Source organism: Gambusia affinis, linkage group LG15 (genome assembly GCF_019740435.1).
Source record: "Gambusia affinis linkage group LG15, SWU_Gaff_1.0, whole genome shotgun sequence".
Lineage (NCBI taxonomy): Eukaryota > Metazoa > Chordata > Actinopteri > Cyprinodontiformes > Poeciliidae > Gambusia > Gambusia affinis.
The window spans coordinates 6,658,719-6,729,194 of NC_057882.1; the positions used below are offsets into that span (position 1 = coordinate 6,658,719).

Below are 70,476 nucleotides of genomic sequence, written 5' to 3' on the forward strand. Positions count from 1 at the left end.
CAGCTCAGCAGGGTAGAACAAGAGCTGCAGCTGTGTTGTAACTCCTACCCAAGCCCCCCTGGCAAAACACTAGTGTGTGTTAAAAGAGTTATAACTTTAGAAGTAAGCAACGGAAGACTCCCAAATTTTAAAATTAGATGAAATTGAAACATATTCTATGATACAATCCTAATGGAGCAGCAGATCAGTCTCCACATGTGTATGTTTTTATCCTTGGACTATAGGACAGCAGAAGAATTAGGAGTTTCTCCTGAAATTGTTATCAGCTCTCTTTCCTGCCATAAAAGCATCCACTCCAAAAGGTCAGGAAAGTTCATGAAGGAGGCGTGAAGTAGTTATATGGCCCATCTGACTGTAGAGACAAGGCAAGTTGGATGAAGTTTTAGTTTCTTAAAAATTCAGGTAACCATTTTCTATTTAGAGCGGATTGCTTAAGCAAGTAAATAAATAGAGAGCAATAAAATAATATGGAAAATATTAAATGTAAAGTTTTAGCATCAAAATGCTGAGTCTAAATTGGTAAACATGCTTTGTCAAACATTAGTTAAAAATCTTTAGGAAAGGTGGTAAAAAGAAATTATATTTCTTAAAATGTTTCACGTATGTAAAGAAAATAATAATTTGGTATTGTGATCCTTTGAGAGGACATTATCTAGCTAAATATTTAAATTCATGCTTTGATGAGAACAAGCCTGTTTTGTCAAATTAACATAGAATGCTTTAATGTTTTAATGATTTGACATTATAGAAACCCTGAATATTGGGAAGAAGCTAAAAGACAAGTAAAACTGTTATGTGAAGTGTTTTGGAGAAATAGAGTCATCTTTGAGGTTTAAATCATGCTGAAATAAATTACTCTGTTTGTTTTGAAAGTTTACCTTTTAGGAAAAAGGGCAGAATTGAATATGGGTAGAATTTTCTGGTAAACTAATTAACCTGTTTCATTGAAATCTTTATTTGAAGTAGTAGACATTGTGATACATTAGCAGATAATGCATCAACAGGGTCAGATTACTTTATGGATTTTCCTTTTATGTTAATTAGATTACTGAAACTTATATTCCTTAAACAAAAAAAAAGTTTTTTTGAAGAACATGTCTGATCTGTGCTAAACATAACTCACAGGGAAAATCAAAAAGTGAAAGGAAAGATATTGTCTGCTGAAAATATATTCTTATTTTAAATGGATTTGAGTTGTTTTCCATTAAAAGATGTTCTGACAATGGGCTAAAGTATTTTGAAAAAGATAATTTCAATAGATATGGTGTATTTGGACAAATTTCTAGTGATAATGAAGGACATGTTTGTTAATTAACATGGAAAAAATTATAGAAATTAAAGCTTTTTATTGTGCTACCCATTTTCAGAGCACTAATTTAATGGATTAAGAATGGTTTAAGAAATGTTTCGAAGAAAACAGACGAGCTGTAGACAAAATATCTGTTATTGATTAAGTTATACACTAATCAGTAGAAATACTCAAGTAAGTCTGAGATGTGGGATTATAGTGATTTTTTCCTAAACTTGGTTTTTGTTTTGATTTACGTCCATTAAAAAAAAAAAAAAAACTGAATAAAACTTAAAATTCTGCTACCAGTAAAAGACCTAGAGAAAAAGTGGTGTATCTAGAAAATGTCTGGATTTGTTAAGTTATGCATTAACTGTAATAATTACCCCATGTTTAATTCTTTTGGAAACTTTGTTTAAGAAATTATATAGAATGCTTTAGACAAACAAACAGTAAGATCTAGTTTGTTCAATAAAAGTAATTTAGACTGGACTGTTAATTCACACTGATATTCACAGTTCGATTGACGGTAACTGTAGTTTTTTCAACTACATTTGATCTTCGATGTTTTGTTTTTGTTTTGGAATTGTATTACAAGATTTGTTTAAAATAAAGATCTGCATATGCTTAACATTTAGGGAAACATCAATTTTGAAACATGTCTTTTGAAGCAGGGTTTCTGTGTTTTCCATTTGTTGGAGGTGTAGTATTGTAATAATAGAAACGTAAATTGAGTGGGCCACATCCACCATTTAATGAGCAGAAATGAGTAAAACTGGACAAGCAGAGGCTTCGCATGACGAGTTGCTCATGGCTTTCTACACACAGAATGGCCAAAAAGCTGTTGTCTATGAAGAAGCGTGCGATTGCTTGGAGAAGCGGTTCCACCTTTATTTTGAGACGATAGCAGCCACAGTTGGAACGAGCGGTGGAGAATTCACTCCGACACAGAGTGAATTGAAGATTGTGTTGAAAACACAAATGGACAAATGAATGATGTCCTTGGAAAATCCGATTTCTGTTTTGTCATTGGAGTTTTGCAGCTGTTCTAGCGTCCTGTGGATGTGGTCTCATTCAAAGTTTGCGTTCTTTGATAAAAGAGTAATTTCACCTGATGGAAAATAACAAAGCCCAAATTTACCCTTTTAATTTAAGCCATTGTTTGATTATTCTGACACTGATGACGATGACACTAGAGAATGTTGTACTTATATTTCTGATGCTAATGAAACCCATATTGATGAAGCAATGTCTGCCTTATAAAACCTGTAACAGGCCATGTCTCAGGATGCTGTGCCCTCACGAGAGGAATTTCTTTCTTATAGCTTATATTTGGACCAGGGTGGCATCTGCTGTTGAAATTTATGTCTCTTATTTTTATTCTTTTCTTGTTTTGTATTTGTACTGCCTGAATAATCCCATGTCCAAAATCAATGATAGTTAAAACTGTTGGAAAAGTTATGCATCAGTATCAACCTGTTGCCTCCATCTCTGAAGGAAACCCCGATGTCTAGCGTTGTGATGGATGCTTATTGAAAATGTGCCAGTAAGAAATGTATTTCTGATGTTTGTGTTGGACTTCAAAATAATAATATGAAAAACAGGAGGGAATGTTAGAAAAAATAATCTAGGTTCATTTACTTATGAGTTTAAGGGAATGTTTTCATATTATTATTTTGTGTGTTTGTTTGACGTCTTTCTTTTGTAGTACATCATTAACTGTTTTTAGGATGTTTGCCTGGAGGCTAGAAACATTTACACATTCCTGTGTCCTCAGCTGATTTGATTTGATCAATCTACTATACATTCTTGTCTTTTTAGCTACTGTGGTCATTGGCTGATTGTTTTATCAGCTTCCTGTGAAACTGATTGGTAATGGTCAGCCTCGTGTCCTTGTAAGGGCATGTCAACAGAAGGTTCCAGATCATCCTGTAGTTAAGGTCTTTGATCCATTGTGTGAAAAAGCCAACATCTTTCTTTGTAATCATAATAAAAGGCAGTTGGGGACTGAGAGCCAACGGAGTTGACCACAGACAGTGTTTGACGACGGTTCTCCGTGTCTGGCTCAACTTCCCTTTTCTGCAGAAAAGCAATTTGTGTTCTTGGTTGATTCCTTGCAGGTTAGGAACTAAAATAGACCCAACAAACCCCCCAGTGGAAACACCCTGAGCAGTCCGTTTGCCGCCATAAGGAAAAAATGGAGAAGGGCCCGAAGTAGCATTTCTAATGCTCTTCAAAGAGTACTAAGAAAGCGCTTCTTCCCAGCCCGCTTCATTGGGACCTGCAATACATGGCGGCAACGGGTACGGGGAAGGTAGGGGAAGTAATAGTCCCAGGAAAGTAATAGTCGGACAAAAGTGTGTCGCAGGTCTCTCAGAAGGAACAACCAACGGATGTCTTTGGGAAAAGGTAAGAAATCACACCTGACGTTACAGTTTCTCCAGCCCCTCCTCTTGAACATGATCAAGAAGGTTTTGGAGAGGAGCTAAATTAACAAATTTGGAAGATGCAGGGATCAAGTTTTTCATCATTGACTTGATCTCAGTATTCTGACCTTAATCTCAGAATTCTGACTTTAATCTCAGAATTCTGTCGTAGATGGACCAAATTTCTGTGACTTGTATCTTAGAAATGTATGTATGTTTTACATAAAACTACAGAGACAGCATCTTCTTCCATCATCTACCATTCAAAACATTGTAGAAGAGATGCAGAATATACATGAATTGGGACAGACATGCTCTTTAAATAGATTGAACTTGCTTCTTAAAAAAATGTCATTTGCAGATGAAGACATTGCAAAAATCTGTGACAAAACAGTCAGACTTGTTCTCAGCTTGCCACACAGGGCCGATGAGAACTGCTTATTCTAGAGCCCAGTGTTTTAAAGACATGTTCAAATATGGGGAACCCAAAAAAGTGTTGTTGGGCAAAGATGAGGACAGAAAAGATAGATTTGCATACTATGTTCCTGTGCTAAATATGTTAAAAGGTATGTTAGGTTCCAAATATTGGCAGGGCCTAATGATGGCTCATGGCGTTTCAAAAGCTGATGTTCTCTTTGACTGTGACGATGGTAAGGTGTTTATGTCCAATGTATTTTTTCAAGAAAACCCAAATTGTCTCAAGCTGGTTCTCTATCAAGATGCATTTGAAGTTGTGAACCCATTGGGATCTGCAAAAAAAAAAAAGCACAAGATCTTGGCTGTTTACTTTTCTCTACTCAATATGCCACCCCATGTCCGATCATATGCAGTTGGTCTTGTTGTGTAGAGAGAAGGATTTCAAGGAATTTGGCCATTCCAGAGTTTTTTCAGAACTGTTAAAACTGACTTGAAAATACTAGAGGAGAATGGGATAACTATGGCAGATGAATCAGTTGTGAAAGAAGCACTGGATTGCATTGCTGGAGACAACTTGGGCTCTCACTGCATTGGGGGTTTTATGGAAAATTTCAGTACATCTCAGTACTTCTGCAGATATTATCTGATTACTCGGTCTGAAGTTCAGAGTGAAAATCCAGCTATCATTGGACCAGAGCAGACTCCAGAAACGTATCAATCTGCCACTGAACAGCTGGAAAGAGAGGATGTGACAGAAGTACAGGGGATTAAGTTCAGGTCAGTGTTTAATACTTTAGAGAACTTTAATGTTTGTTCATCAGGCTTTTTCCTACTGTTGTCAATGTCTGACACTCAAACTTTTATAGATGTCATCTTTTTTTTATTTACAAAGTCAACATTAAAATAAATAAAATGTGCCATGCCAGGGGGTCAAATTAAATCTTCACTAAAAAATATACCAATTTACCTTGTGGATCAATGCTGATTTCATCCAGATTTCTTCCTTTGAAGTGGGAGAGCTGTCCTCTTTCTAGTGCCAGCAATACTTTACTGATTTTTGCCAACTGTAATGTCCCTTCAGGCAATCTATACTACTGATGATGAACTCTAATGTCAAGGCCGAGGAAGTCAGCTAGGTCGTCCATTTCATTGTCCTTTAGGTTAAGTACCTTTGACATAGTGGTTCCTCAGTTTGGTAGAGGACAGTGCTCCAGGGTGTTTTGCACCACAGTTTTGAGCCACCTCACGAATGATGTCTAATCCTCTGAAGTGATTGACAGTCTGTGGTCTCCCAAACATGTATGGATTCTCATCCAACAAGTCACATTTGCGACGATTTTGGATAAGCAACTCCATTGACAATGCCATCTCAGGAGTGAGGAGAATGGGAACCTTTCGACCACGTTTGCCTTTTATCTCAATTCGCTGGAAGTGTTTACACAGCTTCTTTTCAAGTTCCGATAAAGCAAGCTCCACATCTGGATGGATGACAGAGGTATCTCTCAAGGTGAAAGCATTCAGTGGCATCTTGGATACTTCTCCCTCTCTTCTCCGGTTGAATATTATCACCTCACAAAGCGTGATCTTGGCAAGTTCAGCCCAGTTCTTCTTTACAGCTTCTTCCTTCAGGTTCCTCTGGCACTCCATCCTTTTTGTCTCAAGATACTCGTGCATTTTCGTGACGTCTTCAGCAAATGAGCCTCATTCAAAGTCCTAAGGGCATGGGAAGAGACACACTCGCTCCATCTGGTCTCACAGATCTGTTTGAAAATCTGTTTGAAAATTCGCACATTGTGAATGGTATTCTCATCGCCTGAGATCATAGCCTCACATTCAAGAACATTTGCCACTTTCTTGAGGTTGTGACCCAATTTGAGTGCTAAAGATGGTGTTTTGAAGACATTTGTTCTTTCATCCAAGCCAGCCACTTTCTTAACTGCATCTATTACATGAGGGAAGTTAGCTGGCACAAAGAAATCTGACAAGGTTTCCAACTTGCCATCTTTCTTTCCTTGCAGGACGACTCGTGCGGTTTCGCGCATCTTCTGTCGGATGTATTCATGTCTTGTAACATCTTGACCATGTTTGTTGAACAAATGTTCTCCAAATTTCAAGATGCACATCTCACTTTGGATAACTTTTGCCACGTCATCCTGGTGCATGTCAAGTATTAGTTTCCAAAACTCTGCATTGACACTGTGTGGTACTGGCTCTGCATATTTGCAAATGGCTTGGACTCGAGATATTCCTGGCTTCAGTCCTTTGACTTTTTGACTGAGATAACACCTCTGCATATGCCTCCACAAGGATTTCCGCTTGAGGTAACCCTCGCAGTTGATGCAATGCAAGTAATCACCTGCTTTTGCAGATTTGGTGGATTGTTGGCGGGGAATGAGCATTCCCTTTCCCTCTTTTATGACTTTATTATTATGGACACGGTTTCCTTTGTTTCTTATCAAGGACAACTGCATCCGTCGTTCTCTAGACCCTTTAGGGCATTTCAGTGCACTTTCCACTTCTGGTATATCTGTCGTGTTTTGCGGTGGTGGAGGTGAGGCAAAAACGCTGATGAACCGGTTTGAATGTAAAATAATGATGAATTTAATGGAAAAAACCAGAACACAGGTAACAGGACAACGAAGTGTGAAGTGTGACGAGAAGTAGACGAGGATCCGACAAGACACAGAGACACAGGTGACACTAAATACACATAAGGTAATCAGGGAATGAGACACACCTGGGAACTAATCAAGGGGAGACAGGACAACACAGAGACTCAGACACACAGGAAACTAGAAATAAATACACCGAAAAACATAGAACCTGACAATATCACTATGTTTTGATTCTAGATGACGTGCCATTTTGCTGTAAGGTTTGCAACAAAATGCACAATAGTACCTTTTATTGTAAACCCTACTGCCATCTCCCTTCTTTTTCAAGGTCATGACTGTCACGTCAAGTGAAGAAGATTCTCGAGGATCTTTTGCGGTCAAGGAACTAGAAGTGGTCACACGCATTCTTTTAAGTGGTTGGACTTCCAGAGAAGAAGTATTTTTCTGGGCTCTTTTCTTCCTCTTCTTGAGCTGTTCATCTGCTGAACTGTCACTGTCGTTTAGACTGTCGCTCTCAGATTCCTCTGAATCGGGAACATACTCCTCTTCGGTGATGTCCGAACTTGATAGAGATGCTTCTGAATAGTGAAGCATTTGTTTGTTTAGCTAAAATTATTTTTTTTTAAAAAGAGAGAAATTACTTTCAGATTATTTCTCAAACATATAAACAAATCAGAAGAAGTTAAATATGTATAACTAGTTTTAAAAAGTTCATTAAAAAAGAAATACTCCCAATAGTAGTATGATTTTTTAAAAATTTTTGGTGCTTGTTAGCTCAAATGTTTTTCCAACATTTTTAAGCATCCCCAAAAAGTGACAGATTCACCAGCACAAGGCGACTAACTGAGTTCTTGGATAGTTTGGTTTTAAATAATACAAAAAAAAAAAAAAATTCTAACCTAAGTGAGTCTTAACATTAAAAAAAATAATGATAGTGAAAATAGTGACCAAATACCTCTTAGGTTGGACTATGATATTTATAGATAAACTTACAATCACACTGTCAGTTCTTGTGAGCTCAGGCACGCTCATGTCCCGTACTTCAGTTGGTGCTGGACCAAGGATGATGGTATCGTCGCTCTCATCAGATGAGAACTCCTAAAAATTCATAGGTTTAACAGTTAAAATGTGTCCATGCCTAAATGAACTGTTACAATTTAATACAGAGCTAAGATGATTCTGGATTCTAGTTCAATAAAATTATTGACAATTTAACCATTAAATGTTAAATAGATTAAATATCCATCCATGTGTTTCTGTTGGCAGTTTATTTTATCACCAAAATTATTTTTTATTACAAATTTACAACCAAATGTTTGAATCGATTCAGCTGCAATGATTTAAAAACGTTTTTCAAACATCTGGGACAGAAGTTTGATTTTACTGTGGAGTTTTTCTCGTTCAGGGTCAGAATTTTACATACAAATGAATAAAAAGTCAGACATGATGATGAAACGCTGACATGTGAAAATCATCTTTAAAGGAAAGAAGAAGAAAGCATGATGAGGTCAGAGGTCGTTTACTGATGGAGTCTCATCCCTGCAGCAGAACCTTCTGGTACCTGCAGAGGTTCTGTTGGTTTCTAATCATTTCTTCTTAGACCCGGCGGCCTAAACAAAGCAGAATGGATGAATAAAACATTTTTCCTGGGACAGAACGATCTCTGCAACACTTTCAGGTTAAATCTTCTCTTCCCACTAAAACGTTTGAGGCTCATGGCGAAGCGTCAAACAGGAAGTTCTCAGACTGACACAGAGTCACAATAAGACGTAGAAGTGGACTTCCTTTGGTGGCCATCTTGTGGAGCCGGCGCTGGTCAATCCAGACTGCCAGAACACCATTAAACCAGTCACTGTGTGAGCGATGTGGTTCTGACTACTCCAGTGCTCCGGCTCATGGAGGTCAGGTCATGGAGGAAGAGCAGGAAGCGCCGTTATCAAGGTGTGTGATCTTCAAGGTGTGTGATCTTCAAGGTCACGTCACCTTGTTTTGGTCACGTCTCATTGTCGATTAAACCAACAGTAGCTACCGCTGTTGTTGGCTTATTATGAGGAATTCAGCTCTGCTTCTTCTACTTGAATGCTAGCCTGGTAAAATCCACCTTTGCCCAGAAGCTCTGGACTCTTATTGAGAAGCATTGCTTCCTGGAGGCGTGGCCTCTGAGGTTTTAAATTTTATCCAATCGCTAATGCTTGCCTGTCACACATTTAATGCTGAATTTCAGTGTCCAGTTCGATGCTAAGTAGCTAACTGGAGGTCACCTCGGCTGTAAACAACCGTCCTCCACTGCGAAGACAGACGAGCCGATCTGAACGATGCGGCTGTTGATGTGGATTCAATACTTGGAAGCGTGACCAACACGGACCCAACGGCTTCCTGCACTTCCTCTGCTGCCATTGACAAAACTACAGGCAGAGTCCTTTTTTATTTCTTGTTTGATTCTTTTTTTGTTGGAGAGAGCATCATTGCATTTGCAGACTACTAAATGGTTTTATGTTAATGAGGAGAAACATTACTTCACTTCACTACTTCATTATTTACTTTATCAATGTTATGATAAATGTTGGGCTCTAGTATTGAGAATTGAGTTTTTGTTTCACACCAGTCAACAAAGACATTTAAGCAGGGATTCTCAAAGTTTTAAAGACTGAGAGCCATTTGAAGGATTCAATATTAGATTGAAGGCTACCCTAAAAAAAAAGTCATGTCATTCTTTTTCCTAAAAAAAGTCTATGGAAAACTTTGTTTCCAGGTTAGTGTGTATGTAACCACACTTGAGAACCTTGTATTTAAGATAAACTTGTTTAATTATTAAACATTTTTTTCCATTCAAACTGTTGTCTGTTGGCTCTTCGTTCCAATAACTTAACACTTTTGGTTCATCTTACTTGAACATATCAAGGCAATTGGTTTCCTGATATTTTGCAAGTAATGTGAACTCTTAAACGTGTAAGTATAACTTATTTTATGAGTACTGCTTAATTGGCATAACTCACAATTTGAAGTAGTCATAATTGACATGTTATAGTCAACTTTACTAATGATTTTGAGTTAACGGCACTCAAGATTACTGCCATTGCATGAGTTGTCTGAATGAATATTTTACAGTTAACCCAATTAATGATTTTGAGTTAACGGCACTCAGGTTTACTGCCTTTATCTGAGTGGTCTAAACATAGTTATTTTTAGCAATAACACCTTAAAATGAATTAGCTACTTTACTTGGAGATTTTGAGGCAATCGGTTTCCTAACTTTTTTTAAGTAAAGTGAACTTATTACATTTTAAAGTGTAGTGTGCGCTGGGCATTATACTGAGATGAGGAAGGGAGGGTCAGTGGAGAGCACCGGAGTTGAGCCTTTTTTTATTCAGTGTCAACAAAAAAAGAAAAAGTCTGGCAGAGACGATAATGCCAATAATTAAAATGATGTTGATCATTTTAATTTATCGTACAATTAATTGATTTATCGTTTATCTTGACAGGCCTACTAAACCTCTAAACGTGTAACTAAAGCTCAGCCTGTTGACTTGCAGTCGCACTTTTAGAGGTCTGTGTTGAGCGCAATGAGACGGATCTGAGCACATATATCTATGTGTGCTCAGATCTCATGCGTACAGGCAGCACTTGGCTCTGTGTTTGTGCTGCAACTTGATAAAGTTAATGTAAATGAAGAGCAGCAGCAGCCAATCACAGACAGGGGTCTCTCATCCTCAAGTCATGTGGATAAAAAACAACCAATCACAAACCAGCAAACTGAAACATAACTAGAGAAAATTGGAGAACTTTCAAAAACTTAATATAATCAATAGTTAACATTTGCAACCTAACAATACTTAGTTCAGCATAAAAATTCAATTATTGCCTATTTAAGGTAATATTTATTTTAAATGACTTTTAAATGTGACCTGCATCACATGCTAGTTTGAAGATTCACTATTTGATTTAATTAGGACCTTTAACTGGAAAGCAAAAGCCTCTAAATTATTTTTATTTGTGCTTGTTTTTTTTAACTCAATATTTGGTGTTCAGGTATTACCAATGTTCCAATTACACATGATTACCTAGTCATGTTTCTTGTCAACTTTAAACATTTTTAACATACGATTGGCGGCTTGAGTGCACAAAGTGAATCCAGAAAGTCAAATTCCCAAACTGTTGCATTAGTTTATTTCAGATTTTACCAATAAATCACAGAAAAGGGTCAAAGGTCAATCATAAGATCAAAGATGGCAGCGTTGATTTGCATAGAAAATTGTAAAATTATCAAAATGTAAGAAGATGCAGCAGGTGGAAGTAAAGTAGCTCCAGGATGTTTATTCCAGATTTTAATTAATTAATAATTAATACAAATATTATTGGTATTATAATTAATAATATTTGTGGGTCAATTTGACCCGGGGACTGTTTAATCATGCAAGTGTCAGAAACCAAAAAAATTCCTCCAAAACATTTTTGTATCTGATTATTAACTCCAATACTAACAATTTCAATCAATATTTGTGCAATTATGTTTTTTTATTCCTCACAAATAAAGGATCAATGACGACAACTTAATCATTTACTCATTTGGACATAAAAAATAATATAAATTTTTTTATGTCCACTGAAAAAACTTACAAACAAAAAAACCAATAATTTCTTTGAAATTTATCTTTTGTAAAAAGTTTATATTGCATTTTGATTTTTTTTTCAATGGGTGATCTTTATAATTGAACTTGAGACACGTATACTGTTCAGGGTCAAATTGTCCCACTGATTAAAATCAAGATAAATGGCTCATGTAGAGAGTACTTAAGTTTTCCTCCACTCAGTGTGGGTGGAGTTTATCCACAGGAACAGAAAAGATTCCCGCCAGATGTTGTATGAACATCTGCTTTCTCACAGTTTCCTAGTGAAGTAAAGAGAATAGTGAGGAAGTGGACTTGTGTGTGGGTGTGTGCATGTATGTATGTGTGGTGAAATATGGTTCATAGCTGCAAGGAAACATATAGAATTTTGTCTTTTTTACCCTTCAACTTGACTGCTGAGTCAAATTGATCTGCACAGTATCGATGTAAAAAGTAGATGCCGGGGGGGTTTCCAAATGTGTAAAATGAATACATTTTCTATGTATATGTAGAGTGCAACTATAAAGACAAATAGAAAAAGTTTTATGAAAAAGAATACTTCCAACTATTTTAAAAAATTGTTTAAACTTTAAAACGGGTCAATTTGACCCGCAACATAACAGGAGGGTTAAAATAGAAGCCAAAGACAATTTTTCATAATTAAGAACAAATTAAACAAAATCCCAGCTGAAATCGTTTCTGTCCTGCCTCTAGATGGCAGCAACAGGTGGATGTGAAGCAGAACCTGAGGAGATTCAGGCTAGAGCTTCAAGCTGCTGGATCTTGTTTCCTTGTATTTGTGCTTTGACTTTCAGCTCGAGTTTCTTCAGAAGTTTGGCTTTGAAGTCGTCGTCCAGACGGAGACCAACAGCTTTTGCCAGGATGGGACAGGAAACCTCCAGCGTTTTCACCTGGTTTTTTATCTCAACCTCCAGCTCAGCATTGATCCCGTCAAACTTACTGATCCCTTTGATCGTGATGTTTACATTCTGGACCTGAGCACTTTGGACCTGAGCAGGAACAGGATGCCACACAGAGTATCACTGATTTTTATAAACTACGAGACTTATGATAACAGGTCAAAGGTCATTAGATGGTAAGACAATCATGTGAGAGGATTTACTAGAAACGTGAACAAACAGTGAAGATGACAGGTTTCTGGAAGAGGAACAGATGAGACAAATGAACTGAACACACTGAGGATTAAACTGAGCAAACAGCACAGAAAACAGAATCAAAATATACAAGCCAAATGTACCAAAACAAGAAAAACTAAATAAAGTCAAAGCCCAAAGAAACAGAAAGTATCAGGATGTCTGCAGCATTTCAAACCCATTAACATTCATCTATCAGTTATTACAATAACTCAGTTTTTAAGTTCACTAACTTACAGCCAGTTTGAACAAATTAAATACAAACAGAAAATCTGAAATGTTCATTTCATACTGACCTTGGTGATTCTGGTGAAGTTGGTGGAGTTTAAAGAAACTCTGCCGTTGTAGAGGTTTGTCTTTAAGTTGGTGACCAGAACCCTGTCTCCATTTGATATCCCATTCAGGTGTTTGGTGTCGTCACCCCACAAGTCCACTGTGATGGACCCAGTACCGTCCTCCAGCTCAAAGGCCTGCTTGTCTTTCTTCGTGGGTGTTTTTTTCATCTGGATCTGTTCAAATTCAAAACACAAGATTCAGTCGACTCTGGAAGCAAATGAACATCTTGCAAGTTTAACATTTTTAAAATCAAATGTTTTATTGTCCATCATCGGTCAGATCTACAGACACGCTGTAAGATACGTTTAGATTCCCTGTAAAACACAACTCTGATGTAATACCTCTATGCCCCAGCAGGGGGAGCTACCAGGAAGTCCGAGTCAGAAACAAACATGACTTCCTGCTGAAAGAAGATGCTTTTTTCTGACCCCAAATTCAATAACCACACAATTAGAAACTGTCTAAACGAAACCTTATTCCCTGGGAAAATAAATAAAAATAACATTCTTTACAAGTTTTTACAAGTTCTATACAAAAAAAAAAATCTATTGAAAGATTAAGAACTCTTTATTTAAAACTTCCCTTACCACCAAAAGCTAAAGAAACACACTTTAAAATTTTAAATGCAATTTACCCCTCAAAAGAACTACTAAGAAATCGCTTTAATATCAATGACAATAAATGCTCATTCTGTGAAAGTGAGGTAGAAACGATTAACCATATCTTCCATGATTGCAATCAAACCAAAAATATTTTGGTATCGTTTTTAGAAAGGTGGATCAAATCAAAAATTGCATTTCCTGAACCTATTTCTAGAGATATTGTAACTTTTGGAGTGTTATTGAAAAACAAAACAATTGAGCAATGTTGTAACCTAATATTTTGTTTGGCAAAATTCTTTATTCATAAACAAAGAGTGCTAAGATCATCCCCAATTTTTAAATTTTTTTTGTCTGAATTCCGGTTATATTTGAATTCCTTGAACTGTATTGAATCATACGAACACCTGACTGAAATAATAATGGACTTGCCCACTGATGTACATTAATCCTAACATATGAATCCCCTTGTGCTATTTTAGTTATTGTTCCATAATATATTAATACTTTGTATTCTATTTTATAATCTGCCTCTACTATGCTTTTACAGAGCTGCACTGTTGTAATTGCCTTACTTGTTTGTGTTTACTTTATTTAAATAACGTTTAATAAAAAAAAAGAAGAAAAAAACAAAAGAAGATGCCTTTAAACTACCATCATGGTTATTAACAGGAAACTGCAGGAGAGAGTCCTGCTCCAAGTGCATGATGGGAGATGATCGTTCCGGTGGCAGATCCAGTTGGTATAAATGTTATAATTGTTACTCTAAATGAGGATAAAATGAGTTTAAATTTAAAATTTCTTAGTTTCCATTTCCTGACTTAAAGCTCAGAACTCGACTGGTCTGCATTAATGAAATGTTCTCTTCTCTTTCCCATTTAGAAGAGTTTAAAAATGTCTATGTTATTTCATAAGTACAGGAAGTCATTAATTACAATTTAAAAACCTGATCCATTTTACAGTGTAAATTTAAAAGATAAATGTGAGATATTTACCAGGACTGTAGATATAAATATAAATCATGTCATTTTCTGAAGGTTTGATGATTTGATCATATATAATAAAAGTCTGAAATTCTCAGTTAAGCTGTTGCTAAAAACTAAATGCTGATCATGAGAAGCAGACAGAAGAGTTTAGTAAACGATTCTCACCTCCTTCACGGTGCCTTCAACTCTCACTTCCTTCTTGTCCCCAATGCTCTGGATTTCTCTGATGCTTTTAAATGGACTGAAAATAAAATCTTCAGCCTTCAGCTCCACATTTCTGGGAACTTCGAATGATCTGGTCTCTGACACCTTGGTTGATTCTGTAATTTTCAAAACTTTCTTCTCATCCATGAGGGCATTTCTGATGGTGTAGAAGTGGCCCTTCTCAAAGGCTTCAAACTGCTCTTCTTCAAACCCCACAACTTTGATGGCGTCTGTCTCATCAGCGACTCCCAGGTAGAAATAATCCGTATTTCCAGTTTTACTTTGGTACAGGTCGGATTTCTCCACAACCTTCACAGTCAGAACCTTTTGACCCAGATCCCCACTGGCCTTCAGATCCCTGATGGTTTTTGTCTGGACAGAGATGATGAGATAAAAAATGAAAACAGATTCGATCACAAATAACACAAATAACCCCAGACAGACATAAATATAAAGTAAAACTCTTGGTTGTTAATGAACACCAAAGTTTCTACTCACCACATTAGGATTCAACATCTTCTGAAAGGAAAAAATAAACTATTCATTAGACGAAGACCTTCATGATTCAAAGATCTAATCTGGATTCTGATTTTCTACCACAAATGTCCCTCCACTAAACTTTCCATTTATTAGATTTGATACAGCTCTCTGAAATGCCTCTCTGTTGCTTCCCCTCCTAGAGAGTCACTGACAGCCCGATAATAGTCAACTCAGCAGTTTTCTTCATAAAAAGATTAAAATTCAGAACAGTTCTGAATTTGAATCTTTTCTATGTAATATTTTAGATTTTATGAAACTTTGGGTTTTTATTAGCTACAAGCAGTGTTGGCATAGTTACTTTGAAAAAGTAACTTTAATCGGACTACTGATTACTCCTTGAAAAAGTAACTTAGTTATATTACTGACTACTTGATTTGGAAAGTAACTAAGTTACACTAAAAGTAACTTTTTAGTTACTTTCAGCAGTTGTTAACAACAACGCTCTGCCTCCTGTGAAAATTACATTGAGCTTTGTCAATTCTTAATTGTAAGCTATTTTATAATGGTAACATCAACAATGTGTCTCCACTGATAAGGATGAACTGAAGAGGAGATTGTACAAAAAACAGTACAAAAAATAAAAAACCTGAGTAATTTTTGTGGTCCACTGTTGTCTGGAAAACTCTAAGAAGGATTGTAAAGCCCCCCCCCTTCAGGTTCTGCGTTACGGCCCTGCGTTTGGTGTCGCAGCGCACAGAGCTCCTCCTGTAGCTCCACAGCTCAGATGGCTGCACAGATTTGTGACACGTAATTATAGTGGCGTTAAATTGCCATTATAATTATTGCCAACTACGGACACGTTCATTCGTGGCTGTTTTCACGTTTATTGCGCTGTTCATATTGGTCTCGATGTTTGCAGTTTTCTGGAGCGCAACGCGAAGCTCGACGTCATTGAGAGGTAATACATTAACTTGACATTAACAAAGACACAGCGGGACGGATCATCCGGGAAATGATGGACAGGGAGAGACTGACTAAAACTACCTTAATGACGGACAAATTCTGGGATTTATTGTGAGTCTCTGTTTATTTCCAAACCCAAATGAGCAACTTCACGTTCTAAAACGAGCCCAAAAAGGCGCAACCCGCCACTCATTAAATCTGCAAGCGACTTTAAAAAAATGAAGCCCAAAGCCGCTTATAATAATCGGACTTGGCGACAGAAACTCAAAATAGTTCCAGTTTTTCCACCAACAAAATGCGCATCTCCCTCCATTGTTTACATTTCTGTATAGAGACGTCGGGCACTCGACAAGACGCGTAGAGGAAATACGATTAAATAACAAAAGAAGATAGTAACGCACAGTGATTTTGATAAGTAACTGTAGTCTGACTACTCGATTTGAAATAGCAACGCGTTATATTACTCGTTACTGAAAAAAGTGGTCCGACGTCAGTAACGCGTTACAAATTAACGCGTTACTGACATCACTGGCTACAAGTCAGAAAAATCAAGACAAAACCAGAGTAGAGTTGCTTTTGACCTATAAAAACTGAAACACTGATTAACATGTCTGATGCGTAATGATGATTTTGATGTGTAGTAATGATGGCACTCGACAAAATGTAATGTTTGTTACTGGATTCACAATCGGTGACGATGATGTTTTTTGATGTTTTTTATGCTTTTATGATGTAAAGTACTTTGAACTGTGTTGTTGCTGAAATGTGTTAAACAAATAAACTGGACTGAGAGAAAATAGATATTGTCATTGAACTTAAATTAAATGCATCTCTTTATAATACATCTATATGAATTTAACTTTCTGATCTGACATCATGTCCTACCTGTGGACTGTGAGCTGATCCAGATGAAGCACCTTGGTTCTGCTCTGGCTTTTCTGCTCCATCAGAATCCGTCTACAGAAAGCAGCAGCACAGGTTTAAAGCATTTAAAGAGCCGAGTGTGTCTAAGACGACCAGAAGGTGAGGAGGTTTTGATTTGTGTCAGAACAGGTTCTCACCTTTGGCTGGCTGCTTGTCTCTCGACCTTTAAAAGACAGAAACACATGAGACGTTTCAGGTAAAAATAACATTTAATCTGACATATTTGTCCTTTGACCCATTAGATTCACAGGGGTGGGCACTCCTGGTCCTCGAGGGTCGTTGTCCTGCAACTCTTAGAGTCTCCCTGGTCCAACACACCAGAATCCAACAGCTGAATCACCTCCCAAGTGCAGTCAGGTTCTCCAGAGTCCTGCTAATGACCTCATTATTTGACTCAGGTGTGTTGAAGTAGAGATACATCTAAAAGTTGCAGGACACCGGCCCTCCAGGCCTGGACTTGCCCATCCCTGCATTAGAACATGGTGAGCAGATGCTACACCTTTAGCAGGTTCTCCTCCTGCTACCTGTGGATCACTAAGATGATCTCTGAACATCTGCATCATTTTCCCACAGCGACTTCAAACTCACCACAACATGGAACAATACCATACTGCTGCCAGCAGGGGCATCATGTCAGGCTATGGTAAACATGGTCTCTTCTAGCTAACTGCTGTCTGAACATGAAGGTGGTTCTGTAGACCACAACATTTAGTCTAAATCTACTAAATACAAACGGTTCTTAAGGAAAACAAAGACTAACCCCTCATGAAGAAGAGCTGCTGACCTGACCATGATCTTAAAGCTCAGCTGGAATGAAGAACAACAACAGTTTCTGATACCGTCTCAGAGTGACCCCAAAAACCTCCACCAGCCGTAGATCTTCTTATTCTCCTCTGAATCAGGTAATCAGGGGTTTGGTTGTTGATCAGCCCTGACCATGATACACATCACACTAACTGGAAGCTCACCTTCTTCTTGGATTTTCAGTGTGTCCACAAAAGGACGCAGCAGATCCTGGACTTGAGCGTCATTCATTGGCATCTCCTTCATTGCTTCGTTGACTAAGCGAATAGATCCCTCTACTCCAAACTTTTGAATTAGGTTTTTAGACAGCTCCATTTTAAACTTGGATGGTGAGTCATACAGCGATTTCTCCAAAACCTCCTTCACTTTCCTGAACTGATGATCCTCCAGCTTGTCAAAGATCTTGGTTATGGCATCTCTGCACTCGTCTTCTGAGAAGTTTGACATCTGTGATGCAGAAAAAAGGAAATATCAACAAAATTATCAGAATTTCTTCAACCACTAATCTGACTGCCGGCAATCCATCCGTGCAGACATTGACCCTTGACCCCTGAAGAGCAGGTTGACTGAATGAGACTCAGATTTAAAGGAACCAGGTCTCTTTTCTGACTGAACTGTTTGAGGACATCACTTTAAAGAGGTTAAAGGTTAAGGCCTTAGTTGGGCCCAGGTTAGACAGTAACATTCTGGTCTAGAGGAGATCTGAACCACCTGAAGCTTTCATGGTTTCTATGTCTCTTCTAATCAGAAAATTGGTTCTTTAAGAGATTAAACTTAAAATCTTTTCAGAATAAATACAGTTTTTTTTTTTCCATTTGATGATCACTCAGTGTGAACCAAAACCGGATGCTTCAGATTAAAGCTTTTGTTGGACACTGGAGTCTTGGCCTCGTGGCGTGTGTTTTCTGGTGTTTTTCCATCAGGAGGAGCCAGGAGGTTGCTGCCAGGAGGTTGCTGCCAGGAGGTTGCTGCCAGGAGGTTGCTGCCAGGAGGTTGCTGCCTGGAGGGCGCGTTCCCTGCACACCTGTATGTAATCGGCGTCATTTATTGGACCATGAGAGGAGCGGGCAGCCAGTTCTCCAGCGCTTGAGTGTTTGCCAGTAATGGTAGTGATGGCCAAATGAAGCCTCATGAATAAATGAAGCTTCCGCCCCATTGCTTTGCCGAAAAGTTAATTACTCGATGCTTCATTAATTTCTCACTAGTGACATCTGCTGGTGAAACTGTGACAGCCTGTCACTCAGACAGACATTTAAAAACAATTAGTAAGTGCAACATTGTCACAAAGTTTTTGTCAAACTCACGTTTAGTAACAGGAGAGTCAATTAAATCCTATTTAATTAATATTTTTTAGTTATTAAAATTATTTGTAGTCAATCGTGGTATATGTTGACTGTCAGTGGCTGTTTTCTTTTGTCATTGACTGTTTTGACAATAGATATTTGTTTTAGTGTTCTTGGAGTGCAGTGTTTGTTGGGGCAGTTAGTATTCTTTGAGTTTTGATTTGCCTCCTGAAAATCTAAAATTCTCTTTTTCTTGGATTTCTATTGGCTCTCTGATCTGATCCCTTATATTTTTACTCATCAACCAGAATTTTACTTTTCCAGCAGCTCTAAGTCTGTTTCTGTTGTTCAAGACTGATATATTTTTGCAGAACAAAGAAATAGTGGAAATTTGAAGAAGGTGAGAATTTTTGAGGTGAAGGGTTTAATTATTGTTATTTAAGAATCTTGTGAGTGAATCATCTCAAGTATTCCCAGATGTCAGATTTTTTTTCTTCTTGCTGGCTCCATTTCAATCAAGTTTATGTAGCACATTTCAGCAATGATGCAGTGTCAAAATGTTTTACATAATGAAAACACATAAATATAAAGTCACAAAATATGCCATAATCAACCATAGAGAAAACTGGTAATAAACATTACATTTTTATGAGTGTCATCATCAGTGACATGCGGTGAGGTTCATAGCTGGCGAGGCACTGACGTCATCAGAATCAGATTTGCAAATAGATGCATAGATTGACAGCAGTTTACAGGTTATGTTTCACTTCTGCATCCTTACACACCTCCTGCTTCGATTGAAAGTCCACTTGAGAAAACTTTTTAAGTGTTGTAATGTAGTCATCCATGTCGAAAGTCGGGATAAGCGAGGAAAAAAATCACTATCTCTATTATAATCTACCGCTGCACTTGACTTGCTTCCCGAATCGTTTAGCCTAGCTCGCTGTCACTTACTCGGCAGTTGAGGAGTGAACAAGACGAACGTCTGGGATCTTGAGCGCCCCCTGCCATGAGGCAAGAGAACTGCCTGCCTCACCTCGAACCTGTTCTCTGCCGTTTATAATCGCTCATTACACGAAACACGTTACACAAACACAGTTGGTGACAAAAAGCACTGTACATTATATACATAAGCTAAATTATTGGAAATAAGTTCACATATTAAATTTGTTTAAACCATTTTATTGACGCCGTACAGCAACATGCTCTCTCCGCTTAGCAGCCAGCGCAGAGCCAGGGGTTGCGCAATCCAAGGTGAGGCAGAGCTCGCTGCTGCCTCACCGGCATCGCTTCCAAGCATTTGAATGGGGAAATAAGAAAATTCAACGATTTTGAACAAATAAAAATCGAAATTGGTGAAGCTACATGAAAAATAAATATTTTTTAGTACAAACCACCGGATGAATATAACAATTTAAATTACTTTATGATTATGTAACAGTGTTTAGGTTTAAGTTGTAGAATTCCACTTGTTTTATATTTATTAGTGCAATGGGGAAATAGCGCCCTCTCTCTCGGTGTGGCTGGTTATATTTTGCTGGCCACTGTAATCAGGGCCAGTCTGTGAAAGCTACACGAGAGGTGAGTTGGATTTTTCAGCACACAGTAGAAAAAGTGTTAGCAACATAATAAAACTTCATTTTTATTAACTTAGACAAATAGTGTATAATAACTATTTACTATATGTGTGCCTGGCACTAATTTTTGTACTTTTAGTTTTGTTAAAATTGTAAAACCCTTCTTGTGCTAAGTTAAAAGCTAACATAATGCTCTGTTGTAGTGTGCTGAGTGAAGCTGACCTGTTGCACTGATTCGAACCCCTGATATGTTCTTGTTCAGGTACATCATTTATTATTGTATTCTCCATTGTATATTGAAAATACAAATGTTTTACTGTAATTACGGCCAGTCTGTGAAAGCTACACAAGAGTGTGCTGAGTGAAGCTGACCCGTTGCACTGATTCGAACCCCTGATATGTTCTTGTTCAGGAAATAAACTGACTGTTCACCCAGAAACTCCTCGTCTTCATTAAAAATCTACACAACGCAGAGTCGAGGGGTTACTTGGGCCGGCCTGGTACAGTGGAGTAAAGCAGAACCCGGTTACAATTATATATTTTCTTTCTTTCCATGATGGCTGGTGAGGCACTGCCTCCCCTGACCGCACGTCACTGGTCATCATCAAAATCATTAATACTCTGATGCGATCAAGCAGCGGCTCATCATACTTTTATTTTGAAAACCGACACGCAAAATGAAGCAGTCACGTGACCCATGTAATGCGAGGCCTCGTTTGTTGCCAGTCACGTGGTTTTCAACAAGACAACACAAGCCTCGAAGCGGGGCTTCAGAGAGCCCATCACTAAGTAATGGTACTCAGAGCCCCTCTAAGCTCTTTTTGAGTCTTTTCTCAGTATTCAGTCTTCTTATCTCACCTATTTCTCAGCCTCCAGAACCAAGACTATCCAGCTCCTGTGGTTCCACAGAAAGAAAACTCCCCACACACATTCACTGTTCAGCTCCTAAAATAAACTTTTATTTAACTTATTTCCATTCTCCTGTATGTGTTTTGCATGTGGGTCAAGGGAGTTGCTCCCAACATGACAGATTAAGCTTTGTCCTCAGATGGAGTTCATCTCAGCTCTGTCCTGATCTTGTGGTTCTGGTTTTTCCTGTTGGTGTGCCTGAAGTTAAAGGATGGTGATGATGTAGCAGCACAGTCTGTTTTATTTCCTTCTTTATAGTCATTGCAGGTCTACGTGTGTTACACTGCAGTGTAAACACTGTTTTACTGCACTTACACAAACAAGTTGCTCTTCAGTCACTTAGCAACTTCAACCAGCAGCTGTTTCTATTGGACCATGAGCTTCAGCAACTTCATCACATCCAGCAACCCAAAAGGCTACAAAATGAAAACTGTCAGCTTGAACTTTATTTAGTTTTCTATAGTCTATAATTGCTTGTCCATGGATGGGCGTGAGCGCCCCCTGGTGTTCATCAGGACCTAGTCATGCTATTGGAGGACTGCATCTCCCCTCTCTACAGATAGTTTTACTTTCACTAGCAAGGACCACGCCACAAAGATATACGTTTGAAGATTTATTGATGAAGGGATTTAAGGATGAGGGGTGAGCGACGATCTGACTGGATGCTGAAGAGGCGGCTCCTATGTGAAAGAGAATGGTTGGAGTAAAGTTCAAGAGAGATGCCTGATCTTAACAGGGCTAGACTGAGATGGCTGGAGATTCAGACTCCAGTGGCTGGATTTCAGGATTCTGAGATGAGGTGTGGACCTTCAGATAAAACGCTTGCTGAAATTCTGGTCTGAAAATAAAGACCGGCTCATATGGGTTGAGGATGGAGTTAGGATGGAAGAGATGAAGTGGATGAGAGATGGGAAACTGATTAGTTGACTGAAGAAAAATATCTGAATGTTATGACTGGAAATGATGATATCTCAGAAGCATAAATGAATGAAGCGTCGTGCTTGAGGAGATAGAACTACGGGGGAGAAGGTTGGATATTATTGAAGAAGACAGAGGAGCTGGAGTTGATCCACTGCCCTAAGGCTCTCTGACTCTGGTCGCTATGGTAACGTTTACATATCCCTTCAAAATAAGGTACAGATGAGCCACAAAAACAAACATTTTACTTTCGTGAATATTTTAACTCACGATAAAGGCTAATGGGAGCCCTGAGCTTGTTTCTCTGCAATAAGACGGTCCATCTGGGAGGGATGAGAGACATTGACACCTGAAGTGTTGCTGATGCTCAGGATGCTCTTGGTCTCTATGGGGCGAAGCAGTTTGAAGATTCATTGTGGTAATAAAAAGGTTGGGGACCACTGGCGTACACCAAAAACAAATCCAGATTTAGAAAGCCAGGTTTCTTGATTTTCTGTATCTTTAGGACGGGGATTCAGCTACACATGATCTGCAGTTCAGCCTTTTACATTTAAAAGATGCTACTGAGAGTGTCTGCTTCTGGTTCTAGTTCTGCTCTGCATCAAAACCAGAACCAAACAGGGAAAAGCTGCATTTAGCTTCTCTGCATCACAGATCTGGAACAAACTTCCAGAAAACTGAAAAACAGCAGAAACACTGATTTGCCATCATTTGTTCCAGGTGCGTTAAACCAGGGAGAGAACTGAACCATGCAGGAGGCCGGCCCTCCAGGGCCGAGTTTGGGGACCCCTGATTTACACCATTCAGGTTTTATAAAGCGCTGTCTTTCTTAACATACATAACCCTTACAAAAAAACACACACACACACACACAAAAAAAATTAAAAATAAAGTAAAAGCTTAAAAAAACACACACATACACACACACACAAATAAAAAAATAAAGACAAATGAAAACGCAAAAATCTGTTCATAGCTGACTAAAAGAATATAGCAGTAGTTTAGTTATGATAAAATACTCATTTTAAATGTTTCCATGCAGTGTAAAAATGGCTGCCATGTTTTGATAAATTTAGCAGTTGAACCTGCCAATGTACACCTCATCTTTTCTAAATGTAAGAACCTCATGAGCTCTGAGAGCCACTGTTCATGTGTGGGTGGGGCCTCCTGTTTCCACCTCAACAGTATCAGACGTCTAGCAATCAACGTAGCAAAAGCTGCTGTATTTGAATTATATTTGGAGAGTAAACTATTCGGGGGTATGATTCCAAAAACTGCAGTCAGAGCAGAAGGTTCAAATGTAACATTGTATATTTCTGAGAATGTCTTGAATATAGATGACCAATAGGTGTGAAGTTTGGAACATGCCCAGAAAGCGTGAATAAGGGAGCTGACCTCTGACCTGCATCGGTTACATAAGGGATCAGTCCCTGAATAAAACTTAGCTAGCTTTTCATTAGAGATATGCAACCGGTGCAAGACTTTGAACTGAAGGAGTCCATGTCTAGCGCATATTGAAGAAGAGTGAACCCTGTGAAGAATGGATTGCCAGAGCTCATCTGTTAATGTAACTGCAAGATCTTTCTCCCAATGCGACTTAATAATGGAGAGAGAAGGAGATTGTAGATCTAGCAGTATGGTATAAATCTTTTTAATCGCCCCCCTTTGATGGATGTTTATACCTATGATTTTATCCAGAGCTGTTTCTTCAGGCAGTTCAGGAAATGTGGGAAATCTATTTTTCACAAAATGCCGCAGTTGTAAATAGCGGAAAAAGTGTGTATGTGGAATATTAAACTGTTCCATGAGTTGTGTGAACGAAACAAAAATTCCATCAATGATAAGGTGTTTAACTTTACTTAGTCCATTTCTTTTCCAAATTTTAAAGGCAGAATCAGACATAGAAGGTGGGAATATATGATTTGAATAAATAGGAGTTTTAATCGACATAAAACTAAACATAAAAAGTAGGTCACGTAATCTGATTTAACTTTAAAAGGAAACTTTACAAATGAAATCTTCCTGGCTTTAGAGTTTATACTAAATAATTCACTTTTATGTAAATTTAATTTATAACCCGAAATAGTGCCGAATTGTTTAAGTATGGTAAGAGCATGGGGGAGAGAGCCCAAACGGTCTGATATATACAGCAGGAGGTCATCAGCATATAAAGATAATTTGTGCTCCTGATCAGCTCTGTAGATGCCCTTAACCTTATCTTCTGCTCGCAGCTTAATCGCCAATGGTTCAATTGGTAACACAAATAAAAGAGGGGACAAAGGGCGACTGTCTGATGTTTTTATGACATTTTTATGTTTTTATGATTGTAAATCATTTAAACAGATTTTTTACTGAAAAGTTTTATTCAAATAAAGTCTGATTTAACAGAGCTCTCTGTTCTGATATAAAGTCAAATGAATACCAACAGTTCCTGTAAGATATCAGTAACTGCCTCTAATTCCTAACAGCATTATTATTTATTAATTAAATTATTATTTTATTCAAGGGAAAAACAATGGAACATTTCAAACAGAATGCAAAGAGACTGTTTTTAACCAGTTTGTTAGTCATTGAGAAAAAACATGAATAAACTAATCTTAAACCAGTAAAAACCATAAGAACCAGTAAAAATAACCAGTGTTTGAACTGGTCTAGCTGTAAAACTCACCTTTTCCTGCAGTTTTCTGCTCACTGCTAATGAAACCAACAGAAAAGAAAAAGTCTGGAAGCTGGAAGTTCCTGGTGACAGAAAACAGATTCAGCAGAAGTTTCTCCAAATGGTTTGGCCTGAAACTTTTACTAATGACCTCGATGCAGAAACTTTAAACTGAGACTTTCTCTCAGGTTTAAGTATAACTTGAGAGAAACTCAGACTGGAGTTTTATTCCCACAGCAGAGTACAAACTCCCGCCCCTTAATGAAATGATGTTGTTCTGCCTCTGCTGTAAAAGATGAATTCTTCAGTTTCATTTGTTCACAAACAAAACATTCATGTTCTTTGTGAACAGACCGGCCTGACAGGACTGCTCACTGGTCAGGTGGGAGTGTTTCACTGAGCTCATCCTGGAGTGAAACAAAAACATGTTCATGCTTGTGCTTCTACAAATAAAAGATTCTTGTGCAATTATCCATAATAAAGATTTCAAAATAAAGGACTAGATACATTTTTTTGTTGATTGAAATAAACATTCATTCATTAAAATGTAAATAGTTGTTATTGAATTTTCATTCATGGTACAAGTGATGCAAATATAAACTGTAAGTATTCAGACTTTTCCTCCAGCTCATTTCTCCTGCTCTATTAAATCAAGGGGAACTGCTGATTAGTTTTTTTCACTCAACAAATGCCATTGTCGTTTGTAGAATATATTTTATACTTACAAATATATTTTACATTTCTTATATTTAAAAAAAGTTTCATGGTCTGAAATATTTACAGTTGAGACCAGATATTTACTCACATTGCTTCCTTGAACGGCATTGTGGAAAAAAACCTTCTAGTTTTTCCCATGATGCAGTTCTTTTCAGACATCAGCTCCAGCAACCAGGCTCATCTTTGGGTCCAGTTTTATGCCTGGGGCGCCACGTTCATCTGGTCACAAGAGACGGGTTCTGGTGTGAAGTTTATGAATTAACTCCAGTGATGAAGGAGTTAATCATTACTGGAACCAGTTTTACTCAAATAAGTGCACAGCATCATAAGAGCTCCTTTTAACGTCATTAAAAGCACTAATCATGGATTAGCCCAGTGGTTCCCAAAGATTGTCTGGGCCCCCCTACAGATTACAATAAAATCCCCCACAAAAAGAAAATAAAAAAATCAACTGGGCACACGTCGTTCAACCAGATATAAAACTAAACACACAGTTTGTTTTCAAACTTCACTGAAGTTTATTTCACACTTCAGGTTGCAACAAAACTACAAACCATCTTTACAGTGAAACACTTCTGTGCATTTGTTGTTTTTTTTATTCATCCATACAGTTTCCCCCACACCCTCTGTAATGGTACTGCGCCCTCTTTAGGAGGCACGCCCCACACTTCGAGAAAAACTGGATTGGCACATCAGACCTGTTTCTGTCAGACTGCCTCAAGGCTGCAGTGACTACTGCCCTTCAGCTTTTCACCATCAGAGTGAGTGAATGACTGTAGAGTAAACACTCCTCCAATCAATCAATCAATCAATCAATCAATCAATCAATCAATCAATCAATCAATCAATCAATCAATCAATCAATCAATCAATCAATCAATCAATCAATCAATCAATCAATCAATCAATCAATCAATCAATCAAATCAAATTTTATTTGTATAGCACATTTCAGCATCAAGGCATTTCAAGGTGCTTTACATCAAATCAAACACAAAGTGATGCAACATAGAATCAACAATAAAAACAGAACATCAAGTCAGATTCCATCAATAAATTTGTAATTGTTTACGTTTCAAATAAACTCTAAACAAGTGGGATTTTAGTTGAGATTTAAAGGAAGTCAGTGTTTCAGCTGTTTTACAGTTTTCTGGAAGTTTGTTCCAGATTTGTGGTGCATAGATGCTAAATGCTGCTTCTCCTCGTTTGTTTCTGGTTCTGGGGATGCAGAGCAGAACCAGAACCAGAACCTGAGAGGTTCTGGAAGGTTGATACAATAACAGCAAATCTTTAATGTATTGTGGTGCTAAACCATTCAGTGATTTATAAACTAACAACAGTATTTTAAAGTCTATTCTTTGAGCTACATGGAGCCAGTGGAGAGACTTTTAAACTGGTGTTATGTGCTCTATCTTCCTGGTTTTAGTTAGTCATGCTATTGGAGGACTGCATCTCCCCTCTCTACAGATAGTTTTACTTTCACTAGCAAGGACCACGCCACAAAGATATACGTTTGAAGATTTATTGATGAAGGGATTTAAGGATGAGGGGTGAGCGACGATCTGACTGGATGCTGAAGAGGCGGCTCCTATGTGAAAGAGAATGGTTGGAGTAAAGTTCAAGAGAGATGCCTGATCTTAACAGGGCTAGACTGAGATGGCTGGAGATTCAGACTCCAGTGGCTGGATTTCAGGATTCTGAGATGAGGTGTGGACCTTCAGATAAAACGCTTGCTGAAATTCTGGTCTGAAAATAAAGACCGGCTCATATGGGTTGAGGATGGAGTTAGGATGGAAGAGATGAAGTGGATGAGAGATGGGAAACTGATTAGTTGACTGAAGAAAAATATCTGAATGTTATGACTGGAAATGATGATATCTCAGAAGCATAAATGAATGAAGCGTCGTTCTTGAGGAGATAGAACTACGGGGGAGAAGGTTGGATATTATTGAAGAAGACAGAGGAGCTGGAGTTGATCCACTGCCCTAAGGCTCTCTGACTCTGGTCGCTATGGTAACGTTTACATATCCCTTCAAAATAAGATACAGATGAGCCACAAAAACAAACATTTTACTTTTGTGAAAATTTTAACTCACGATAAAGGCTAATGGGAGCCCTGAGCTTGTTTCTCTGCAATAAGACGGTTCTGTTTGAACTGGTCTAGCTGTAAAACTCATCTTTTCCTGCAGTTTTCTGCTCACTGCTAATGAAACCAACAGAAAAGAAAAAGTCTGGAAGCTGGAAGTTCCTGGTGACAGAAAACAGATTCAGCAGAAGTTTCTCCAAATGGTTTGGCCTGAAACTTTTACTAATGACTCGATGCAGAAACTTTAAACTGAGACTTTAAAGTTTCCATTACTGGAACCAGTTTTACTCAAAGTATAACTTGAGAGCAGTGTTGTGCGTTACTGTACTTAAGTACAATCTTCGTGTATCTGTACTTTACTTAAGTATATTTAATAATGGATACTTTCGACTTTTACTCCACTACATTTTACAGTAAGTATCTGTACTTTCTACTCACTACATTTCTACAAAACCGTCCCGTTACTCGTTACATCCAAGTCGCATTGCGCTTTGTTTCCCGTTAAAATATGAAGTTCAGGGACTTAACAAGGCGCTGTAAATCCAAGCAATAACGTGACCTACTAATAACTGTCGTCACCCATCGCCTCCTCCTTTCAGTCGCACGCGGAGCTCCCAGACATGCGCAGTGGTTTCCACTAAGCGGGAGATGATTGTGTCTAATCGTCAGTAATAGAATTTCGCTACATAAATCATAAGATTTGGCGACATCTAAAATCAGCAGCGCTTCACTTTCACAGACGGTGGAAACTTCGTCCGACTTTTAACGTCACTTGGAAAGGAAGCTTAAAGGAAGGTAAGCTAAGTGGACGTGATGTTAGCAAAACTAGCTGTACAGAGACACATATGGTGCTTCTGTGATGACAAAACGTTGTCAGTCATGCGTTTAATTATTGTGTGGAAGTGTTGTTTTAGGTGTCGCACATATGGGACAACGTTGTGACCAAAATCTGCTATATGATGATAGTGATGAACGATCCGATTCTTCTGGACGGATTTTTACTAAGTCCTATTGGACTGAAGCCTCACTGAGAGCCGTTCTTTGTTCTTGTGACGCCCTGCATACACTGCAGTAGCTATTATTATTTTATTTAATTAAGAAATAGATAGATTTATTTAATTGGCCAATAAACAAAACAAGAACGCAGCAGAGCTGCTCATTGCTCTTGATTGTGTTGGTAACCTGTCATGGTGGCAGACAGGGTCAGAACCGTCACTGTCCTTCTGCCTGGTTACTTCTTGCACCTTGGACAGTACTCATAGTTGAGTGTTGTTTACCATTGGGGAATTGCCTTAATTTCTATGTTTAATGGAGCAGACAGTTGTGGTTTCTGACTTGGGTGATATATCTTTTAGGGTTGGTAGGAAACCACTGGATTGTGCCACAGAGATGGAAGCAAAGCAGAATGAAGAAGAGTTTGAAATGATAATGATACTGGTTAATTTTATTTCAGCTCTCAGTATTTAATATCTAGGTGTTTTTATGGGAATGTGGATTTAAGATGTTTCCATCCCTGAAATTATGATGCATAGAATCACAAATCTAAACCTAAACATGCTCTATCTGTGGCATTGTTCATTAAAATGGCACATATTTCATGTATTAAAATTAAATATGATAGGTACGCTTAATGATATTGTATTCGAGATTAAGTAATGCATTCAGGAAGTACTTTTACTTTTAATACTTAAGTATTTTAAAAGCCAGTACTTTTTACTTTTACTCAAGTAAAAGTGTTAATGTGGTACTTTACTTTTACTAGAGTACATTTTGTCCATGTATTTGTACTTTTACTTAAGTACATTTTTTAGTACTTTCTACAACACTGCTTGAGAGAAACTCAGACTGGAGTTTTATTCCCACAGCAGAGTACAAACTCCTGCCCTTAATGAAATGATGTTGTTCTGCCTCTGCTGTAAAAGATGAACTCTTCAGTTTCATTTGTTCACAAACAAAACATTCATGTTCTTTGTGAACAGACCGGCCTGACAGGACTGCTCACTGGTCAGGTGGGAGTGTTTCTCTGAGCTCAGCCTGGAGTGAAACAAAACATGTTCATGCTTGTGCTTCTACAAATAAAAGATTCTTGTGCAATTATCCATAATAAAGATTTCAAAATAAAGGACTAGATACATTTTTTTGTTGATTGAAATAAACATTCATTCATTAAAATGTAAATAGTTGTTATTGAATTTTCATTCATGGTACAAGTGATGCAAATATAAACTGTAAGTATTCAGACTTTTCCTCCAGCTCATTTCTCCTGCTCTATTAAATCAAGGAACTGCTGATTAGTTTTTTCACTCAACAAATGCCATTGTCGTTTGTGGAATATATTTTATACTTACAAATATATTTTACATTTCTTATATTTAAAAAAGTTTCATGGTCTGAAATATTTACAGTTGAGACCAGATATTTACTCACATTGCTTCCTTGAACGGCATTGTGGAAAAAACCTTCTAGTTTTTCCCATGATGCAGTTCTTTTCAGACATCAGCTCCAGCAACCAGGCTCATCTTTGGGTCCAGTTTATGCCTGGGGCGCCACGTTCATCTGGTCACAAGAGACGGGTTCTGGTGTGAAGTTTATGAATTAACTCCAGTGATGAAGGAGTTAATCATTACTGGAACCAGTTTTACTCAAATAAGTGCACAGCATCATAAGAGCTCCTTTTAACGTCATTAAAAGCACTAATCATGGATTAGCCCAGTGGTTCCCAAAGATTGTCTGGGCCCCCCTACAGATTACAATAAAATCCCCCACAAAAAGAAAATAAAAAAATCAACTGGGCACACGTCGTTCAACCAGATATAAAACTAAACACACAGTTTGTTTTCAAACTTCACTGAAGTTTATTTCACACTTCAGGTTGCAACAAAACTACAAACCATCTTTACAGTGAAACACTTCTGTGCATTTGTTGTTTTTTTTATTCATCCATACAGTTTCCCCCACGCCCTCTGTAATGGTACTGCGCCCTCTTTAGGAGGCACGCCCACACTTCGAGAAAAACTGGATTGGCACATCAGACCTGTTTCTGTCAGACTGCCTCAGGGCTGCAGTGACTACTGCCCTTCAGCTTTTCACCATCAGAGTGAGTGAATGACTGTAGAGTAAACACTCCTCCAATCAATCAATCAATCAATCAATCAATCAATCAATCAATCAATCAAATCAAATTTTATTTGTATAGCACATTTCAGCATCAAGGCATTTCAAGGTGCTTTACATCAAATCAAACACAAAGTGATGCAACATAGAATCAACAATAAAAACAGAACATCAAGTCAGATTCCATCAATAAATTTGTAATTGTTTACGTTTCAAATAAACTCTAAACAAGTGGGATTTTAGTTGAGATTTAAAGGAAGTCAGTGTTTCAGCTGTTTTACAGTTTTCTGGAAGTTTGTTCCAGATTTGTGGTGCATAGATGCTAAATGCTGCTTCTCCTCGTTTGTTTCTGGTTCTGGGGATGCAGAGCAGAACCAGAACCTGAGAGGTTCTGGAAGGTTGATACAATAACAGCAAATCTTTAATGTATTGTGGTGCTAAACCATTCAGTGATTTATAAACTAACAACAGTATTTTAAAGTCTATTCTTTGAGCTACATGGAGCCAGTGGAGAGACTTTTAAACTGGTGTTATGTGCTCTATCTTCCTGGTTTTAGTTAGTCATGCTATTGGAGGACTGCATCTCCCCTCTCTACAGATAGTTTTACTTTCACTAGCAAGGACCACGCCACAAAGATATACGTTTGAAGATTTATTGATGAAGGGATTTAAGGATGAGGGGTGAGCGACGATCTGACTGGATGCTGAAGAGGCGGCTCCTATGTGAAAGAGAATGGTTGGAGTAAAGTTCAAGAGAGATGCCTGATCTTAACAGGGCTAGACTGAGATGGCTGGAGATTCAGACTCCAGTGGCTGGATTTCAGGATTCTGAGATGAGGTGTGGACCTTCAGATAAAACGCTTGCTGAAATTCTGGTCTGAAAATAAAGACCGGCTCATATGGGTTGAGGATGGAGTTAGGATGGAAGAGATGAAGTGGATGCTGATTAGTTGACTGAAGAAAAATATCTGAATGTTATGACTGGAAATGATGATATCTCAGAAGCATAAATGAATGAAGCGTCGTTCTTGAGGAGATAGAACTACGGGGGAGAAGGTTGGATATTATTGAAGAAGACAGAGGAGCTGGAGTTGATCCACTGCCCTAAGGCTCTCTGACTCTGGTCGCTATGGTAACGTTTACATATCCCTTCAAAATAAGATACAGATGAGCCACAAAAACAAACATTTTACTTTTGTGAAAATTTTAACTCACGATAAAGGCTAATGGGAGCCCTGAGCTTGTTTCTCTGCAATAAGACGGTTCTGTTTGAACTGGTCTAGCTGTAAAACTCATCTTTTCCTGCAGTTTTCTGCTCACTGCTAATGAAACCAACAGAAAAGAAAAAGTCTGGAAGCTGGAAGTTCCTGGTGACAGAAAACAGATTCAGCAGAAGTTTCTCCAAATGGTTTGGCCTGAAACTTTTACTAATGACCTCGATGCAGAAACTTTAAACTGAGACTTTAAAGTTTCCATTACTGGAACCAGTTTTACTCAAAGTATAACTTGAGAGCAGTGTTGTGCGTTACTGTACTTAAGTACAATCTTCGTGTATCTGTACTTTACTTAAGTATATTTAATAATGGATACTTTCGACTTTTACTCCACTACATTTTACAGTAAGTATCTGTACTTTCTACTTACTACATTTCTACAAAACCGTCCCGTTACTCGTTACATCCAAGTCGCATTGCGCTTTTTTTCCCCGTTAAAATATGAAGTTCAGGGACTTAACAAGGCGCTGTAAATCCAAGCAATAACGTGACCTACTAATTACTGTCGTCACCCATCGCCTCCTCCTTTCAGTCGCACGCGGAGCTCCCAGACATGCGCAGTGGTTTCCACTAAGCGGGAGATGATTGTGTCTAATCGTCAGTAATAGAATTTCGCTACATAAATCATAAGATTTGGCGACATGTAAAATCAGCAGCGCTTCACTTTCACAGACGGTGGAAACTTCGTCCGACTTTTAGCGTCACTTGGAAAGGAAGCTTAAAGGAAGGTAAGCTAAGTGGACGTGATGTTAGCAAAACTAGCTGTACAGAGACACATATGGTGCTTCTGTGATGACAAAACGTTGTCAGTCATGCGTTTAATTATTGTGTGGAAGTGTTGTTTTAGGTGTCGCACATATGGGACAACGTTGTGACCAAAATCTGCTATATGATGATAGTGATGAACGATCCGATTCTTCTGGACGGATTTTTACTAAGTCCTATAGGACTGAAGCCTCACTGAGAGCCGTTCTTTGTTCTTGTGACGCCCTGCATACACTGCAGTAGCTATTATTATTTTATTTAATTAAGAAATAGATAGATTTATTTAATTGGCCAATAAACAAAACAAGAACGTGTAGCAGAGCTGCTCATTGCTCTTTGATTGTGTTGGTAACCTGTCATGGTGGCAGACAGGGTCAGAACCGTCACTGTCCTTCTGCCTGGTTACTTCTTGCACCTTGGACAGTACTCATAGTTGAGTGTTGTTTACCATTGGGGAATTGCCTTAATTTCTATGTTTAATGGAGCAGACAGTTGTGGTTTCTGACTTGGGTGATATATCTTTTAGGGTTGGTAGGAAACCACTGGATTGTGCCACAGAGATGGAAGCAAAGCAGAATGAAGAAGAGTTTGAAATGATAATGATACTGGTTAATTTTATTTCAGCTCTCAGTATTTAATATCTAGGTGTTTTTATGGGAATGTGGATTTAAGATGTTTCCATCCCTGAAATTATGATGCATAGAATCACAAATCTAAACCTAAACATGCTCTATCTGTGGCATTGTTCATTAAAATGGCACATATTTCATGTATTAAAATTAAATATGATAGGTACGCTTAATGATATTGTATTCGAGATTAAGTAATGCATTCAGGAAGTACTTTTACTTTTAATACTTAAGTATTTTTAAAAGCCAGTACTTTTTTACTTTTACTCAAGTAAAAGTGTTAATGTGGTACTTTACTTTTACTAGAGTACATTTTTGTCCATGTATTTGTACTTTTACTTAAGTACATTTTTTTAGTACTTTCTACAACACTGCTTGAGAGAAACTCAGACTGGAGTTTTATTCCCACAGCAGAGTACAAACTCCTGCCCCTTAATGAAATGATGTTGTTCTGCCTCTGCTGTAAAAGATGAATTCTTCAGTTTCATTTGTTCACAAACAAAACATTCATGTTCTTTGTGAACAGACCGGCCTGACAGGACTGCTCACTGGTCAGGTGGGAGTGTTTCTCTGAGCTCAGCCTGGAGTGAAACAAAAACATGTTCATGCTTGTGCTTCTACAAATAAAAGATTCTTGTGCAATTATCCATAATAAAGATTTCAAAATAAAGGACTAGATACATTTTTTTGTTGATTGAAATAAACATTCATTCATTAAAATGTAAATAGTTGTTATTGAATTTTCATTCATGGTACAAGTGATGCAAATATAAACTGTAAGTATTCAGACTTTTCCTCCAGCTCATTTCTCCTGCTCTATTAAATCAAGGGGAACTGCTGATTAGTTTTTTTCACTCAACAAATGCCATTGTCGTTTGTGGAATATATTTTATACTTACAAATATATTTTACATTTCTTATATTTAAAAAAAGTTTCATGGTCTGAAATATTTACAGTTGAGACCAGATATTTACTCACATTGCTTCCTTGAACGGCATTGTGGAAAAAAACCTTCTAGTTTTTCCCATGATGCAGTTCTTTTCAGACATCAGCTCCAGCAACCAGGCTCATCTTTGGGTCCAGTTTTATGCCTGGGGCGCCACGTTCATCTGGTCACAAGAGACGGGTTCTGGTGTGAAGTTTATGAATTAACTCCAGTGATGAAGGAGTTAATCATTACTGGAACCAGTTTTACTCAAATAAGTGCACAGCATCATAAGAGCTCCTTTTAACGTCATTAAAAGCACTAATCATGGATTAGCCCAGTGGTTCCCAAAGATTGTCTGGGCCCCCCTACAGATTACAATAAAATCCCCCACAAAAAGAAAATAAAAAAATCAACTGGGCACACGTCGTTCAACCAGATATAAAACTAAACACACAGTTTGTTTTCAAACTTCACTGAAGTTTATTTCACACTTCAGGTTGCAACAAAACTACAAACCATCTTTACAGTGAAACACTTCTGTGCATTTGTTGTTTTTTTTATTCATCCATACAGTTTCCCCCACGCCCTCTGTAATGGTACTGCGCCCTCTTTAGGAGGCACGCCCACACTTCGAGAAAAACTGGATTGGCACATCAGACCTGTTTCTGTCAGACTGCCTCAAGGCTGCAGTGACTACTGCCCTTCAGCTTTTCACCATCAGAGTGAGTGAATGACTGTAGAGTAAACACTCCTCCAATCAATCAATCAATCAATCAATCAATCAATCAATCAATCAATCAATCAATCAAATCAAATTTTATTTGTATAGCACATTTCAGCATCAAGGCATTTCAAGGTGCTTTACATCAAATCAAACACAAAGTGATGCAACATAGAATCAACAATAAAAACAGAACATCAAGTCAGATTCCATCAATAAATTTGTAATTGTTTACGTTTCAAATAAACTCTAAACAAGTGGGATTTTAGTTGAGATTTAAAGGAAGTCAGTGTTTCAGCTGTTTTACAGTTTTCTGGAAGTTTGTTCCAGATTTGTGGTGCATAGATGCTAAATGCTGCTTCTCCTCGTTTGTTTCTGGTTCTGGGGATGCAGAGCAGAACCAGAACCAGAACCTGAGAGGTTCTGGAAGGTTGATACAACAGCAGCAGATCTTTAATGTATTGTGGTGCTAAACCATTCAGTGATTTATAAACTAACAACAGTATTTTAAAGTCTATTCTTTGAGCTACATGGAGCCAGTGGAGAGACTTTTAAACTGGTGTTATGTGCTCTATCTTCCTGGTTTTAGTTAGTCATGCTATTGGAGGACTGCATCTCCCCTCTCTACAGATAGTTTTACTTTCACTAGCAAGGACCACGCCACAAAGATATACGTTTGAAGATTTATTGATGAAGGGATTTAAGGATGAGGGGTGAGCGACGATCTGACTGGATGCTGAAGAGGCGGCTCCTATGTGAAAGAGAATGGTTGGAGTAAAGTTCAAGAGAGATGCCTGATCTTAACAGGGCTAGACTGAGATGGCTGGAGATTCAGACTCCAGTGGCTGGATTTCAGGATTCTGAGATGAGGTGTGGACCTTCAGATAAAACGCTTGCTGAAATTCTGGTCTGAAAATAAAGACCGGCTCATATGGGTTGAGGATGGAGTTAGGATGGAAGAGATGAAGTGGATGAGAGATGGGAAACTGATTAGTTGACTGAAGAAAAATATCTGAATGTTATGACTGGAAATGATGATATCTCAGAAGCATAAATGAATGAAGCGTCGTTCTTGAGGAGATAGAACTACGGGGGAGAAGGTTGGATATTATTGAAGAAGACAGAGGAGCTGGAGTTGATCCACTGCCCTAAGGCTCTCTGACTCTGGTCGCTATGGTAACGTTTACATATCCCTTCAAAATAAGATACAGATGAGCCACAAAAACAAACATTTTACTTTTGTGAAAATTTTAACTCACGATAAAGGCTAATGGGAGCCCTGAGCTTGTTTCTCTGCAATAAGACGGTTCTGTTTGAACTGGTCTAGCTGTAAAACTCATCTTTTCCTGCAGTTTTCTGCTCACTGCTAATGAAACCAACAGAAAAGAAAAAGTCTGGAAGCTGGAAGTTCCTGGTGACAGAAAACAGATTCAGCAGAAGTTTCTCCAAATGGTTTGGCCTGAAACTTTTACTAATGACCTCGATGCAGAAACTTTAAACTGAGACTTTAAAGTTTCCATTACTGGAACCAGTTTTACTCAAAGTATAACTTGAGAGCAGTGTTGTGCGTTACTGTACTTAAGTACAATCTTCGTGTATCTGTACTTTACTTAAGTATATTTAACAATGGATACTTTCGACTTTTACTCCACTACATTTTACAGTAAGTATCTGTACTTTCTACTCACTACATTTCTACAAAACCGTCCCGTTACTCGTTACATCCGAGTCGCATTGCGCTTTTTTTCCCCGTTAAAATATGAAGTTCAGGGACTTAACAAGGCGCTGTAAATCCAAGCAATAACGTGACCTACTAATTACTGTCGTCACCCATCGCCTCCTCCTTTCAGTCGCACGCGGAGCTCCCAGACATGCGCAGTGGTTTCCACTAAGCGGGAGATGATTGTGTCTAATCGTCAGTAATAGAATTTCGCTACATAAATCATAAGATTTGGCGACATCTAAAATCAGCAGCGCTTCACTTTCACAGACGGTGGAAACTTCGTCCGACTTTTAACGTCACTTGGAAAGGAAGCTTAAAGGAAGGTAAGCTAAGTGGACGTGATGTTAGCAAAACTAGCTGTACAGAGACACATATGGTGCTTCTGTGATGACAAAACGTTGTCAGTCATGCGTTTAATTATTGTGTGGAAGTGTTGTTTTAGGTGTCGCACATATGGGACAACGCTGTGACCAAAATCTGCTATATGATGATAGTGATGAACGATCCGATTCTTCTGGACGGATTTTTACTAAGTCCTACAGGACTGAAGCCTCACTGAGAGCCGTTCTTAGTTCTTGTGATACTATATATACTATAGCTATTATTATTTTATTTAATTAAGAAATAGATAGATTTATTTAATTGGCCAATAAACAAAACAAGAACGTGTAGCAGAGCTGCTCATTGCTCTTTGATTGTGTTGGTAACCTGTCATGGTGGCAGACAGGGTCAGAACCGTCACTGTCCTTCTGCCTGGTTACTTCTTGCACCTTGGACAGTACTCATAGTTGAGTGTTGTTTACCATTGGGGAATTGCCTTAATTTCTATGTTTAATGGAGCAGACAGTTGTGGTTTCTGACTTGGGTGATATATCTTTTAGGGTTGGTAGGAAACCACTGGATTGTGCCACAGAGATGGAAGCAAAGCAGAATGAAGAAGAGTTTGAAATGATAATGATACTGGTTAATTTTATTTCAGCTCTCAGTATTTAATATCTAGGTGTTTTTATGGGAATGTGGATTTAAGATGTTTCCATCCCTGAAATTATGATGCATAGAATCACAAATCTAAACCTAAACATGCTCTATCTGTGGCATTGTTCATTAAATGGCACATATTTCATGTATTAAAATTAAATATGATAGGTACGCTTAATGATATTGTATTGAGATTAAGTAATGCATTCAGGAAGTACTTTTACTTTTAATACTTAAGTATTTTTAAAAGCCAGTACTTTTTACTTTTACTCAAGTAAAAGTGTTAATGTGGTACTTTACTTTTACTAGAGTACATTTTTGTCCATGTATTTGTACTTTTACTTAAGTACATTTTTTTAGTACTTTCTACAACACTGCTTGAGAGAAACTCAGACTGGAGTTTTATTCCCACAGCAGAGTACAAACTCCTGCCCCTTAATGAAATGATGTTGTTCTGCCTCTGCTGTAAAAGATGAACTCTTCAGTTTCATTTGTTCACAAACAAAACATTCATGTTCTTTGTGAACAGACCGGCCTGACAGGACTGCTCACTGGTCAGGTGGGAGTGTTTCACTGAGCTCAGCCTGGAGTGAAACAAAAACATGTTCATGCTTGTGCTTCTACAAATAAAAGATTCTTGTGCAATTATCCATAATAAAGATTTCAAAATAAAGGACTAGATACATTTTTTTGTTGATTGAAATAAACATTCATTCATTAAAATGTAAATAGTTGTTATTGAATTTTCATTCATGGTACAAGTGATGCAAATATAAACTGTAAGTATTCAGACTTTTCCTCCAGCTCATTTCTCCTGCTCTATTAAATCAAGGGGAACTGCTGATTAGTTTTTTTCACTCAACAAATGCCATTGTCGTTTGTAGAATATATTTTATACTTACAAATATATTTTACATTTCTTATATTTAAAAAAAGTTTCATGGTCTGAAATATTTACAGTTGAGACCAGATATTTACTCACATTGCTTCCTTGAACGGCATTGTGGAAAAAAACCTTCTAGTTTTTCCCATGATGCAGTTCTTTTCAGACATCAGCTCCAGCAACCAGGCTCATCTTTGGGTCCAGTTTTATGCCTGGGGCGCCACGTTCATCTGGTCACAAGAGACGGGTTCTGGTGTGAAGTTTATGAATTAACTCCAGTGATGAAGGAGTTAATCATTACTGGAACCAGTTTTACTCAAATAAGTGCACAGCATCATAAGAGCTCCTTTTAACGTCATTAAAAGCACTAATCATGGATTAGCCCAGTGGTTCCCAAAGATTGTCTGGGCCCCCCTACAGATTACAATAAAATCCCCCACAAAAAGAAAATAAAAAAATCAACTGGGCACACGTCGTTCAACCAGATATAAAACTAAACACACAGTTTGTTTTCAAACTTCACTGAAGTTTATTTCACACTTCAGGTTGCAACAAAACTACAAACCATCTTTACAGTGAAACACTTCTGTGCATTTGTTGTTTTTTTTATTCATCCATACAGTTTCCCCCACGCCCTCTGTAATGGTACTGCGCCCTCTTTAGGAGGCACGCCCCACACTTCGAGAAAAACTGGATTGGCACATCAGACCTGTTTCTGTCAGACTGCCTCAAGGCTGCAGTGACTACTGCCCTTCAGCTTTTCACCATCAGAGTGAGTGAATGACTGTAGAGTAAACACTCCTCCAATCAATCAATCAATCAATCAAATCAATCAATCAATCAATCAATCAAATCAAATTTTATTTGTATAGCACATTTCAGCATCAAGGCATTTCAAGGTGCTTTACATCAAATCAAACACAAAGTGATGCAACATAGAATCAACAATAAAAACAGAACATCAAGTCAGATTCCATCAATAAATTTGTAATTGTTTACGTTTCAAATAAACTCTAAACAAGTGGGATTTTAGTTGAGATTTAAAGGAAGTCAGTGTTTCAGCTGTTTTACAGTTTTCTGGAAGTTTGTTCCAGATTTGTGGTGCATAGATGCTAAATGCTGCTTCTCCTCGTTTGTTTCTGGTTCTGGGGATGCAGAGCAGAACCAGAACCAGAACCTGAGAGGTTCTGGAAGGTTGATACAATAACAGCAAATCTTTAATGTATTGTGGTGCTAAACCATTCAGTGATTTATAAACTAACAACAGTATTTTAAAGTCTATTCTTTGAGCTACATGGAGCCAGTGGAGAGACTTTTAAACTGGTGTTATGTGCTCTATCTTCCTGGTTTTAGTTAGTCATGCTATTGGAGGACTGCATCTCCCCTCTCTACAGATAGTTTTACTTTCACTAGCAAGGACCACGCCACAAAGATATACGTTTGAAGATTTATTGATGAAGGGATTTAAGGATGAGGGGTGGCGACGATCTGACTGGATGCTGAAGAGGCTCCTATGTGAAAGAGAATGGTTGGAGTAAAGTTCAAGAGAGATGCCTGATCTTAACAGGGCTAGACTGAGATGGCTGGAGATTCAGACTCCAGTGGCTGGATTTCAGGATTCTGAGATGAGGTGTGGACCTTCAGATAAAACGCTTGCTGAAATTCTGGTCTGAAAATAAAGACCGCTCATATGGGTTGAGGATGGAGTTAGGATGGAAGAGATGAAGTGGATGAGAGATGGGAAACTGATTAGTTGACTGAAGAAAAATATCTGAATGTTATGACTGGAAATGATGATATCTCAGAAGCATAAATGAATGAAGCGTCGTTCTTGAGGAGATAGAACTACGGGGGAGAAGGTTGGATATTATTGAAGAAGACAGAGGAGCTGGAGTTGATCCACTGCCCTAAGGCTCTCTGACTCTGGTCGCTATGGTAACGTTTACATATCCCTTCAAAATAAGATACAGATGAGCCACAAAAACAAACATTTTACTTTTGTGAAAATTTTAACTCACGATAAAGGCTAATGGGAGCCCTGAGCTTGTTTCTCTGCAATAAGACGGTTCTGTTTGAACTGGTCTAGCTGTAAAACTCATCTTTTCCTGCAGTTTTCTGCTCACTGCTAATGAAACCAACAGAAAAGAAAAAGTCTGGAAGCTGGAAGTTCCTGGTGACAGAAAACAGATTCAGCAGAAGTTTCTCCAAATGGTTTGGCCTGAAACTTTTACTAATGACCTCGATGCAGAAACTTTAAACTGAGACTTTAAAGTTTCCATTACTGGAACCAGTTTTACTCAAAGTATAACTTGAGAGAAACTCAGACTGGAGTTTTATTCCCACAGCAGAGTACAAACTCCTGCCCCTTAATGAAATGATGTTGTTCTGCCTCTGCTGTAAAAGATGAACTCTTCAGTTTCGTTTGTTCACAAACGAAACATTCATGTTCTTTGTGAACAGACCGGCCTGACTGGACTGCTCACTGGTCAGGTGGGAGTGTTTCACTGAGCTCATCCTGGATCAGCAAACTTTCAGAGAGAAAAAACACAAATCCGAAACCAATAAAAAACATCAGAGCCAGTAAAAATAACCAGTGTTTCAACTGGTCCAGCTGTAAAACTCACCTCTTCCTGATATTTTCTGCTCATTGTTGATGAAACCAGCAACAACAAAAAAGAAAGATTTCAGTCAGAACAAGAACCAGAACTAGACAGAGAGAATCTGCTTTCAGTTTGTCTGGTTGTAAAACATGAAATGTTCAGTTTTGTTTCTTCAAACAAAACATTCAGGATCTTTGTGAACAGACCGGCCTGACAGGACTGTTCACTGGACAGGTGGGAGTGTTTCTCTGAGCTCAGCCTGTACAAACATGTTTACGCTTGTGAACATGTTTGTGTTCTGCTTTACTCTGCTTCTCAAAATAAAAGATACTTGTTCAATAATCCAGAATCTAGATTTCAAAATAAAGGACTTTATACATTTTCTTTTTTTTGTTGATTGAAATAAACATTCATTCATTGAAATGTAAATTGTTTTAATTGAATTTACATTCACAGTACAAGTGATGTAAATATAATACAGCAATAAGCTGTGTGGCAGCTGAAGGAGGAACAGCTTATCCTGCTCTCTCTCGTTCTTACTGATAACTTTGCCTGAGTTATTTTTAAAGTGACAATTTTTATAGTTATATTTTACATTTTCGACATCATAACTGGATTACTTCAAACCTAAAGGTCTGGGGAATTTTCTTACTTTTATTTTTTACCTTACTTTTCTTCATCTCCAAGTTGAACCAGGACAAAATGCCTCCGGCCGACCCCAGAGACCTCAGCAGTATTATACAACGACTTCAGTCTATAGAAATGAAGATCAAACTGCTGGAGGTGAACTTTGAAATCAACGCTAACTGTGGAAACGAGACAACTCTTCCTCAAAACAACAGAGAGGTCGTACACCTCGCATCAAGCAGCCCACCCTGGAACGCTCTGGGCGCCAAGCCGAAGCAAACGTCTCACACTGCGGATCCGATGAGACGACTGACAGGGAGAACCCCTCACCTGGACAAATCGGCGTGGCCGGCTCTGAGCCGAAACCCACCTTCAACTTCAACACCTGCTCCACCGAAGAAAAACAAACAAACAGCTGCAACCAAAACAGCTCCACCGACTCCCAAGGACAGAGCGACCAGCCCAGACCTCAAAACATTCTGACTCTGTGGGAATCCCACTGAAAAACAGATTTTCTGCACTCCAGCCTGAGCCTCTGAGTGAAACCTCACCATCAAACATCAACAATGAGGCAAGACCAACACATCGACCCCCCAAGACCCTAAAGGACAAAGCAACCACCAAGAAAACGAAAGGTATGCCAAAAGTGCTTATTGTTGGAGATGAAGCAGTAAATGGAATCAGTCACGTCTGCAATCCCAAGAAAACCAGAGTGATTTCTTTTCCTGGTGACACTGTGTCTGATTTAACCCGCAAAGTTCTCTCTCTAACCGCTGATCAGCCAGATATTGAGACTTTAGTTGTGCATGTTGGAGCCAACGATCTGGCGAAGCAGAAATCTGAGATTCTGAAAAAGGACTTTAACATTCTTCTGAACACTATGGGAAAATTAAAAATGAACATATTTCTCAGTGGTCCAATTCCATCACTTCAATGGTGATGGAATTGAGTAAAACAATTACCAAGTTGCTCCGATAGTATTTTCCCACCATTTTTATTTTATTTTTTTTTTTGCAAAAACATTAGGACAAACAATATCCAGTTCCTTTCCCGAGGAGTACTACCAAATGCAGTTTGTTTGAACAATAAAAACCTTTTATTTTTCCTGGGATCAAAATGTATAAAACAGGACTATTGACCACTGTTCATCACAGAAAAGAGTATAATTTAAAATAAAAAACAGGGAAGAAAAGGGAACACAGTGAAATGTAAACAAAAATAAATAATTTACCCCACTGTCATTAATAATCCCAGGACTGGAGCTGAAAAACACTGCAGGCTGGGCATGATAAACAAATGGCTGATTAAAACCTGCTCTGCCAGCTCAGTGGCCTTCATCAATAACCTCTGGAACTATTGGCAGTGCTTTCACTTTCACTTTAATCATGGATTAGCCCAGTGGTTCCCAAAGATTGTCTGGGCCCCCCTACAGATTACAATAAAATCCCCCACAAAAAGAAAATAAAAAAATCAACTGGGCACACGTCGTTCAACCAGATATAAAACTAAACACACAGTTTGTTTTCAAACTTCACTGAAGTTTATTTCACACTTCAGGTTGCAACAAAACTACAAACCATCTTTACAGTGAAACACTTCTGTGCATTTGTTGTTTTTTTTATTCATCCATACAGTTTCCCCCACACCCTCTGTAATGGTACTGCGCCCTCTTTAGGAGGCACGCCCCACACTTCGAGAAAAACTGGATTGGCACATCAGACCTGTTTCTGTCAGACTGCCTCAAGGCTGCAGTGACTACTGCCCTTCAGCTTTTCACCATCAGAGTGAGTGAATGACTGTAGAGTAAACACTCCTCCAATAAATCAATCAATCAATCAATCAATCAATCAAATCAAATTTTATTTGTATAGCACATTTCAGCAGCAAGGCATTTCAAGGTGATTTACATCAAATCAAACACAAAAACACAAAATGATGCAACATAGAATCAACAATAAAAACAACATCAAGTCAGATTCCGTCAATAAATTTGTAATTGATTACGTTTCAAATAAACTCTAAACAAGTGGGATTTTAGTTGAGATTTAAAGGAAGTCAGTGTTTCAGCTGTTTTACAGTTTTCTGGAAGTTTGTTCCAGATTTGTGGTGCATAGATGCTAAATGCTGCTTCTCCTCGTTTGGTTCTGGTTCTGGGGATGCAGAGCAGAACCAGAACCAGAACCAGAACCTGAGAGGTTCTGGAAGGTTGATACAATAACAGCAGATCTTTAATGTATTGTGGTGCTAAACCATTCAGTAATTTATAAACTAACAACAGTATTTTAAAGTCTATTCTTTGAGCTATTCTCCAAGCACCTGCTGTGTTCTTAATTAATTACTCAAATTAATGGGAGGGCCTAACAATTAACAACATAATTAAAAAAAAAATAACTATAAACTTTGGTTCTAAACTAACTTAAATATATTATAACTACTGTTGAGACGCTTATCCAGGGTTGCACGTGTACTCATGCACATACAGCTGTATTTCACACATAGTATGTTTCATTTATGCACAGAGAGCTTTTGGAGGAATGGAACTTGACCTTGCATGTTTCACTTTCAAACAAAAGGCTTTCAGTAGAAGTGAAACTTAAGCTGACACCATGATATCATAACATTCCTTAGCTGACGTAGTTCATCAGACGACCAGTAAGGCGTGTCTTAGATATAAAGAATGGATCGTCCGTTTTTGATCAGATGCTGTTTAATCCCGGTGTATTCACGTCACAACAAATTAGCCTGTGAGGGTAAGCGTCTCTTTCTTTTTAGCGCTAAAAAGAATAAAATAAGTAAAGTCTGATTATTTGTGTTTGACTGATTTTCTGCACGTGTGATCACATGCTTCCGATTCATCGATAATACATATAGATCAACAACTTGGTAGCGTAGAGGATGGTTGCATGTTGACACACGTGCAGAGTTGTGCAGATTTGGCCAGCCGTTTGGGCTGCTGCGGCCCGGCCGGACAGTGTAACAGCGTTGGGCCCAAAAAAATCTAGTAAGGAAACTTTTTCCTTGAACGCATTTGCACTGTCTGTTGTGGGGCTGCCTAAAGTTAAATATCAGACGTAGTAGTTTCTGTGGGGTTAACGGAGCAAGTTGTTTTGTCAGCGTGTGTGTGCGTTCGTACTGGCGTGTGTAGTGCTTCTGTTTGTTGGTCGAAGTTTTCCATCTTCATAGGAGTAAAACTGAAATAAAAATAAAAAGACAAAAAACAGTTTGGTCGGCAGAAAACAGAGCGAGACGTTGGCCGCCTCCGTTCTTTGGTGGACGCACCAGAGAAATAAGGGCCGGGTTTTTCACGTACATTTTGAACCCGGGGACAGTAGCTCAGCCCCAAAAAAGAATGTTGTAGGCCGATCTGTGTCAGCTAAAAGACACGAAAAGTGCTCTTGGTTGACCATCATAGGAAGTAGAGAAAATTAAGGTTTAAAGTTGATCGCGATCTGTTCCTGGGACGAAGTATAAGTGAAATGAGAATAAGAGATTTCTTCTGTGTGGGAAGAAAAGACGTCTTCTGTGTGGGAAGACGATAAAAGAGTTCTTTTGTGTGGAAAGAACCTAGAACGTCCAGGGCTAAAATAGGAGCTGAAAAGCGGGGATCCTTTTATGTGCTCTTCTCTGTTTGTTTGTTAGCTCCGCCGCCGAGCGGAGTGTGTGTGTGTCAGCTGTGTGTGTGAGAGCTGCAGACGTTTTTGCTCTCATATGTTGCTTCTTTGCTTGTTTAATGTTGTAATATGTTTTGAAACCATGGTTGGCGTTTGTGAACTTTAATTTGGGGAAAAAGGTTTTAATTTTATCAGTTGTGTGTCGTCCCGCCGCCGTGCGGACAGTAAAAGGGGTTTGAGTTTGTCTGTGGTGTTGTCTCGTCGCCGTACGAGCAGGTGCCGCCGTGTCCACTAAACAAAACATAAGGTGATTTCTGAATTTGCAAAATGGAGAGTGACTCCAGGGATGAGGGTTACGACTCAAAGTGGGGCACAGGCCCTTGGGTGACTCTCGGGGAACAAATAGACGGACTAATGACTTATCTGGCGGAACATGATGAATTCAAAAATAAAAGGGGAAAAACAAAAATAAAAACAGAGACACAGAGGCTCTCCGTGTGTGTGAGTAATTAAAAAAAAAAAAGGCAGGAAGGAGAGAAGAGGTGATTCTGGCTCCAGGCATGGCAGACGAGGTCGACAGGGAGAAATTTGATTTAAAATGGGGTATAGGGCCTTTGTTTATGGTTGGTGAGCAAATAGAGGGAATAACTAGCATAACTAGAAGAAAATCTACAATCACTAAAAGTTCAGCAAAAGATCTAACAAAATTTATGCTACTAAATTTCACCAACTTAAAATTATCAGAGTCTAAGCTAATAATGATTTGTAAAACTTTCTCTCCTTTATTAAAAAATGAAAAGAAGAAATATTCCGGTAATACATGCTAGTTTGAAATTAAATTGAACAGTTTTAAGGGCTGAAAATAATTGAGACTGAAGTGTTTATAAAGTATTTGTTGCATTTAAACTGAACAGTTAATTTAGAATTTCATTCTATAAATGAATTTACATTTTATTACAATGGGTGAAGTGCTCTAGCAGCAGGTAGTTCAGTTACTGCTGGATTCTAACATATGTCTGAGATAGTTCAAAATAAATACATGTGCATGTTACCAAAAACAAGATCCTGACAACTAATAGATAAATATTAACATATTAAAAATGTTAACTAATATTGGAAATTTTATGAAGCTTCAATAAAATTGATAATTTGAGCAGAAAACAAGAAAAGCAGACTGAAAATTTGTGACTAACTGAAAATAAGATAAATGTTTATGTTTCTGTTTTTGCTGCTTTGGTTGATGAAAATTAGTGTGATTATGAGAACAAACAAACTGTACTCAAGCACTGAGTAACTGATGAAGTTATTAATTATTTAATAAATAATGATTATAAAAAGATGTCTACTGCTATATAATAAAAGATTAAAGGAAACTTTGATTTAAATAACTGGTTACTTCAAACTGAGGATTGTGAATATGAATAACATTTTCTAGACTGAAGTTTAAACTAGGTTTGATTGATTGATTGATGATTATTAAATTCATAAAGAAATATTGAATTAGAGGATTTTAGATTTGGTTTAATTTTAGGACGGTAATTTTTGTTTAAAAGTGTAAAAAAACAAACAAAAAAAAAAACTAAGAAAAAACAGAAGAGCCAATTCTAGGTTGTGTCATCTGTCATGAATAAGACAGAAGTGTTCCACCTTGATGAATTTGACAACATCTACATGTAAGATTTCTAATTAATTGCTTTTTTGCTGACACGTCTCCTACAAACAATATAACTGCCAGGTAAAACTAATAATTTGTAAGCATGCTGTGCACACCACAGGACAAGATGAAGCTCTATAAGGGAAATAGGTCAGCTGATCAAATGTTAAATAACAAAAGCAGCAACAGGATAACATAGAACTGGAATCCTCTTAAATTAAGATAAAAAAGAGCAAACAATAGATAAAATTGTTCTAGCTGACATGCAGGCAAATGCTCCAATAGCAAGATCACAAATGAGGATAATTAAAAGGGGCAACACTGAATGATAATAAATTTTTTCAATTAAAAATAAAAACAGAAAGAGGCAGGAGTTTTCACTAAAAGAGGCTAAAGACAAAACAGGCAGACTGCAGAGACAGAACTCAGGCAAAATGAAAACTATTGGGTTCCTGACAGGGACAATAACATAACAAAAAAAAAAATAAAAAATTAAAAAAAGGGTCATTGCCACCAGCTCTGAACACACTAGCATAACAATACAGACTTGACTATTTTCGTTTTGGGCAAAATCAAGAAGATGACTGCTCTTAAAGGGCCAGTTGTACCAGAATGTATTGATAAAAGCCATTCACAAACTGTTAAAATATCACGCATTTCTTAAATATCATTGAATTTTTGTGATTTTTTGCAATAAAAAGTGTTTGTGGTAGTAATTTGGAAATATTTGCACTTATTTATGACGGTAAATTTGACTTTTTATTACTCGCTGTACAGGTCATATAATGTGACATCAATTAGGTTTGAGGCAGCTGTTTAGTTCAAGTAAGGAAGTTTCACTTTTTTTTATTTGCTCAGAAAAGTGCAGGGATTTGTTGATTTTGGTGAATTTCCCTGATAATTCTAAAAGAAACTGGAGCGACTGATTGATATAATTTGGCAGTAAACGGATAGAACTGCATTAATTTGATTGATAGCATAATATTTAAGCACACTTAGTGTTTAGTTTAGAATCTGGAGGGCCGCACAAACCCACAGCGGCCCGGATTTGGCCCACGGGCCTTCAGTTTGACACGTGCTCTAAGGGGATATATCCCGTAATAATTAAATATCACAGAAGGAACTTTGACAGTCAAGGGGGAACTGCTACCCCACAAAACTTCAGGAGTCCACACTGGGAATAGAACCCCGACTTGGACTGTATTAGATCAAACCCCATCCTCCCCAAATCCCATGTTTGGTCCCAGCTAAATGACATTATATCTAGAAACTTGGCTCAGAAAAACTACAGTTAATCTTAAAGGTCCATACTCAAACTTAATTGAAATGCTTAAAGAAGCAGTTTTAAAAGGCGTCCCTGGATATGTTATGCAGTCTATAAAACACACTCAAGATCTTGCAGGTTGTGAACATGTGAGATGGAAAAGACACCTGCTTCATCACCTCTTAAAGGCGCAGGACGAATAAAATAATAATTAAAAAAAACAGTCTTAAGGGCTTAGACACTCAGACACTGAAACTCCAATTGCAGGAAGCAAAACAAAATTACATTAGTTAAATAAAAAGTAAACAAGAACATGTGATGGTTGCAGCAGCATCTTCTCAAAATAAATCTACACAGGGTAAAATTCCAAATTACTGGCAAAACTCTAATCATACTGGGGGGGGAACTGGTTCCTCCTCCTGCTTTTTCTTTTTTATATCCTCAAACAGATACAGAGCGTTTCCTCGTGGACGGGATGGCGTTTGGCTGGATGTGGATGAGGGCCATGGGGCAAGGTCACGGAGCACGAGGCCAAGGACCAAAGGAACTTGACGTGCTACCAGTGCAGACATTTTGGACACTGGGCAAAACACTGTGTGAACATACCAAAGACTGCCAGGTTTGATCCCCAACAATCCTTATGTGATTCCTGGACATTGCTTTCAGGGGAATACTGAGGCCACACAGAACATCTACTGAAACACTGCTGAGGACCCCGGAGACAATGTGGGTACAGCAGACCCCATGTTGTCTGCAACAGTGGAAGGAAAACACACAGACTTCCTGGTTGACACCGGAGCCACACATTCCACTCTGAACTCTGCTCCTCCTTTTTCTCTGACATCAAGAACTGTGTCTTTAACAGGGTTCTCAGGGACTGAACAGAGTCTGCTATTCACGATGCCTCTGACCTTCACCTTGGGTAATCAGAATATGAAACATTCTTTTGTAAGTTCTCCTGCGACTCCCATGAATTTGCTTGGGCGACACTTGCTGATAAAGATGGGAGCAACAATCATGTGCTCGGCTGATGGAATAATTGTTGCTTTTCCTGATGGCACCTCCCTTCGTTGTGGAAATTTCCAAACAGAAGGACAGTATCTGATCCAGCCAGTGGTGTCTGAGTTTGCTGACATCTATTGAGAACTTTTAACAAATTTACCCTACAGCAGCCTAATGTCAACGTTCATGGCCTGGAAGCCCTGGCTCCTGTGTCTGCGCTTCTGTGTCCCTCCTCCGGGTCCACCACACGTGACCCTGTTCTGCGACAGAGTCGTCTCTGAATGGTACCAGGAACCTTTCCTTTCCACTTTGAAGGAAACAACCTGGCAGGTAAAAGTCTCGGACATTTATGTAGCTCCTGTTGGTGTAGCTGCTGCTGTCTCTTTCGCAAAAAAAAAAAAAAAAAAAAAAAAATCAGAATGGTATTAAATGTCTCACATTTATCTCTGTTTGCACCCTGAGCACCAAGTGAAAGAATTGGGCGTGATGATGAAATGTTCCCTGGCAGCCACAGATTCGATTGCCACAGCAGCACTAGGTTTGTTTTTCTCCCGCTCTCTTGAAAAATATAAGATCAGTCATTCAGGATCTGATCACATAATAAATTTTGAAGTAAAATGTAATGCAATTTTCCATAAATTAGTGACATTAGGCATTCTGATGAGACTCCTTGCTTTATAAAATTAACAATCTTCAAACATATTTCCCAGCATACCTACATTTCTTATTTAAATAGTTTCTTTCTATTGTTTGGTAAGATATTCCAATTTAATCTGTCATATTTCCATTAACTGTGAGCATAAAATTATTATCATTACTAGACTTAAAGACTTTAGTTAAAATAAATTCACATCTAAATATGCAATGCACATAAATATTTTTAACATTGACTGTTCCCTCATAATAAATTCGATTTTAGTTTAACCAGGTTTTGCAAGATATTTTGCAGGACTGCCCACTAGACCTTTTGCTTGCTGCACCAACTACGGAGACCTGCGTTAAAGCCACCTCTCTGGTTTTGCAGCGCCTGTGTCAAACAGGTTTTAAGGTCAGTAATAACAAATTGCAGATTGCTCGAAAACAGGCTATGTTTCTGGGTAGAATAATTTCAGCAGGAACGACTGGCATGTCCCCATTGAACAAGCTTTTGCCTCTCTCAAACAACACATGGCGTCAGCTGCAGAGCTCTCCATCCCTGACTACACTACAGTTCTTTTTGGATATTTCTGTAACAAAACTGGCTGTTAAAGGTGTTTTGTTTCAGAAAAAGGGGGAAAAGGGTATCACCCTTGTACGCAACAGGCAGCTGGGATACCCGATACAAAAACTGAACACATAGTCATGGGACATTCACTGAGTTTCACCATGACAGCGTTGAGACAACAAACACTTTCCAAAGTCCTGAAAGCTCCAAACATTTCATTCACACACCAAGACATAAATATGGCAGACTGTTTTTCAGAAGGAGAACCACACGTGTGTGCAGACCTGGTGGCAAAGACAGACAAGGTAACACCAGGACTTCAGCAGCTCCTCTGCTGGGACCAGAGGTGAGACAGTTCTTTACAGATGGTTGTTGTTTCAGAAACAACACACAAGGGTTAAGAGCCTGGAAGAGGTGGTGAGATGTCAAAAGGGGGCGTCACCTGAAGAGAAAAACGTGAAACAAATGGGTGCTGGAGGGGCCCAGATGGCAGGTTAATTCTGCCTCCTGGGAAAATAGGAGAGCTGCTCCAAGAGGCTCACGGGGTTGGATATGTTGGGACGAAGCAGATGATGCACAATCTTAAAGAGTGGTGGCACCCCCAAATGATCCACACGGTGAAACATTTTGTTAAGAATTGTTCGGTGTGCGGACAGTTCAACCCTAAGAAAACTTTGAACCCACATCAGGGACAGTTTCCTCCAATCCCATGTCCAGGAAAAGAGATGGTGTTAAATTCTACTGACATAATAAACACGTTGCAAGACAAAAGATATTTGCTGATTTGTGTTGATGCCTCCACAGGATGGCCTGAAGCCTGGCCAGCAACGACAGAAGATAGTAAAATCATCATAAAATGTCTAATCAATCATTACCTCCCAAGGCAAAGCAGAATGAATGAATCAAAATTTAAAACAAAATTGGCTAAGGTTTGTGCACAAACAAAATTAAATTGAGTCGATACATTACACAGGAACCAACTTGTGGTTAGACTGATTAACTGCAACAATAATATCAAATGTCTAACTGTGTGACCTGCACAGCTGGGACGACCCAGAATCTATACTGAACCTGCTTCTTTGATTCCATCTGATATTTGGGGTTTTAACTGCATGTTTAATATGACTAAGTTTAAACAGCCCTCCGGATGTGACACTTTAACAGCTTTATTTCCAGTAATCAACAGCGGAGCCCGGATGGTGCCGCTATTCCAGTTAAAGATAACTATGTCTGTTTCGATTTTACAACAGGTAACCGCAGTGTGGGCCAGATCCCTGAAAGTTGGTGTAACATCAAATTCCCAGAGCACTTAATAGGCTAGAGATGGGATATTTTATCTATGCAGGGGTAATAAACTAATTGAGAGAATATAGACTGGTGTGACAGGTGTCTGTGCTATGGTGAGACTTAGAGCCTGTGTCATCATGGTAGGTGAACAACAACCTCTGAATCACAGCATCTTTTCACAGGTCAAGTGCAGCGCAACTGTGGAGCTGCAACTTTCCAGATTTTAAATGTAAAAAGTCCAATCCTTTCTCGGTGTGCCTGGATGAAAATGAGGCCTCTGGACACACGTAGAAACTGGTTGACATTAACAGATACTAGACGACACAATTTTGAATTAAGTTTGCAGATCTCATTAAAACAAATTAATCCTGTTGACTTCTTAAGATTTGGCCAGTATCATTGCATTGTGTTAAGACTGAATTTTTATCTAAAACATTGATTGCCAAGTTTAAAATGTGTTTTCATTTTGTTCACTAAACATATTTCTTTTCAGTTGGTAAGTTTGCATCTCTTTATGACCACTAACTACTTTCACATTTTGAACTTAAAGATTTCACCGCTCGAGTACTAAAAGGGATCTTAACAATACTTTATTTAGGATTTTATTTGTCAGTATTATATCTAACATTTAATAATTTATCCTATTTTCATCAAGTTTTGGCTTATTGAAGCTTGCATATTGACTAACATTTTATTCATCTTGCATTATTCAATTTATAGTTTACCGGTATTCATAGGGTAAACCTCACATTGTATTCTATTTACATCTTATTGTTCGTTCAAGTGTTCACTAATTATAAAAAAAATTAAAAAAAAAATAAAGCCGGCTTCAATTTCTAATATTTATTTTTAAATTTACTCCTTTAACTCATTAATTTCATTTTATTGTGCAATTCAAACTGGTGCAACATTGATAGTGTGCTAGAAGACATGGCCTTGATTAAACTTTGTAGATCGCATTACAACTCAATACTACTGAATTCTAATGAATTTTCTAGAATAATTACATTGTACTTCTACTGAATTTTTGCCAATAACACTGATTTGCATATTTTCGATGGTGCTTGTTTCTTATTCTGTGCATTGCACATGGTTTTCATCTAAAAAAAAAAAAAAAAAAAAGGGATCTGAAAATTTCTTTGTTTACGTTTAAAATTTTTAAGCATCATCTAACAAATATTCATTTTAAGGTTTATCTTCTTGACTTTTGGTTTAAAAAATCAAAATTTTCACTAATGTTTATTCATTTCTCATTTTAAATTTATTTTTAAATAAAATCTAATGTTTTATTATTTTATTCATTTTGCATTTCTTTTCAGGTATTAAATAACATTTTATTCATTTTACATTTCAGTTACCATTTATCCATAAAATTTTTTTAATAATATTTATTTATTTTTTATTTATTTTTTTTGTTGAATGTTCTTTGTTAGCCTGTAAGAGGAACACTGTGGTTTCTACCCGCCGCCCAGGGCCAGGGGGCGCTCTGTTCGATTTTTACCCCATAAGAATGAAATGAAATGACAACAACAAACATCGTAATGGGCCCGGGGAGTTTTCCGAACAGTGGGCAGTGTTTCCTCAGGATGTGTGATGCTCCCCAAGCTGTTCGATGTTCTATTTGTGGTCTCTTAGAGACCAAAAGGGGGAGTTGTTGAGACGCTTATCCAGGGTTGCACGTGTACTCATGCACATACAGCTGTATTTCACACATAGTATGTTTCATTTATGCACAGAGAGCTTTTGGAGGAATGGAACTTGACCTTGCATGTTTCACTTTCAAACAAAAGGCTTTCAGTAGAAGTGAAACTTAAGCTGACACCATGATATCATGGCATTCCTTAGCTGACGTAGTTCATCAGACGACCAATAAGGCGTGTCTTAGATATAAAGAATGGATCGTCCGTTTTTGATCAGATGCTGTTTAATCCCGGTGTATTCACGTCACAACAAATTAGCCTGTGAGGGTAAGCGTCTCTTTCTTTTTAGCGCTAAAAAGAATAAAATAAGTAAAGTCTGATTATTTGTGTTTGACTGATTTTCTGCACGTGTGATCACATGCTTCCGATTCATCGATAATACATATAGATCAACACTACCCAAAGATGAAAACTAAGGTGGTAGAAATTACAATCCACAGAATTTATCATAACAGGCCACAACTCGTTTTACAAGCTCTGGTTCTGTTAAGTTTTTGTGGCTTTTGCAGCTTTAAGAGTCAGGATTTTGTTTTGTTTTATTTCTCCTTTGGCTGAAAACGGGATTTTCTTCACAAGTCTGTCCTTGAAGTCGTCATCCAGACTGACACCAAGAACGTCAGCCAGGAGAGAAGATTGGATGAAGAAGGATCTGGACTTGTGGTTGATCAGCACGTCCAGCTTACACTGCTCCTTTCCTGCTTCAAGGATCCCTACAGTCTGCATGGTGACACGCTGGACAGCAGCAGTCTTCATCTGGACACAAACAGAACCAGGATCATAATGAATTAATACACATGTAACCAAACATCTGAATTATCTGAATAAAATTACTTGACATGTTTAGATTCCTGAATGATCTTTATAATGTTCTGTAACATACAAAGCATCGTTTTTATTCAGTTCAATGAGTCAGTGTGAGATTTTTGTTGTTATTCTCATGTAACAAAAGGGCGGCACACCCAGGGCGGCAGCGTCAGGCACAAGTCTACCCAGGTCTTATGTTGTTTGTTTAAAGTATATTCATTCATTCATTCATTAGTCGTTCACCTTGCATATAGGAAAAGTAAATGAAGATGCATGATTTTAATTCCACTTCACATTTATGTGTTCTCAGAGACATAACGTTCTCTGGATGCCTGGATTTCCTGCAGTATGAATAATAACCTGGTAATAACCGGTACCTTATGAATTCTGGTGAAGTCGGTGGAGTTCAGAGACACCGTCTCAAAGTAACGATTGGTCGTTAGGTTGGTCACTCTGACCAAATCTCCCACGGACATTCCTCTCAGCTTTTTGCGCCACAGCTTGATCCAGATGAAACCGGTTTCATCTTGAAGTTGGAACTCGTGTGCATTTTCTTTGGTATCGTCATTCTGGAATTCAATCTGAGGACCAAAAAGTGATTATGAACCAAACCTTGAAATGATTGAACGTTTTCAGTGCAGCATAATAAAACACAGAGCCACAAATCTCTTGTTATGAACCTGCTATCAGCAGTAATCACTTACCTCAATCACAGTTCCTTCAACACTCACTGCTGTCTCCTCCTTAAAGGACTGGATCTTCTCGATGGAAAAAAATGGACTCTGCAGCTCCAGATTCTTGGGAACTTTAATGCCGTTAGTCTCTGAGATTTTGCTGTGCTTGGTCACCTTCATCACCGTCTCACCGTGCACTACATCCACTTCCACATCTGTGAAAAGGTAAAGTCGTCCCTCTTCTACTTTATTAAATTGTTCTTCTCCATAAACCGTGACTTTGATGCAGTCGGTCTCATCGGCGACTGCCAGATGGAAGAACTTCTTCTGTTTTTCTTTGGTTTTATAGGTACGCAGAGCACATTTCTGAATAACCTTTCCACCTACAGGTTTTCTATTAGTGCCACCATTTTCCTTCAGCAGCCTGATGCGCTGTCTCTGGAAACAAGTTCAGAGAAATGATAGAAATTCACACAGCAAATTCCAGCACGAGAACAAAATGGAACATTTCTAATAAAACCTAAGAGTCGAACTCACCCAATGAAGAACCTTCTGAAAAAAGAACAGACAAATAATTGGTGAGACATATTTTCTACTTGGCTTTCATTTTTTGCTGTGAATTTATATCTAAAACATGCATGCAATGTGACTTTACAAAGTCATACAGTGCTCTGGAGCACAGTATGTGAAACGCCCTCCATAGCTCCAAAAACACACATTGTCACCAGGCAACAGAGAACAGAGCTGCATGGATGCTTTTTATTTTTGCTTGTAATATCCCTGCGACGTTGCCAAAGAAAGTTGCAGTTTGTACAGGTCAGTTTAGAAGGATTTTTCTGAAAACTACCAGCAGAACACAGCAGGATTTATGTAAAGACTGGGACTGAAGGAAGGTTCTGCTCCCACTGATCATCTCTAATCTGCAGATAATGGCCAGATTAGAGATCGAATCATGTGTTTGGCACAAACATGATTTGTCAGTTAGCACAAGCTAACGCTGAATGCTAGCCTCTGGTAGTTGTGTGACTCAGGTTACGTTACAATATCCGCAGGTTTACTGTCAGAACTAGAAGTGACAGTCTACATTGAGAAGTCTACATGTTGTGAAAACATGTCTGACACTCGGACATTGCCTGAATTTTTTTTTATTTTGTACATGCCATGCAACGCTCCTGTTACAGAACCCCTTCGGTAAATTATTTACATTTTTATACAATTCAAACCGTCTGACAAACTCACCTACTTCATCTTTCATTTTCTTGGGAAAATCAGTTTAGTCATATGATTGCAACTAGTCAACTAGCTCTGTAAAAAGTCATTGCAGAGCAAAGACTAGTTGGTGCAACCCCTACTGTTGGTTACTGTGATGGTTACCTTCTCAGACCGAGAACTTCCTGGATCGTCTGCAGAAGAAGAAGAGTCAGGGAGTTTCTGCTCTGATCTTTAGTTTTATAAAACAGACTTTGACCTGATTCTGTCTGTGAGGTTGATTCATTAAACTCACCAGCTTGAGTTTCATCACCTGAAGAATCAGAATCAAACCCTGTTAAACATGAAGAGCAGCGGATCATCAGCAGGTCAGATTAGTGACATCAGGAGAGACCTGAGCTCATGAGGCACAAACAGGCTAAACGTCTGGGTGGACCTAGCCCCGCCTTCTAGACACAGCTCCTCCTCATAGGTGGGGCCAGGTCCATCCAGGTGTTTTGACAGCTGAATGGAGATTAAAGTATTCATCAAACATAAAAGAATCAAAGCGAATGTTTTAGATGATAGAAAAACGTTATAACATGATAGAAAAATAAAAAAGAAGGATATTTTTACATATCACCCCTTAAAACAAGGAAAATAATGTATGTATAACAATATGTGTGTGTGTGTGCGTGTGTGGTATACAGGGTGAATTTTAAATAAGAAAGCAGGTTTTGTTACTTCTTAAACAATACAACCATGTTGAGTGATTCTGATGTTAATAGTCTGTAGGAGTTATTTACTCATTATTACATGTTTATTACATAACATGTCAGAAAAACCCAGTTTGAAGACATGGGAGTAAAAACTCACCAGCTCCATCATCATCATCATCATCGTCATCGTCATCATCATCAGGATCACTCTCAGTCTTCTTCTTCTTCTTAAACTCTGTTAAACACAGAGAGGCGGATCAGAACCAGTTAATCTGGTTCTGATCCGTAAGCCGATCCAGAACTGAGATCAGTCCAACTGCAGGTGATTCACCAGCAGCAAGGCACATTTTGAGAATTGAATCAGTGATTCAACTTCACTTTCTACCCAGCAGGGGGAGCTCTAAGATCAGTAGGAAACGTTCATTGTTCTTAAAGGAGTTATTTTAAACCTGTTTAAAGGGACAGTTCAGGTTTTTCACCCACCGGATGGAGACTCCTGCTGCTTCTCTGACTTTGGTCCAGGTTTCCTCTTCTTTCCTGTAAAACAGTTTAAACAGTCAAAGCTCTTCAGTTATTGAATTATAGTTTCATTCATAAACATCGTCATCACTGCTCTATCAACTCATGCTGTCATTATTTCTGGATCTTTAACTTTATTATCAGCTCTGAACTTCTTTCTGCTTTAGTTTCAGAGCCGAACGCAGAACATCCTGAACCCAGAACTCAGGAGGAACCTTGGTTTTAACTTTGGACTGACAGATTCATTAGGAGGTTCAACAGCAGACCACCAGAACATGATGTAGTTCTGAACCTGAAACCGATCCAGCAGCATAAACTCACCTAGTTTCTCCACAAATGGATTCAGCAGGTTCTGAATTGGAGAATCTCTCCTTGGTATCTCATCCATGATCCTCTTGATTTCAGTGATGGACTCCTCCTCTCCATAATACTCAAGGATGGTCTGAGCCATCTCTTCTCTGGATGTCTCCTCCTTCACACTTTTAGGGATTTCCTCCAGCTCTGCCAGCATCTTTTGGTACTGCTGTTGGCGGAGCTGCTCTATGATCTTCTTCAGGGCGTTCTTCCATTCTGGGCTTTCACACATTTCTGAGACAAAGAGAGATTTACACCACTGTTAACACCAACAAATTTATCTGAATCATTTATCAGGATTTTTCCCCCCACAATGTTATCAGGCAGATATTTACAAAAAATAACAGAGAATGAATTATTTTATTATTAATAATTCCCCTTGATTATAATTAATAGCCAAAACCAGCATGTTTATTTATACTGCACCAATTTGCAACATGTCACCTTAAGGCATTTTACAAGTCAATTCAATGCAACATACATCCATTCCTCTTTGATCGTAACTATCAAACAATACAGTCAAGTTCAGCTTATTATCCAAATTGGCTAAAACATTTTCAGACACTGAGTTCTTCACTTACAGCATCTAATCTTTCTAGAGTGGATCCTGCAAGCCACTTAAATAAAACAAAGAGGCCTTATCTGGGTGATATGTAAGCTGTTCTTGCAGAGCAGGTCAGTCTGCACCGGCATTTATATGATCTCTCTTTGAGGGCTGATTTTTGGACAACACTGGCCCAATGCATATGCCACATCTCACATTTGAGCCAAATAGCGTCTTTAATGGTTCAGGTGCCAAGACAATCTCTTATGTATCATTGAAAAAAACAAATGGTTGCGTCCATTGTCAACAAACCAAAGATGATAAAGATTATTGATTTGTGAACAAATATCAACTTTTACAATGGCAATAATAATACATTTTATTTATATAGAGGTTATAAAGAATAGCTATTTTTAAAATTCAGAGCAGTTTTATGCTGCAGCTTTCATCCTTAAAAAAACCAACTAGAGTAAATGATCCAATTCATGAACAGAGATAGAAACTGAAACTGGATGGATCCCAGAAATGGACCGAATTATTTACTTGAAAGATAACTTCTGCTAATCTAAATATTACTGTCTGCTATTCACCTTAAAAACAAGTTGCACATGGATAATCTCTTTAAAGTTTAATTTTAACTTAGTTGTAAATCCATAACCAAGGGGGCGTTAGCAATTAGCTAACGACCAGCAGCTAATAAAGTTAGTGCTTGTTCAGGTACAATAAATTATATTAACTTAATGTTGCAAAACATGCAATGGTTTTATAAATTAGCCCGAAACTCACCAAATTTCGTTTTTCCTGTGGTGGAAGTTGCTCAGCAGTTAGCTGAGTTCTGTTGTTAAAGGAGGAAAAATATTCCTTTTTGTTAGAAAGAACCTGATTTAAGCTACAATATTCGCTTCATGTACTCACATGGTGATTTAAAACTTCGGTGAAATGCTCAGTTAAAGGAATTCCTAACGGGTTTTCCTGCTTTCTTTTTGTCCGCCTTTAAACGGGGAAAGTCTTGGCGCCACAACCTGAAGAGGAGGAAATTTCCCATGAACTGTTGCGCTACTGGCGGGGACTAGAAATACGTCACCGCCGCCATATTGCTGAGGGAGGAGCTCTTCAGAATCATAACAAAGTCCTTTTATGTAAATCCTATTAAAAATGAACGGATTACTGCTTGAATCTTATAATAAAAACAAAGAAAACGTAAAGAAACAAACTGAAAATGAACCAAATGTCGGTTCTCATTTAAAAAAATAACTTTTATCCACTGTTTTTTGAAGAAAAGTTTATGTCAATATACTCATGTTTATTGTTGGATATATTGTGAACACGCACTGGTCTATATAACCTGTAAACTTGTCTAATTCTATTTTTCATCTATTCCAAGTGGATATGAATAATTAATGATTTCATTGGATTAGAGCCAAACACAGAAAGGTTTATTTCAAAAGGTGATTTACACCTCAGAATTTTATCTCATAGAACAAATGTATTTGCAAATTGGACAGAATTTGCCTTTTACTGAGTTACACTAACTACATAATAATTTACATCACAGTAGCAATGAAGTTTTACAGTAATTAGATTAACTTTTTTGGTGTGTGTCCTTAGTTATTCCAGATTTGTTTTTTGTTTTGTATTGTTGTGTTTAGTGTTGACCTTTGTTCACCCACAGTAGCTTCAGGACTATAAAAGTCCAGTATAGTCCAGAAGCTATAATAGACTCAGGTTTGTTATAATTGTGTAGCTGCTGCTGGTAGCTTCAGGACTATCAGCAGCAGCCTGGGCTGCACATGGCTGCAGGAAATGCAGTGGGTAAGAGGAAGTGTGATGGTTGGGGACTGCTGGGTTTTACTAACATGGATGTTACTTTGGCATTTAGTTCCAGCCTGAAGATGTTTGATCAGCCAACCTGAGCCCCATTCCCTCACCAACATGTTGGTTTATTTTAGCTGAAGAATGAGAACTGAAGCCCGGATTTAATCACATTCACACTTTATTGTAAAGGAGCATCCAGCAGAACGGGTTGAACACATTTTCATCACCACCAGCTACACAGATGAGGAAGAGGAGGAGGAGGAAGAGGAGCAGGCCTTCTCCTGGTTGGTCAGTGGGACAGATGTCTGGGAATGGTTTGGAGGAACGACGCAACATTTCATCCAACAACAACAAACATCAACAGTAAACACGATTCAGAATAAATTATCCAGACTCCGCCCCCTCGCTTGATCCAGGACCAAATCGGACTGCAGGTCGGGTGGTGAACCATCACCAGGGGTCAGGGGTCAAGCCCGGCCGTGGGTCCTTTATGTCACCATGTACTCCTGGCGCTTGTTGAGCCGCACCTGGCAGAGCGAGATGGCGCCCACCGCCAAGTAGATGGCGGCGGCGATGAAGCAGTTGATGCCCACCTGGCGGTACAGAGCGTAGATCCTCTGAGGCGGCTGCTTACTGCGGGACAGAGCGCACAGCGATTAGCCTGTGTTCTGGTTCTGGTCCCGGACTGACTGACCCAAACCAGACGAGATCTGGACCCAGGCCAGATGTTTGTAAAGTTACAGCCAAAGATTAACAGCAATAGTTTGGGTTATTTAGCCTGTCTTGTTCAGCCATATTTTCGCCAAATTTTTCATTCATTTATAAATGTTACAGTTTCAAACTCAACATTTTTATTCAAACTCAGTATTTAGTTTGTTATTCACATGTTTAGTTTCAAATGGGATGATTTTTTTCTTATATCAGAAAATATAAGAGAAAATGTATCCCTTACATGAGTTACTACTGAGTTACATGCGATAATAACTCAGATTATTACTGCTCATTGTTTAGATGTAACTTCAAACCTTCCTGATCTTTAGTTGGACTTTTTGTTCCAGCAGAACCAACAGAACTTTTTACCGGAGTTGCTGTTGGATTATATCTGTTTCCATTTAGTCAAAGGAACTTGGAGATGTTGAGTTTTTTCATAAATATGATCCTTTGCACCACTAAGATGATTAAAATTTTGTATGTTTCTTATGGCTTTTACTTGTGGCTGAAGCAGAAAACTTCATGCTGTTCTAGTTCTGATCCGATTTGATGTTTAGTCCAAGAACCAAAGAACAGAAAAACTAATCCGGACGTTTAGTCACAACAAGCTTTGAGAGAGTTAAGTTTGAGATCCAGATCTATGTTTACCTTCCACTAAACCTTCTGCTTAACTCCAGAGTCTGTTTTAAACTGAACCTGAGGGGATTTCAGACGCTGGTTTTAACCTTCAGATCAGACCTGGTTTTATCTGGACGAGGCCTATCACAATTAATCAATCAATTAATCAAAAATAACTTGCCATGATAAACTGAAATGACCTCCATCATTTCTATCCTGATTAATGTTCACTTGTTTACAGAGTCTGTCAACTGTTTTCTTCAAGGTTTCTGTTGTGAGTGGTTTTCATTTCAGTTTCATTTACCGTTTTTGGTTGTCATATTTGGTTTTGGATATTTGAAACGTCTCACACTTCCAGTGATAAGAATTCGCTACAAATTAAAGTTTATTGAGAGAGCAATCCTGAATTATTCTACCTTTATCATTAAATGACCTGAAAATGGTCTCCAAACAACAACATTATCATTTATTGTAATAATTACTGGGATTGGGTTGCCATGGTGACAGGCTGACTCAGGACTAAACACCCAAACAGTCTTGCGTTTCATGGACTTACTCCTCCCGGATGTCTTCTTCGGTGAACGGGACGTCCTCGATCAGAACCGCCGAGTTGGCGCTGAAGAAAATCCCCAACATGGCCTGGAAGATGAGAGCAGAGGCTCAACATGAGGCACGGGGGCCCAGCAGGGACGCTCAGACCAACACAGTGGGGCATAAAATTAGGTGGAAGGAGAAGGATTTACAGTTAAAACAGTTTTTATGACGTATTCATCCCTTTTAATACGAAACCCCCAAATAAAATCCAGCACAAGTCATGAAATCAGCAAATATATGTCATCTCTGTGGCATTTAATGCTAGTAATAAGAACTTATCTGTGAAGATCTACATGGGAAAATGTTGTGAGCAAATTCAATCCAACACTGACACGTGGCAGTGGCGGCATCATGCTGTTGGAAGGTTCCGTTTCCAGCCACAGACATTATGGCGCGCTTTATATCAAAACAGATTTATGGGTCAGAAAGAATGGCCTGGTCAAATTCCAGACAAAAGATTGTGGTGGAGAAAAACCCCAGACCACCTGCAGCCAGTAGGAGCTTAGACTCTGTGCAGAGGCACAACGCACTATACAGATTTCATATGCAAAAAAAAACAAACACGTTAATTATTTCTCCTTCAGAATTAAACACAATTTTGTGTTGACTTGTGAGGTGTGGAATTGTGGCTAAAATCGGACTTCCTGCTATGGAGAGTCACATGAGGGTCACGTGACTCTGCCATGGAGGAACCAGTCAGAACAGACCGGAGATCAGTGAACCAGTCCCGGTTAAAGAGCATAATCCACCCGGCCTAAAGATCACCAGCACCGGGAGACCCCTCCGGTTAACCTCCCATCCCGTTAATTAGACGCAGACAGATCCGCAGCCACAGTACATTTAGTACAACTGCCTGGGATCCGTCTATCTGCTGACTCTCACACAGGAATTATCCTGAGCCATTACTTGATCTGTATATGTTCCATAGCGTCTCAGAAATAAATCAGATCCCAAATATCAACCTTTCATATTCTGTGTCAAATGTAAATCAGAATGATCCATTTAACAGCATTCTATCCAGGAAGTAGTCGGCTCCCATTTGGTTTCTTACCAGCATGATGACCCCCCAAATGCTGATCACCATCCCGCAGGCGGCCATCTTCGGCCCGCAGAACAGAAGCGACGGCATCTCGGCGTTCACCAACTAATCAATCAATTAATCAAATCTTATTTTTCCGTTTGATTATCTGAACAGATCAGAAACAATCCATTGAAGGACAGAGCGCCGCAGTCAGCTGATCCTTAGCGCTCGGCTTTACTCGGAAGTACTCGGAGCTCCGCCTCTTCCTCTGAAACGAACCAATAGCATTGAAGTGGTAAAATCGCGCAGTGTTCGCCACATCCTGTCTGGTTGCCATTGTTGTTCTGGATCTTTACTTTTATCCAAAATATGTATTTTTTGATGTAAATGCAGTAGCATTGAATCCTCATATTGGCTGCGAGGCTGCGAAGCTCCGGGAGTCCGCCGCCGTTTGAAATTAAACACACTGAAGTTTAAATGGAGCTTACGGGCCGCTAGCAGCAGGCTAACTGAAGCTAACTGCGGCTAACTGTTGTGTTAGCTTTGTTTTGTTGTGATTTCGTTCAAACAAACACATTCTTCCTAAAATGACGTCAGCCTCTGCTAAGGTAAGCTGTCTCCTGTTTTCACCTGTCCGAACCTTTAATATTCTCAGTGTCCGAACCTTTTAAAGAGCTAATCTCTCTCTTGCGCACCGAATCTCATTCAGAAACTTAGCAATTATATATTTTTGGCTTTAACACTAAAAAAAGATTGGACAGAATAAGTACTTTTTTTACGAAACAAATTATCAGAGTCTGCAGATGAAATCGGCTCACATTAACATTATGTATGAGTTAAATAATAAAGAAATAATTCCCCAGTGTTGTTGCTGCTTTTGCTCCATTCAGTTCAGTTTGTATACCAAAGTAAACAAATAAGTCATGTTTCAGTGTTTTTTTTTTTTTATAACTAACATAAACTCCATTCCTAACCACACTTTCACTACCTAATAGTATAGCATCAGTGCTAATCACTGTACTGCAGTGATTAGCAGTAATCAGGGAACTTCTGAAAGGGGCTGAATACTTCTCCACATCAAAAGTTTTTTAGTTGTAAATTGTTTCGAATGATGAATATATTTTTTCAGCTTCGTAGTTGTATAACACTGTGTGTTCTCATTAAACTCCAGTGAAACATATTTATGTTTGTGGTTGTAATGTGACCTAAAAGTAGAAAAGTTCAAGTGGTATAAATACTTTTGCTAGCCACTGTAAACGTAACAAATGTAACAACTGAATTGAATGATTTAAAAAGTGATGATGTTGATGACAGAGTATGATGATGAAGAGTTGCATGTCTTCTCTGCAGGTCGGGGAAATCTTTTCTGCAGCTGGAGCAGCTTTCACCAAGCTGGGCGAGCTGACCATGCAGCTCCACCCGGTGTCCGACTCCAGCCCTGCCGGGTGAGCCTCACCGTCACACCTTCACATCGTCACAGCTAACCGACATGCAGGCCCACGCTCAGCTCTGTCTGACATGAATCCGTCCCTTAAAACGAGTCAGATCTCTGAAATAATTAGGAAACTGTCTGTTCCTCTGTCTCTGTACACATCCACAGCAAACAGCAGCGATTTAAAGTAGTTATGGAAAATAAATCTATAGTTCTGTTTCCTCCCATGTGTCAGACCTGTTTCCATCAGTTTGTTTCAGTTCAGGCTTCATGGTGGTTTATAAATCAGTTTGAATTAGAGGTGAAGTGTAACGGGGATCAATCCCTGTGGAACTCCAGAGACGCCTCTAACTTCCGGTCTGAGTCTAACAGCTGACGTAGTCTGATCTGGTTCTGGAGGCAGCTCCTCCACAGCGCCGTGGGTCGGTTCTGTACCGGCAGGACAAACTGAAGTGACGCTGTATTCGTCCTCAGAGCCAAATGGACGGAGACGGAGATCGAGATGCTGCGCCTGGCCGTGCGTCGCTTCGGAGACGACCTCAACAACATCAGCACCGTGATCAAAGAGCGCACTGTGTAAGTGTTATAGGAGTCACAGCAGGTTCCCCTGGGCATCCAGCAGGGGGAGCATGCATCGTCGTCATGGTGACCTCTCAACTGTGACAGCAGCAGCTTTATAAAGGCTACACCATCATGGCATTTAGCAGAAGCTAGCACTACACCAGCAAGGTAGTGCTAAAGTTAAAGCACTTTACCAACATGGTATTCAGTGAACTAGCGCTGAAGTGCTACACCAACATTGTGTTTAGCAGAAGCTAATGCTAAGTGATATAGAAGCATGGTATTTAGCTAAAGCTAGCGCTACACCAGCAAAGTATTTACTTGAAGCTAATGCTATATGAAGATGACATTAAGCAGGAGCTAATTGTAAAGCACTAAAATGGTAATTTTAGCTACGTTGGTACCCACCACGTGTCAGTGATGCGTTCCATCAAAGCTCTACAGTTGTTGAGTATTGCTAATTCTGTTGTTGATTTTGTCTAATTAACCAAAAGCATCAGGAGCATCAGTAGATTTTAAACTGTTTACTGTACAGCAATGCATTCTGGGTACAGAGTAAACATTTGCTGCACCACGTCACGTGAAGATGGTGAAGAGAGGAAATGCTAAGCAAAAATGCTAATTGAAAGATTAGCTATGCTATTAGCATTAGCGGCTTAGCAGGTCAATGGAAGTGTTCCCACTGCTGCTGAAGGCTCTCTGAGCTGCTGGTCAGGTCCAACCTGACGTGTACAGAGACAGACCAGAACCAGAACCCGAACCGACAGGTCCAGAACAGATCCCTGGTGTTTAGGATGTTGTCATCATTAGGTTGATGTCATCATTAGGTTGGTGTCATCATTAGGATGACGTCATCATTAGGTTGGTGTCATCATTAGGATGACGTCATCATTAGGTTGGTGTCATCATTAGGATGATGTCATCATGTGTCTGACGGCCTTCAGTTGTCCTCCTTTCTTGATGTCGTCATGTTTTTTTCTTCTTCGTGGGGTCCTGATGACCTCTTGACCTCTGTGTCCCGTCTCCAGCATGTCTCTGTGAGGTGGAAACTGATTGGCTGATCTTCTTCTTCTACTGCAGCGCTCAGATAAAAAGCACAGTGAAGAGGAAGCTGTATGAGGACAGCAGAGTCCCCATCGCCACCGAATCCCCCAAGAAAACCGTGAAGAAGGCCGCGGTTGCCATGGCGCCAACCCCCGTCCCTGCAGCTCCCGCCATGATCACTGTACCGACTTCACAGGTTGTCGTGGCGACGGGGATGCAGAACAGCCCATCGTTAGCCCCGCCCATTAAAAAGCAGAAGACAGCCGGTGAGAGAGGAGCGAGACTGACAGCTCTTCATCATCCTCCTCCTCTTCCTCATCACCCTCCTCTTCCTCCTGCAGACGTCACGCTCAGCGCTCTGAACGACTCGGATGTCAACAGCGACCTGGTGGACATCGAAGGTCTCGGAGACGGCTCGTCCAACAAAAAGCTGAACTTTGACCAGGGTGGGTAGACATTGCTGTTTGGTTCTGACCCATTGAACCAGAACCAGGAGGTTCTGTAGCTGCAGCCGGTCTAACAGTTCTCCTCTGTTCCCCCCAGAGAGCCTGAACCTGGACTCCAGCCTCATCATGAACTCCAGTGACCTTCCTCTGCTGTCCCGCTGACCTCTACGCTGAAGCTTTGCCCCCTCCTCTCCCTACAGGCTTTTATTTTGAAAGGACAGTGGTTCCAGTTTTACTGTAGAGCAGGCTGCAGGTTATTTAATCCCTGACCAGAACCAGACTGACCCATTGGATTCTGGGTCTGACCATCTGATGTTAATAAACAGCTGTTGGTTCTGGGTCAAACATCTGTCGTCTTCTTCTCCTTCTCCTAACATGGAGGACCGTCCAGAACATCTGGACTCTTTATTTCCAGATGTTCAACATTCTGGGGACTTTGGTTGTTTTATTTGGAAATATGTAAATAATAAAAGCTTCGTTAATGCAGGAGAAAATCATTTTATATGTACTGTTGAGACCAGAAGTTTACATCTCTCACATATTCTCTCTCCAGCTCATGAAAAAAAATCTGAAAAGTTTTGTTGATTCTGACCCAAAACATGAGAAGTGTGGTTCTGGTCTAACTTCAGACAGGTATATGTAAACGTCTGGCCAGTGGTGACATTGCTAACTGAAAGTTAGCTGTGCTAACCCTAAAGCAGTAATCAGAAATGCTAGTTATGCTAGCGCTAATCCAACACGGTATTCAGCAGAAGCTAATGCTAAACACAGAGACTTTATTTGACAGAAAGTTTACAAATGGCATATAAATTAATGTTCAGAATAAATTTAGGGGAAGCTAACTGTGCTAAGTGTTTTCAAAGTTAGCAATAGCACTAAGCTAACAATTAGCTTCAGAAGAAATCATGAGTTGAGAGCGTTGTTCTGTTTGATGGAACAGACTTTATTTCACTGGCAGCTTTTATAAACAATATATATCATGATATTTATCGGGTCGGTTCTCCATGGCGGAACCGGGCCGGGAATGGATCAGAAAAATACGTCGTCTCCTCTGAGCTCAAAGAAATGCAGAAATATTTACAGTCAAATCAGGACTGATGTGCTTTTAGTTCCCTTTACCTCCCCGCTTCAAACCCAGACCGAACCAGAACCAGACCGAACCAGAACCAGAACTCACTTCTACAATTCAAACTGGTTCAAGAGAATTCAGCCGGGATTCCTCCAGGTTCTCCACGGTTCTGATCCGGAGCATCAGAACCAGCCGAATTAAAAAGGATCTGATGAACCCGGGCTGGTTCTGATCAGGGAACATCTGAACACTTTGGTCTCCCAGAGTCAAACTTAATACTGAATCGGGTTCTTCTGTCTTTGCTACAGTTGTTCTGATCCAACTGAAACCTGCCAGGTCCAATCAGGCCTCAGCGTGGAACCAGAACCTAAAATTGGGTCAGGACTTTCCAGATTCCCATTTTGACTATTTTTGGCTTAGAAAGCTTCTGTGAAGCAGAAGTTCTGGTCCGGTTCTCCTGCGTCCCACATGGAGCCAGTTACAGAACCGGTTCTTCTTAATGGGTCCATCAGAACCGGTTCTTCTTGGGTCCATCAGAACCAGGATGGAGGGGAAATGTGCAAATAAGAGAAAACCACAGAAAGTCCAGTTAAAGCTACGGGTCGGTTCTGTTCCACTCCAGAATCCGCCCAGCTAATCAGAACCGTGTTCTCTGAAGCAGATTGGACTCTGAGATGGAAACAGAACCAGAAATAAATCAGAAACAATCAAGCAGCAAAAACAGGATCAAAACGGTTCTGCTGCTCCGGCTCGGTTCTGATCTTCACAGGAAAATAAAGACATGAGAGAAACGAAGGTCCGGTCCGCAGAACCGGACCGGGTCAGGCACAGCGATGGATGAAGTAGAAAACTGTACAACTGTCAAAGTGCAGAAGCTGGAAGCAGAAGAAGAACCGGACCTGGTTCTGGACAGACAGAACCTGGTCGGGTCAAGTAACCAGCGGCGCCACCTGCTGGCCACTGCAGCTCAAACCATCAGAATGATGATGATGAGGATGATGATGATGATGATGAGGATGATGTGCAAATATCGCATGTTGTCGGGGGTTCTGGGAGGTTAGAACCAGTTCTGGCTCTGAGCGGTGAGGTTCCACCGTTGTTATGGGAACAGGAAGTGCAGCTCCAGCAGCCTGGGAGGGGTCAAAGGTCACCTGGAGTCCAGAGTGGAAGACGTCCCAGCAGGTCCAGTCCGAGGTCAAAGGTCAGAGCGGACAGAACCGAACTGTGCGAAGTTGGGTGGTGTGGTCATGGTGGTCATGGACCGGGTCACCAGCAGAACCAGGACCCAGACAAAACGGCCTAGTCAATGTCTGGTTCGTCAGAGAACTGAGGAGAACTGTCTGGGTCGGACCAGAACTCCTGGTGGAAACGGGACTGAGCAGAACGTCGTCATGGAAACGGAATTGATGCAGCAGAACCAGAACCACCTTTTATACAAGATGTATGATTAACACAGAGACCGGTTCTGACCCGGTTATGACCCAGAACGGCTCTGGAGCTGAGACGGAGCCGTGTCCATCAGAACCTGTGAGTTCTGGTCCGGTGCCTCCACACGGTGCTCTGGGTCATTCCGGGTCGGACCGGGCCCTCATGGGGACGTGTTTCCTCCTGGGGACACGTCCAGCATGACCCCTGACCCCTGCCCGCCGTGTGGTAGAGCGGCCAGCAGGGGGAGCCACTGAGCAGATGTGCAGGAAAGGGCGGGGCTTACAGTGATGCTGGCAGCTGATTGGACAGAAACCAGGTGGTGGTTTCTGTCCCTGGGGGCGGGGCTCTAGGGGTGCTGGTGAGGGGAGAAGGCGGGGGGCGGGGACAGGGTCAGAGGGCGGGCCTGGGGGCCGACGCCCCCCACAGGCGGAGCGTCCACTGTTGCCTGGGAGACGCTGCGGAGGATGGAGAGGACGATGAGTTCAGGACTTACTGACCTCACCTGAGCGTCTGTGCTGAACCTCACCTGACGGTGTAGCTGCTGCCGCGGTGGGCGGGGTCCGTTACCCCGGCAACAAACAGCTTCTTCGGTGGCCCATCCGAATCAACACCACCTGAAAAACAGAAGCCAGTTAGCGAGCCGGTCCGGATTCTGGTCCTGGAGACAACTGGACCAGAACGGCACTACCTTTCCTCTTCAGGGGCGTCAGCAGCGGCCATCTTACGGCAGCGGCGGGTCTGACGGCGCCGGCGGGTCTGTGGGTCAAACACACACACACACACAAAAAAAAAATCAGAGCAGCGCCTCACACTGGAGATCCAGACGAAACGAGACGGATCAGAACCTGAATCTCCGGGTCGGGCTGGGCGACGAGTTGGGTGTGACGCCGCTGTCCTGAGACGGAAACCACTGCAGGACACACAATGGGTCAGAGTGTAATCTGGATCCCTCAATCTGCATTATCGGACTCTGTTACAACACTTTAACCCCTCAATATTTATTAATCCTGATCATCAAACCA

The 70,476-nt window shown here is 39.3% G+C and overlaps 5 protein-coding genes and 2 long non-coding RNA genes across 9 annotated transcripts in view; 3 read left to right on the plus strand and 4 right to left on the minus strand.

The window, feature by feature from the left end:
- Positions 1-10,896: 10,896 nt before the first annotated feature.
- LOC122845461 lies at positions 10,897-17,167 on the minus strand. The gene is made up of 6 exons (XM_044141766.1): positions 17,137-17,167; positions 16,961-17,032; positions 15,131-15,151; positions 14,594-15,004; positions 12,804-13,016; positions 10,897-12,363 (listed from the first exon to the last, which is right to left on the minus strand). The coding sequence occupies exons 3-6, from the start codon at positions 15,146-15,148 to the stop codon at positions 12,109-12,111; spliced, it is 897 nt and encodes a 298-aa protein (XP_043997701.1). The 5' UTR covers positions 15,149-15,151; positions 16,961-17,032; positions 17,137-17,167; the 3' UTR covers positions 10,897-12,108.
- Positions 17,168-44,442: 27,275 nt separating this feature from the next.
- Positions 44,443-59,886, minus strand: LOC122845459 (FK506-binding protein 5-like). 2 transcript variants are annotated; one of them, XR_006373051.1, is made up of 11 exons: positions 59,502-59,886; positions 58,139-58,405; positions 57,782-57,835; positions 57,456-57,533; positions 56,896-56,934; positions 56,766-56,794; positions 55,929-55,943; positions 55,422-55,829; positions 55,095-55,298; positions 54,313-54,666; positions 44,443-44,626 (listed from the first exon to the last, which is right to left on the minus strand). XR_006373051.1 is itself a non-coding variant. In XM_044141762.1 (10 exons), the coding sequence occupies exons 2-10, from the start codon at positions 58,401-58,403 to the stop codon at positions 54,400-54,402; spliced, it is 1,359 nt and encodes a 452-aa protein (XP_043997697.1). In that variant the 5' UTR covers positions 58,404-58,405; positions 59,502-59,886; the 3' UTR covers positions 54,304-54,399. The 2 variants fall into 2 exon arrangements, 1 of the variants encoding a protein (XP_043997697.1); XM_044141762.1 differs by lacking the exon at positions 44,443-44,626 and having other exon boundaries at positions 54,304-54,666.
- Positions 49,195-51,313, plus strand: LOC122845467. Its single transcript, XR_006373052.1, has 2 exons — positions 49,195-49,668; positions 49,890-51,313. It is a non-coding gene; the product is annotated as an uncharacterized LOC122845467 (long non-coding RNA).
- On the plus strand, positions 55,529-58,145 carry LOC122845468. Its single transcript, XR_006373053.1, has 3 exons — positions 55,529-55,616; positions 55,781-55,969; positions 57,985-58,145. It is a non-coding gene; the product is annotated as an uncharacterized LOC122845468 (long non-coding RNA).
- Positions 59,887-60,690: 804 nt separating the features above from the next.
- On the minus strand, positions 60,691-63,742 carry rnasekb (ribonuclease, RNase K b). Its single transcript, XM_044141771.1, has 3 exons — positions 63,505-63,742; positions 62,416-62,498; positions 60,691-61,163 (listed from the first exon to the last, which is right to left on the minus strand). The coding sequence occupies exons 1-3, from the start codon at positions 63,580-63,582 to the stop codon at positions 61,019-61,021; spliced, it is 306 nt and encodes a 101-aa protein (XP_043997706.1). The 5' UTR covers positions 63,583-63,742; the 3' UTR covers positions 60,691-61,018.
- Positions 63,743-63,768: 26 nt separating this feature from the next.
- On the plus strand, positions 63,769-67,441 carry lg15h17orf49 (linkage group 15 C17orf49 homolog). Of its 2 annotated transcripts, XM_044141769.1 has the most exons (6): positions 63,769-64,082; positions 64,825-64,919; positions 65,381-65,482; positions 66,548-66,777; positions 66,853-66,957; positions 67,055-67,441. In XM_044141769.1, the coding sequence occupies exons 1-6, from the start codon at positions 64,062-64,064 to the stop codon at positions 67,117-67,119; spliced, it is 618 nt and encodes a 205-aa protein (XP_043997704.1). In that variant the 5' UTR covers positions 63,769-64,061; the 3' UTR covers positions 67,120-67,441. The 2 variants fall into 2 exon arrangements, with proteins under 2 accessions (XP_043997704.1, XP_043997705.1); XM_044141770.1 differs by lacking the exon at positions 65,381-65,482.
- Positions 67,442-67,879: 438 nt separating this feature from the next.
- The window catches only part of LOC122845462 (P2R1A-PPP2R2A-interacting phosphatase regulator 1), a 5,099-nt gene continuing 2,502 nt past the window's right edge, over positions 67,880-70,476 (minus strand). The window contains exons 6-9 of the mRNA XM_044141767.1: positions 70,300-70,364; positions 70,143-70,210; positions 69,981-70,068; positions 67,880-69,909 (exon numbers count right to left, since the gene is read on the minus strand). Of these exons, the coding sequence (XP_043997702.1) occupies positions 69,801-69,909; positions 69,981-70,068; positions 70,143-70,210; positions 70,300-70,364 (330 nt within the window). The 3' untranslated portion in view covers positions 67,880-69,800. The remainder of the gene's footprint in view (positions 69,910-69,980; positions 70,069-70,142; positions 70,211-70,299; positions 70,365-70,476) is intronic.

What these genes read in the sequence shown, in the direction of transcription:
- LOC122845461 (XM_044141766.1), bottom strand. An exon ending in TTGAAGGCACCGTGAAGGAG is followed by an intron (nt 13,017 to 14,593) that starts GTGAGAATCGTT and finishes GAATTTGAACAG; the next exon opens with ATCCAGATGAAAAAAACACC. An exon ending in ACTTCACCAGAATCACCAAG is followed by an intron (nt 12,364 to 12,803) that starts GTCAGTATGAAA and finishes GTTCCTGCTCAG; the next exon opens with GTCCAAAGTGCTCAGGTCCA.
- LOC122845459 (XM_044141762.1), bottom strand. Translation starts at nt 58,403, where the DNA reads ATGTGTGAAAGCCCAGAATGGAAGAACGCCCTGAAGAAGATCATAGAG. An exon ending in TCCATTTGTGGAGAAACTAG is followed by an intron (nt 57,836 to 58,138) that starts GTGAGTTTATGC and finishes ACTGTTTTACAG; the next exon opens with GAAAGAAGAGGAAACCTGGA. An exon ending in ACTTCACCAGAATTCATAAG is followed by an intron (nt 54,667 to 55,094) that starts GTACCGGTTATT and finishes GTTTGTGTCCAG; the next exon opens with ATGAAGACTGCTGCTGTCCA.
- rnasekb (XM_044141771.1), bottom strand. Translation starts at nt 63,582, where the DNA reads ATGCCGTCGCTTCTGTTCTGCGGGCCGAAGATGGCCGCCTGCGGGATG. An exon ending in TTTGGGGGGTCATCATGCTG is followed by an intron (nt 62,499 to 63,504) that starts GTAAGAAACCAA and finishes CTCATCTTCCAG; the next exon opens with GCCATGTTGGGGATTTTCTT. An exon ending in GAAGAAGACATCCGGGAGGA is followed by an intron (nt 61,164 to 62,415) that starts GTAAGTCCATGA and finishes TCTGTCCCGCAG; the next exon opens with TAAGCAGCCGCCTCAGAGGA.
- lg15h17orf49 (XM_044141769.1), top strand. Translation starts at nt 64,062, where the DNA reads ATGACGTCAGCCTCTGCTAAG. An exon ending in TCCGACTCCAGCCCTGCCGG is followed by an intron (nt 64,920 to 65,380) that starts GTGAGCCTCACC and finishes ATTCGTCCTCAG; the next exon opens with AGCCAAATGGACGGAGACGG. An exon ending in AAAGCTGAACTTTGACCAGG is followed by an intron (nt 66,958 to 67,054) that starts GTGGGTAGACAT and finishes TGTTCCCCCCAG; the next exon opens with AGAGCCTGAACCTGGACTCC.